Here is a 72089-nt window from a genome sequence, read left to right as displayed (position 1 = left end):
TTGTAAAGAAGCCTCGAATACCGTTGAATTATACCTAGGTAGCACATATAATTAATTCCTCATTAAAAACCTCGCCGAAAAAACCCATTTGGGACAAAAACTGATCTAAGGAAAAAAGAGTGCAACGCGTGCTTTAAAACCTGAAGTCTTTGTGTTGAAGAATTTTCCGTTGTCTTCGATTGAACACCTGTAATAAGTTAGTATAAAATATAAATGAAAAAGGGAGATGTCATACCTTAGCAATAGTATCATTTAAGGAGTGATATGTTCCAATTATTTGGCAGTTGTTCACCATTCATCGTGCCAGGCCTGTAAGATCCCTTTCCGACAACACCGAGGACCTGATATGGTCCTTCCCAATTGGGCTGAGTTTCCCTTTGTTTGGATCTCGAGTGTTGAGGGTGGCTTTTCTCAGAACTATGTCCCCTATTTTGAAGTGTCGAAAATTGGCTCTTCGATTATAGTATCTTTCGATTCGTTGTTTCTGGGCGGCCAATCGAACGAGGGAGGCTTCCCATTTTTTGTCTAACAATTCGAGGCTTGTGATCATATCCTCGTGATTTAATTCTTCCGTTGTGTATCGAAACCTGATGCTTGGTTCCTTGACTTCGACCGGTATCAGAGCTTCAGCGCCGTACACCAAGAAGAACTATGTTGGCCCCACACTAGATTTTGTCGTTGTCCGATATGCCCAAATCACTTCAGGCAAAGTTTCTCTCCATTTCCCCTTAGCGTAGTTCAACCTCCTCTTTATGTTTTGAATGATGGTTTTGTTTGTTGATTCGGCATGTCTGTTCCCACTAGGATGATACGGTGTTGATAATATCTTTTTTATTTTTTGCGCTTCGAGGAACTTCGTTATTTTGCTGCCGATAAATTATTTCCCATTGTCGTACACTATCTCGGCGGGTATCCCGAATCGGCATAATATGTGATCCCAGATGAAGTCTATAACTTCTTTCTCTCTGAATTTTTCGAAAGCCTGTGCTTCAACCTATTTAGAGAAATAGTCAGTCATAAATAAAATGAACTTAGCTTTACCTGGGGCTAATGGCAGAGGACAAACGATGTCTAACCCTCATTTCATGAATGGCCACGGGGATAGGACTAATTGAAGTTGCTCTCCGGGTTGGTGGATCATCGGCTCTTGCCTTTGGTATTTGTTACATTTTCGAACAAACTCCTTAGTATCTTTTTCCATATTGTCCCAATAATATCCTGCTCTGATGACTTTGTGAACCAGTGATTCGGCACCAGAATGGTTCCCGCAAGTGCTTTCGTGAATTTCTCGTAGGACGTAGTCGGTGTCCCCCAGACCCAAACATATTTCCAACGGCCCATCGAACATCCTTCTGTACAATGTTCCATCTTCGGCCAATGTAAATCGTGGAGCTTTCGTTCGCAAAGTCCTCGATTCCTTAGAGTTCGATAGAAGTTTACCATTCTTTAGATAATCAATATATTTGTTCCTCCAATCCCAAGTTAGGCTTGTGGAGTTTATTTCGGTGTGGCCTTCTTCGACCACCGATTTTGAAAGTTGTACGACAGTCCCCGAGCTAATTTTATCATCTTCACCTGATTACCCTAAGTTTGCAAGGGTCGCCATTTTGTTCTCGAGGTACATGTTGTAGGATCCATTCTTTGAACCAGTGTAAGGTTACCTGTAATTTATCCAAGTACCTCTACATTCGATCTTCTCGGACCTCGAAGGTTTTGTTGACCTGGTTAACCACGAGCTGGGAATCACACTTGTCCTCGATGATCTCAGCTCCCAAATGTTTAGCCAGCTCGAGACCTACAATCATGGCCTCATACTCGGCCTCATTGTTAGTCAACTTAGGGATTTTGATAGATTGTCTAATCGTATTGCCTGTGAGTGGCTTCAAAATGATGCCTAGCCCGAACCCCTTCATATTCGAAGCACCGTTTGTGAAAAGGGTGCACACCCCCGAGGATGTACTCGGTTTTAGAAAGACCTCCTTTTCGACCTCGGGCACGAGGGTTGGTGTAAAGTCGGCCACGAAGTCTTCTAAGATTTGAGACTTGATGGCCGTTCAGGGTTGATACTCGATATCGTACCCACTGATTTCGACGGTCCATTTGGCCAGTCGGCCCGAGAGCTCGAGCTTATGCAAATTATTGCGAAGGGGATAAGTGGTTACGACACAAATTGGGTGACATTGAAAATATGATTTTAATTTCCTAGAGGCGCTTATTAGAGCAAGAGCTAATTTTTATAAGTGTGGATACCAGGTCTCTGCTTCACCTAAAGTTCGGCTAACATAGTAAACAGGAAATTGCGTACCTTTTTAAAAAATTGTATATAAAGTGTATCGTGTATAGTGTATTCCCAATGTATCATTAATGTATCCCGAGTCCTTTTGTGTATCTTAGTTGTATAAATTAATCTATGATGTATGTGTATATATATACACGATATATAAAAACTATATATACACTAATGTATAATATGTGTACTGCATATACAACATATACATCACCTTCTTCTTCTTCTTTTTATATCATGGATATTTTTACTTATGGAATATCCTATTTTCAGGTTCTCTGTAAAAGATAAAAAGGGAATTATATTGAAAGAAAGTAGTTGTACTGATTTGCCATATTATTTTGTCTGTTTAATTTATGATTGAAATAGATGGAAACATATAATCCTAATATTTTTGTAAAAGCATGATTATAGTATTAGACGAATAAAAGGAACATAGAACAAAGTTAGAAAGGACTACTTACCATATACAATAAGTGGTGTCAAGAGTTACACGATAAGAATTCAATATGGATGGTTCTTCGCCTCTTATCGTCCATGCACATAAATTGATAAACATGAAGTTAGGACAAAGTTTAATCATGGCGAAGTCATCTATTATTTAGGAGGATATATAATTTCAAATAAAAGGGAAAGCTATGAAACACGTTATCCTTGTAGCTTGGAACAAGAAATAAAAGAATAACTCAAATAAAAGATAAAACAAAAAGGATATAGTAGTACAATGATGTCACGATCCAAAATCCACTAAGAGTCGTGATGATGCCGAACACCGCTGTCAGGCAAGTCAACTATAAATACTTAATTAAATTCTCGTTTAAATAATTGTGAAAACTATGATTTTCCTTCAATTTGGCTAGTAAAAGATAATCTTTACAAAATAAATAAAAGAATATTTAGAAGTTAATACAGAATACCCCATAATCATCCCAGAACCGGTGTCACAAGTGCATAAGCATTATATAGGAAATAATGTAATACAACAACTGTCCGGAATACAAATTGGACAGAAAAGAAAATACAGTAAAATACTCTGAAGGAGACTTTGCTGGCTGCGGGTTGTCTCGAGAGGTGCAGCTCACCTAAGTCTCCGTATCAACTATGCCGCTGCGCCGAACTAGGCCACTAGACATACATGTGCCCGTGCAACAAAAATGCACAGTAAGTGTAGTATGAGTACAAAAACAACGTGTACCCAGTAAGTATCCCGTCTAACCTCGAAGAAGTAGAGACAAGAGGTCCACTTCTTCGACACTTACTAGTGGTCCAATAATAATATATTAATAATGTGAATAATCATGGATTTATTAAAAATGGCAGTAAATTTGAGTAAGTCAAGAAACAAGTAACATTCCTTTTTATATTTAGAAGTCTCCAAATTCATAATCCATTATTTATCAATTTATCTCAGACCAGGGAGGCAATATCAATTTGTAAATCTCAAGCAAGCATTAGAAGCATGCACAAATCATGCCGAGGTCGTACGGCCCGATCCAATAAATATTTAAACTGTGCACTGCCAGAGGGTCGAATGACGCGAACCATAGATGCATTTATTATCCCGCTCGCGAATCATACGTGCGACACAGGTACTCATAGATACACACATTCAAACAGTAAATGAAGAATTCATCAAGAAACATTTATCCAACGAAAAGTCAATTCTCTTTTAACGATTTAAGAAAATGAGGTTTAACTTTTTAGAAATTCTTGTACTAATTCGATATGATTTAGACAATTTTAGTTGTCAATAAGATTACAAATATTTCAGGTATAGCATGCTTTTAGGTCCTAGACTACCCGGACATAAACATAATAGTAGCTACGCACGGACTCTCGTCACCTCGTGCGTACGTAGCCCCCACAAATAGGAGCACATAACAATTATTTCACCTATGGGGACAATTCCCTCTTGTAAGGTTAGAAAGGAGACTTACCTCGCTCTGAAGTTCTATAACCGGCATTCCACGCCCTTCTGAAGACTCAAATTGATGCACAACGTTCCAAAACTAGCCAATAATTATGTAAACACATTAATACATATTCAATTACTCATAATAATCCAATTTATAGCAATCCCTAACCCTGATCGGAAAGGTAACAAAAATTCCCTCGGGCCCACGTGCCCCGATTTCGAAATTTTTCGAAGATAAAGTTTATCCACAACCTCACGAATTCAAATATATAATTGGCTCTCGATTTCATGTCCAAAATCATGGTCAAAATTCAAGAATACAGATTTTCTAGGTTTTCTTCAAAATCCCAAATATCTACTAATTTACATGATTTTCCATGTTAAAATAAGATATAATCCAAGTAATGAACTTGCAATAGGTGGGAATCACTTACCTTGACATGGATGATGAAAATGGAGCTCCAAAATCGCTCCTAGGTCGGCTCCCATTGAGGAAATGAGATAAAATGAGCCAAACCCATTTCTTCAAACTTATACACTGCCCAGACGACACTTCTTTGCGTTCGCGAGACTCCCATCGCGTTCGCGAAGAAGAAAATTTCCAAAAACCATTTTCCAAACTCTTCTCAAACAGCCTCGAGTATAATGGCTATAACTTTTAGTACAAAACTTTCAAATTATAAATGGTTAATGTTTTAAAAACTAGAAACCAAGATCTACAACTTCTATGTTTTGGTCATCTCCCAATTCCTTATAGATTTTGAGATATAAGCTGCCAAAGTCAGCCCTCTGCAATACAAATTTCTTCTTCATCTTCCCGGACATCCTGTAGTGTACCAGCCATAACATTTTGTAAATAAATTCAAATTCCAAATGGTTTACTTTCTGAAAACTAGACACAAAGGGCTACAACTTTTATTTTTGGATCATCTCCAAATTCCTTATAAATTGCGAGATATGAGCCTCTGAAATCAGACCTGTGCAACAGAGATTTCCTTCTTCGCGAATGCGAAGAACAGAGTCCCTGAAGCCAAATCCTTCTTCGCGAACGCGAGAGGATCCTCACGAACGCAAAGAACAATACTAGACACCAGCATCTGATATTGCAAAACAGCCCGAAATAATCTGAAACCACCCCGAAATACACCCGAGGCCCCTGGGGCCCCCTCCAATCACACAAACTAGTCCCATAACATAACACGGACCTGCTTGAGGCCTCAAATCACATCAAACAACATCGAAATCATGAATCACACCCCAATTCAAGCTTAATGAACTTTAGAACTTCAAACTTCTACATTCGATGTCGAAACCCATCAAATCACGTCCGATTGATCTGAAATTTTGCACACAAGTCACATTTGACATGACGGATCTACTTCAACTTCCGGAATTGGATTCCAACCCCGATATCAAAAAGTCCATTTCCGGTCAAACTCCTTAAAAACCTTCAAATTTCTATCTTTAGCCAAATGACTCCAAAATGACCCACGGACCTCCGAATTCACTTCTGATCATGCTCCCAACACCAGAATCACCATACGAAGCTATTCCAAGACTCAGAATCCCAAACGGACATTGATAACACTGAAATGCACTTCAACCCAAACTTATGAAATTCTTCCAAAAATGCTAACTTCCACAATAGGTGCCGAAACATTCCCGAGTCTTCTAAAACCCGATCCGAACATACTCCCAAGTCTAAAATCATCATACAAACCTACTAGAACCTTCGAATCCTGATTCCGAGGTCATTTACTCAAAAATCTAATCTTAGTCAATTCTTTCAACTTAAAGCTTCCAAAATGAGAATTCTCTTTCCAAATCAACTCCGAACTTCTCGAAATTCAATTTCGACCATGCGTACAAGTCATAATACTTGAAGTGAAGCTGCTCATGACCTCAAACTGCTGAACGACGTGATAGAGCTCAAAACGACTGGTCGGGTTGTTATATTCTCTCCCACTTAAACATACGTTCATCCTCAAACGTGCTAAGAACTGCATTGGAGTCGTCCGAAATCACTATTTAACAACTCGTACACCTACCCGTGCTACTACAACCCAGTGGAGCACATTAGCTCGATTAATTTTGTAGATATTCCCTTTTATTCAAGCAAATAAAATTAGAGCCCAATTCCAACATCCGGAATTCTCTACCAGGCCTGCTTTCAATATATGAACACCGTATCAATCACTATACGAGGTACTAGAACATGACTGCATGCCTTTGCTGAATTCTCACCATGCACCATATCATTCACAGGACCATTATAACATTCTGTCATCATAATAACTGCCATTCCCCAAATTTGATGCTCACAATGCACCTCATGATGTATATAAGTCTTGTTCCATCTCTCGCAATACTGCCACAACGGAAGAGATGTGTAGAAATTCATAACCAACTGCCGAGTCAACAAATCATTGAGTCTATACTTCTGACAAGATCTATTACCTCATTCTAAACCAAATAATGATCTTTGCTCTTTAATATACTTCATATAATCCGAATGCACTGATCCTAGATCCAATAATCTCGTCTCACCCAATATGAACTCCTCAGGCAATAAGCCACCCTGGTCATGATCAAAAGTCCCATATGATGCCACAACGTGCCAATAGGCCACAAGCTCGAATATGATACATGAGGAAAACGAACTCTGGAAAGGACTACTCAACTCACGCAACTAATATGAACTTTCCTCAGAAAAATGGAAACAAAACACACAAAAATAGATATAGGGAACTGTACTAAACATCATACTGTTGCAGCGTGCAACCCGATCCAAACAACATACCCGTAGCGGCATGCCACCCGATCAACACATAAAATTCACATAAGAAGATACACACCGAGTAAAATCACTCTTTACTACAAAATACTGAATATCGGCCACAAGCACGCTAAGTGCATAATACCATCCCTGGGGAGACAGATAGCGCCATAAGCTACAAAACTCAAGCTCAACTAAAGTGCGATATATGATCTGAATCTCAAGAGCCATCCTGCTCATATAACACCATCGCTACGCGGAACCTCAACACACAAGAAATTTATCAAGCCATTTTGCAACTCACACGATACAATATAGCATTACATAAATAGCTGACAACGAAATAAAATCCAACGTCCGAATACTCCTGCATAAGGAGCACCATGCTGAAATAAACACATACGTCCTGATATAGATCCCATATTCATTTTAAATCCATTCACAGACCTCAAACCGATTCTGATCGTACCTAACTAGGCCAATAATCTTTCCTGGGTCCATAATAACCCCTTTTTTCCTATAACACACAAGAACAACCGTCCAATCCGGAACAACCTTCCACATTCCACAACCAAATGAACCGAGCGCCCTTTAGACAAATTCTCAATTAGCAATAGTACCACAATCTCCATACTTGGTTTAAATCCTCAATCAATTAAGTGACTACATGTCATACTTATACAATCTTTCCGTGGGATATGCTCTCATGGCCTTCTGCACTAGGTAACAAGTCTTGACATCCATACCACCGGCCATACAAATGCTACAAAGTGAATCAAGGACCGCAAGTTAATACACAAAACCTCTAACTCATGACACTGATATCAGGTGACGCTGAAGATAATACCAGCTTACTCTAAACATCTAAATTTTTTTCCTACTCATCTGAGCCTGTGACCTCCTTGTCAACACCAAACTGCAACCTTGATTCTTAACTTCCAAATCCCACGCTACTCACGGCACTTAATCATGACAATGCGCAAGAGTACAAGAATTTTATTATAACTCTTGAACCACTAATAGGGTAAACACTTCATCATATAGAAGTCTTTTACTTAACTCATTTTAAGGGAACCATTACAACCCGTGACTAAATTCTCATAACCGCAGAAAATACTAACCTCAAGTAGTGGTCGAACCCACCATAACTCTTCCGGGATCCATCTGCACATAATAGGCCATAATACTTGAAAGCTTCCAAATAAAATCAATTACGGCGATCGTCAAACCTCGCACGCATTACTGTAATCATGTGTATAACTTAACACGTTGAAGGAATGAATCGTTTCCACCATTATACCAATTCAACCATTGCTGGCAAATTTTACTTCTTCCAATTTACTCTGGGCTTGACTTAGAAATAATAGTTGCCCATTCAAAACATCACGAACCCAAATCCGCACTCATCCTGAGTGACCTTATTCACGAGACTACGTTGTCTCAATTCCCACAAACCATCTCATACCCTCCTTATGCGCATATTCACATCCTCAACTGGTACACCCATTCTGATAAATCCTCTATGAATCCGAAGTCATTTTCTCTCATTCCTATCAATTTATACCATAGACCGAAGATAACACAGAACACTCCAAGATCCTTATCATAATGTGCTGCAAAAGCTCGATACTCAACCATACTATGGACTCGAAACCCTTAGGCACCACACCTTAACCTTTGAACCCAGTAGGACCATTATTGAGAGTCACCCACTCTGACTTGGTCCCGAATATAATTGACTGTAAGGCTCTGCTAGCACATGACCACCCTCTCAAGGAAGCACCTGGCCGAATCATCATCCTTGCAACTCACTTCTACGCGAAACATAATTCCTGAGTCTTCCCAAAGCCTGAACATGAATCGATGATGCCAATTATAGAACACATTCTTCAATTCCTTTGCTTAAATTACCACTGATGTTCTTTTTCCTTAGTCGCAGTAACCCATCAATATGTTGATAACTAGAAATCTCACAAATAGGCGACCAGGCAATCCAACCGTAGGCGGTGGGACTCTCCCGCTTAGTTTGAAGCCACTATTATACAACTTTGGAACCCACCAAGAATCTTTATCGCTTATTGACATGACCTTGCGCAATTAAACTGCCAGATTCCTCGAAATCCTTCCGTTAGCATTTCATGAACACTCTGAATCTCTAGCAACATTCACATATTAGACCTCTTACTGGATAGCTAGTAAAATACTTCGCAGGAGCTTCACCAACCACGTGACCACTGACCTGCTCATAGGAGATAACCCACCTGAGCTCGTGCTCATTCACCGGCTGCACAAGTCTATTCACTCCTCGTGGACATCAACTAAATGTGCGAAAATTTCTTCCAATTCAAAGTTATGTTGTATCCTTCTTCATATCAAGTAGCTCTTTTCCGTCATATCAAATCTCCTGCTGTTATGCTAGCCAATATTTCAAATTAAGCTCGTAGACCTAGTCACTGTCCATCATGAATCCCAAATCACTCTAAACTTTTCTCAAGGAGTGTAGTCATCCTACCACAGAACCCATATGCTACTCTGCCCCAAAGGCAAATTGAAGAAAACCATAACACCAGTGAACTTAACGTACTCAACAAGGACAATGACACCACATCACAAATGAAAATTCCACCACGCTCGAAAATACCAAGTCTTGTTACTCCATCAAACCAAACTTGAACATTCATAGCCCGATTGCATCTCCTCCGCCGGAAATAAAATTCTGAATCTCTGAATCTTGCATTGAGTAAACATCCTTCCAAGTCATTCACTGCTTCAACTCATAGACAAACATCCTACCATTACACCAATACTGTGCGATAGCAATGTACGAATCATCATAACAATTAATGCCAAATCTTAAAACCTTAGGTAATAATGATACTGACCAGAAACGACAGAACGGCCTTCCGCAAGGCGACGACAATAGCTCAATCAAATACGCAGGGAGGAACATCCCGGACCATATTTGTAGTACCATTACAATTTCTCAATTCTCGATCGATATATCAAGCGCTTCATGTCGCATAAGATTGAGTGGGAAATAAACAAAGGCATAAGCCTCAAAGGAATCAAACCACACGATGAGGAATCAAGAAGGGAAGTGCTCCTAATAGCCTTGTAGCCTCTCGAAGATAAGTACAGACGTCTCCATATCGATCCACAAGACTCTACTAGACTTGCTCAGACTCGTGAGACCTAAGTGAACCTAGTGCACTAAGGGTCGTGATGGCGCTGGACACCGCTGTCAGGCAAGCCAACCATAAATACTTAATTAAATTCTCGTTTAAATAATTGTGAAAACTATGGTTTTCCTTCAATTTGGCTAGTAAAAGATAATCTTTACAAAATAAATAAAAGAATATTTAGAAGTTAATACAGAATACCCCATAATCATCCCAGAACCCGGTGTCACAAGTGCATGAGCAGTTTCTAGGAAATAATGTAATACAACAACTATCCAAAATACAAATTGGATAGAAAACAAAATACAGTACAATACTCTGAAGGAGACTCTGCTGGTTGCGGGTCGTCTCGAGAAGTGCAGCTCACATAAGTCTCCATATCAACCATGCTGTTGCGCCCAACTAAGCCACTAGACATACATGTGCCCGTGCAATAAAAATGCACAGCAAGTGTAGTATGAGTACAAAAACAACGTGTACCCAGTAAGTATCCCATCTAACCTCGAAAAAGTAGAAACGAGAGGTCCACTTCGACACTTACTAATGGTCCAATAATAATATATTAATAATGCGAATAATCATGGATTTATTAAAAATGGCAGTAAACTCAAGTAAGTCAAGAAACAAGTAACCATTCCTTTTTATATTAGAAGTCTCCTTCATAATCCATTATTTATCAATTTATCTCAGACCAGGGAGGCAATATCAATTTGTAAATCTCAAGCAAGCATTACAAGCATGCGCAAATCATGTCGACGTCGTACGGACCGATCCAACAAATATTTAAATTGTGCACTGCCAGAGGGTCGAATGGCGGGAACCATAGATGCATATATTACCCCGCTCGTGAATCATAAGTGTGACACGGTCAAATATAAATAATAGAGATACCCCGCTCGCGAATCATACGTGCGACGTAGGTACTCATAGATACACACATTCAAACAGTCAATTAAGAATTCATCAAGAAACATTTATCCAAGGAAAAGTCAATTCTCTTTTAACGATTTAAGAAAATGAGGTTTAACTTTTTAGAAATTCTTTTACTAATTCGATATGATTTAGGAAATTTCAGTTGTCAATAAGATTACAAATATTTCAGGTATAGCATGCTTGTGGGTCCTAGACTACCCGGACTTAAACATAATAATAGCTACGCACGGACTCTCGTCACCTCGTGCGTATATAGACCCCACAAATAGGAGCACATAACCAATTATTTCACCTATGGGGACAATTCCCTGTTACAAGGTTAGAAATGAGACTTACCTCGCTCCAAAGTTCCATAACCGGCATTCCACGCCCTTCCGAAGACTCAAATTGATGCACAACTTTCCAAAACTAGCCAATAATTATGTAAACACATTAATACATGTTCAATTACTCATAATAATCCAATTTATAGAAATCCTTAACCCCGATCGGAAAGGTGACAAAAATGCCCTCGGGCCCACGTGCCCCGATTTCGAAATTTTTCGAAGATAAAGTTTACCCAAAACCTCACGAATTAAAATATATAATTGGCTCTCAATTTCATGTCCAAAATCGTGGTAAAAATCCAAGAATAGAAATTTCCTAGGTTTTCTTCAAAATCCCAAACTTTCTACTAATTTACATGATTTTCCATGGTAAAATCTAGATATAATCCAAGCAATTAACTTGCATTAGGTGGGAATCACTTACCTTGACGTGGATGATGAAAATGGAGCTCCAAAATCGCTCCTAGGTTGGCTCCCATGGAGGAAATGAGATGAAATGAGCCAAACCCATTTCTTTACACTTATACACTGCCCAGACGACTCTTCTTCACATTTGCGAGACCCCCATCGCATTCGCGAAGAAGAAAATTTCCAAAAAACCATTTTCCAAACTCTTCTCAAACAGCCTCTAGTATAATAGCCATAACTTTTTGTACTAAACTCCAATTTATAAATGGTTAATGTTTTGAAAACTAGAAACAAAGATCTACAACTTTTATGTTTTGGTCATCTCCCAATTCCTTATAGATTTTGAGATATAAGCTGCCAAAGTCAGCCCTGTGCAATACAAATTTCTTCTTCATCTTCCCGGACAGCCTGTAGTGTACCAGCCATAACATTTCGTACATAAGTTCAAATACCAAATGGTTTACTTTTTTGAAAACTAGACACAAAGGTCTACAACTTTTTGTTTTGGATTATCTCCAAATTCCTTATAAATTGCGAGATATGAGCCTCTGAAATCAGACCTGTGCAACAGAGATTTCCTTCTTCGCGAACGCGAAGAACAGAGTCCATGAAGCCAAATCCTTATTCGCGAACGCGAGAGGATCCTTGCGAACGCAAAGAACAATACTAGACACCAGCATCAGCTATTGCAAAACAGCCCGAAATAATCTGAAACCACCCCAAAACACACCCGAGGCCCCCGAGGCTACGTCCAATCATACAAACCAGTCCCATAACATAACACGGACCTGCTCGAGGCCTCAAATCACATCAAACAACATCGAAATCATGAATCGCACACCAATTCAAGCTTAATGAACTTTAGAACTTCAAACTTCTACATTCGATGTCGAAACCTATCAAATCAGATCCGATTGATCTGAAATTTTGCACATAATTCACATACGACATTACAGACCTACTCCAACTTCTGGAATTAGATTCCGACCCCGATATCAAAAAGTCCACTTCCGGTCAAACTCCATAAAAACCTTCAAATTTCTATCTTTAGCCAAATGACTCCAAAATGACCGACGGGCCTCTGAATTCACTTCCGATCATGCTCCCAACACCAGAATCACCATACGGAGCTATTGCTAGACTCGGAATCCCAAACGGACATTGATAACACTGAAATGCACTTCAACCCAAACTTATGAAATTCTTCCAAAAATGCTAACTTCCACAATAGGTGTCGAAACATTCCCGAGTCTTCTAAAACCCGATCTGGACATACGCCCAAGTCCAAAATCATCATACGGACCTGTTGGAACCTTTGAATACCGATTCCGAGGTCGTTTACTCAAAAATCTAATCTTAGTCAATTCTTTCAACTTAAAGCTTCCAAAATGAGAATTCTCTTTCCAAATCAACTCCAAACTTCCCGAAATTCAATTTTGACCATGCGTACAAGTCATAATACCTGAAGTGAAGTTGCTCATAACCTCAAACTGTTGAACGACGTGCTAGAGCTCAAAATGACCGATCAGGTCGTTACATTCTCTCCCACTTAAACATACGTTCATCCTCGAACGTGCTGAGAACTGCACTAGAGTTGTCCGAAATCATTATTTAACACCTCGTGAACCTACCCGTGCTACTACAACCCAGTGGAGCACATTAGCTCGATTAATTCTGAAGATATTCCCTTTTATTCAAGCAAATAAGCTTAGAGCCCAATTCCAACATCCAGAATTCTCTACCAGGACTGCTTTCAATATATGAACACCATATCAATCATTATACGAGGTACTAGAACATGATTGCATGCCTTTTGCTAAATTCTCACCATGTACCACATCATTCACAGGACCATTATAACATTCTCTCATCATAATAACCGACATTCCCCAAATCTGATGCTCACAATGCACCTTATGATGTATATAAGTCTTGTTCCAACTCTCGCAATATTGCCACATTGGAAGAGATGTGTAGAAATTCATAACCAACTGCCGAGTCAACAAATCATTGAGTCTATACTTCTGATAAGAACCATTACCTCATTCCAAACCAAATAATGATCTTTGCTCTTTAATATACTTCATATAATCTGAATGCACTGATCCTAGATCCAATAATATCGTCTCACCCAATACGAACTACTCAGGCAATAAGCCACCCCGGTCATGATCAAAAGTCCCATATGATGCCACAACGTGCCAATAGGCCACAAGCTCGAATGTGATACATAAGGAAAACAAACTCTGGAAGGGACTAATCAACTCACGCAACTAATATGAACTTTCCTTAGAAAATGGGAAACAAAACACACAAAAATAAATATAGGGAACTGTACTTAACATCATACTATCGCGGCGTGCAACCCGATCCAAACAACATACCCGTGGCGGTGTGCCACCCGATCCACACATAAAATTCACATAAGAATACTCCTCCATAAGGAGCGCTATGTTGAAATAAACACATTTGGCCTGATATAGAGCCCATATTCATATTTAAATCCATTCACAGAACTCAAGTCGATTCTGATCGTGCCGAACTAGGCGAATAATCTTTCCTGGGTTCATAATAACCCCCTTTTTCCCATAACATACAAGAACAACCATCCAATCCGGAACAACCTTCCACATTCCACAACCAAATACCCCGAGTGCCCTTCAGACATAAATTCACAATAAGCAATTGTAACGACCCGACCGGTCATTTTGAGCTTTTTCACTTTGCTTGTCAGTTCTCGGGAATAACGAGCCCCGCATGATGTATTATGACTTATATAAATCGTTAGTTTTGGTTTTCAGGGTAATCAGAATGAATTTGGAAGAACAGTTCCCAATTTGAAACTTAAAATTTGAAAAGTTTGACCAAGATTTGACTTGTTGGTATATGATCTCAGATCGGAATTTTTATGATTTGGTTAGCTCCGTTAGGTGATTTGGGACTTAGGAGCATGATTGGAATGCATTTAGGAAGCCAGTGGAAGGTTTAGGCTTGAATTGGCGAAATTGAGATTTTGGCATTTTCCGGTTGATAGGTGAGATTTTGATATTGGGGTCGGATGGAATTCCGGAAGTTGCAGTAGATTCGTTGTGTCATTTGTGACATGTGTGCAAATTTCAAGTCATTCAGACGTGGTTTAGTTGGGTTTTTGATCAAAAGCGTAATTCGGAAGATTATTCGATACAAATTTGGTGTTTTAATGTTGTTTTGAGCGTTCCAAAAATTGGAACAAGTTTGAATGATGTTATGGGATATGTTGGCATTTTCGGTTGAGGTCCCGAGGCCTCGAGTGAGTTTCGGGAGGTCCATCGGGCCATTTCATATTTTGAAAAGTTGCAGAAATTGCTGATCAGTGTTGCATAGAAAATGGTCTTCGCGTTCGCGAAGGGTTAGCTGGTGAAGGCTGGAATTTTAGCCTTCGCGTTCGCGAGGCAGGATCCGCGTTTGCGAAGGGGCTGTGTTATTGGTCATCGCGTTCGCGTGAAGTGGACCGCGTTCGCGTAAGAGGAATTGGGCAGCTGAGCTTCAGGGTGTTTATTCATCATGTTCGCAATAGAGGTTATGCGATCGCGAAGTGTTAGTCTGTGAAAGCATCGTGTTCGCGAGTGGCAAGACGCGATCACGAAGAAGGATTTTTAGTCAAAGCTGTATTGTGCTTCGCGAACGCGAGGCTTTGACCACGTTTGCGAAGAAGGGTTTCGATGCCTGGGCAGAATATTTAAATAGCCATTGTCCGCGATTTTGGGGCTAACTTTCACCATTTTTTGGCGATTTTGGAGCTTTTTGAGAAGGATTTGAAGAAGAATTCAAGATATAACACCTGGAGGTAAGATTTTTGAACTCAATACTCGATTCTTGTGTGAATTCTATCTAATTAATCATGGAAATTAAGCCTACAATTGAGGAATTAGGGCTCGAATTTGGAGAGTGTAAATTGGGGATTTGAAGGGGCAATTGAGGTCCGATTTTGATGTTCTTGGTATGTATAGACTCGTGAGAGGATGAGGATTCTATTAATGTGACTTTTATAGGATTCTGAGATGTGGGCCGAGGGACGGGTTTGAGCAATTTCTGGATTTTTTATATAAATTGGATATTTTCGAGTGGACTTTGTTCCTTTAGCATATTTTAATAGTTATGTAATGATTATGGCTAGATTTGGAGCATTTGGAGGTCGATTCGTGGGGGCAAAAGCATCGCAGGCTAGAGTTTGGATCGGATCGAGGTAAGTAATGATTGTAAATGCTGTCCTGAGGGTTTGAAACCCCGGATTTCACATCATTGTGCTATTTTTAGGTGACACACACACTAGATGACGAGCGTGGAGTCTTGCACCATTGGGGATTGTGACTTGGTCCTTCCCGTATAACTGTTAAGTCGCGTATTTGCTTTGAAATCTTATGATATTCCATATTTTAGAGATTGATATTACATCTTGGGTTGTATGCCATGTTTGGGGCCTTGTGCTGACCTAGTGAGACCCTTAGAGGCATTTTCACTATTTTTCCTTACTCTATTTCTTTTGAAAGCATATCCTCAGTCATGTTTTACCTGTTATTGTTTAAATCTGGTTTTATCACTTTACTTCTTGAAATGTGAAAACTGTTTGGGCTGAGTTCCCTGTTTTACTGATGGTCCGAGTGATTGTGAGGTTGATGACTGAGATAGACCGAGGGTCTGATTGTGAGGTTAATGACTGAGATAGACTGACGGTCAGATAGTGAGGTTAATGACTGAGAAAGGTCGAGGGCCTGGTTGTGAGGATTATATATTTATGGATCAGGCTGCACGCCGCAACAATATATATATATATATATATATATATATATATATATATATATATGTGTGTGTGTGTGTGTGTGTGTGTGTGTGTGTGTGTGTGTGTTTGTGTGTTTGTGTATGTGTGTGTCTGTATGTATGTATCTATATGGATCGGGCTGCACGTAGCAGCGATATGTTGGATTGGGATGCATGCCGCATCGATATAGCGCTTGGGTTGTAGGAGCCCCTCCGGAGTTTGCACACCCCCAGTGAGCGCAGTCGACTATATATATGGATCGGGCTGCACGCCGGAGCGATATACGGATCGGGCTGCACGCCACAGTGGTTACTATATGGTACTTATTGAGTGTGAGTGCTGAGTGTGAGCGTGGACTGATGGGAGTTGAGTCTCGAGTGACTGAAAGGCTTGCCCGAGGGGCTGTATACATATATGAGTGATGTTTTGCCCGAGGGGCTTGTTTTGATGTAATTGTTGTTTTCACTCCTCTTTATACTCAGCCTCTATTGAAAATGTTGAACAAATATTTTTTAAAAACTTTCATTTAAGCCGGAGTTTTATGAGATATTCGGTATTTAATCACTGAGTTGGCTTTGTTATTTCCACTAAGATTTTTATGTTATGAGTTGTTTATGATTCATGTTTTGCCCGAGGGGCTATTTACGAACTATGTTTTGCCCGAGGGGCCGATTATGGTTTTCATCTTTTTTATTATAAATGGTATTGAACCCCTACTGAAACTGTTGGAAAGCATTTAAATGATTTTTACTAAAGGCTGAATTTTAAATGAGACGATTGACTCGTATTCTGATTTGAAAGCCTGTTGTGCTTATTGAGTTTATCAAAAATGTGGATTCATCATTTTCTACTGCTCAGTCTTTAGTTACTCTTATTACTTACTGGGTTTGAGTACTCACATTACTCCCTACACCTCGTGTACAGATTCAGGTATTTCGGAACCCGGTAGCGGGTGTTGATTGCCCAAACGCGGAGTCATCAGAGTTAGCATGGTGGTTGCACGATGTTCGCAACATTGCTTCCTTCCTTTTATTTTCATTACTGTACTTAGTACATTTTTTACTGTTTTGTTGTATTCAGACCTTAGTAGATGCTCATGACTAGTGACACCTCGATGTCGGGCTTGTGTAATTATTTTGCACTTTTCTTTTAAATTTTCATTATGAGATTATTGTTTATAAATGGTATAAAAATAACTTTTATTGGAAAATGGTTGATTCGAGAGTTGTGTCGGCTGGCCTAGTTTCACGATAGGCGCCATCACGACCGGGTTGGTTTTGGGTCGTGACAAGTTGGTATCAGAGCCTAGTTTACATAGGTCTCACGAGTCATGAGCAGGTTTAGTAGAGTCTCGCGAATCGGTACAGAGACATCTATATTTATCCTCGGGAGGCTGCAGAACCTTTAGGAAAAACTTCACAGTCTTGAATTCTTATCGTGCGTCCTTGATTCAACTTGAAAAGTAACTCTTTGAATTCTTTCCACGTTCGTATGCGCATGAGCGCTCGGTATCAGATGTGCTTCAATGGCTTGTGATTCCCCGATCAAGGGGCGAGATGTGATCTCTGTGTGTTGATGTTGGGCTAGTCTGGAAGAATTGAGGTCGGATTTTTGCCTATAGCTCGAGTCCTGAGCCGTTGATTTCATGAGCTCATGCTTTTGAATCTATATGTTCTATTATGTCCCATTAAGGGGAGTAATGACTATATAGCTACGTGATGAGTATGTTATGACTGCGAGGTGTATTCATATAATTTAGAAACGACGAGAAGGGTCTGCTGGAGGATAGAAGAACTATTAGGTACTTGATTTTCATCTCGATTAGAGGTATAGCCCTGAGTTATGGGTGTGTGAAAAATCTTTTCATGTGTTCTAGTTGGGAGTGAAGTGAATTTCATGTACGGTATGAGTTTAGACTCAGGAAAATTAAGTGACTGCGTATTATTTATGATGGTGGAAGGTATACCGAAATGTTAGTTTGAGGCAAAGCAAGTGGGGTTATCTCCCGCGGAGTGTTCTAAAGTTGTGTGATCCTTATGTTGTCTGTTAGAAGATCTTACTTATAAGTAAATTATATGTGTTGGAATTTAAATTTGAGTCGCTTAAGAGAGTGGGGTTCAACTGTTATGAGAGTGAATGCGAAATTTGCATAAAATTTAAGGTCCCAAGTGGTTTGTGTTTCATGAGTGTATGAAGGGTTGAATTTAAATCTTACTCTGGTATTACGGTAGTAATAGAGTATATGTGTTACGAGTTGTTGTGTGTGTTTTGGTCTCTGGCTTCGAACCAAGCGGGGGAGTCTGCTATTGATTAGTTGATTGTGCGATTATGTGCTATGTTGGTTCCAGTTTGAGGCGTATTGGTGAATCACTTATGTCCTACGGAGATTGAGACCGAGGATGGCTCGAGTAAAGGAAAATTTTGACAAAGGTTGTAGTATGCTTCATAGGTTTGTGAGAATCACGAAATGTCTTGAGTTGTTGTTGGTTAAGGATGCTCGGTACATAGAGTAGGAAGTTTTTTGGTTGTATCGGGATGAAGTTTCATTCTGCAGTGTTTGAAGTGCTAATGAGGCACAGTTTGTTCGATTTTTTTGATCGGGCTAATTGCGGTTTGAGTAGAGTAGATGACTTTCGAGAATGGTTCTAATGTGTTCCAGATTTTCATGGAACAATTGGGTATTTTCAAGTTGTATATGTGGCTAGAAACTGAGTTTTCATTGGAAGATGTCAAGACCTGTGGTATTTTCTATATTAATTATGGGATTCTATGTATCAGCATTAAGAAGGTAAAGGTAACGAATTTAGATTCGCAGGAAGTCTCTTCAGAGTAAAGTATTTTGAATGTGGTGCTTTTGGGAATATTTAAGAGAGTATTCAGCGGCTTATGAGTCTTAGACGGTGTGGTTTTGTGCTTGGGTCTCGTGTGGTGAGTCTAGGTTGCGGAATTGTGGTGTTGTAGCAAGAAGAAATGTCAAGCTAACGGTAGATCGGAAGGAAACTCGGATACATGGGATAGCTTGGTAGTAGGCCGAGTCTGTATGGTAAGGATATGATTAGTTCTTGGATGCTTACGAGGTAATGAGTTTCTACAGGTGTTTTGCGGCAATTCTTTTGGGTTCTAGTGACCTGCGTAACTCAGTTGAGTTAGAATGATTCAGTCCTGACGGTTTAGTGTTGTGAAAATGGAACTCGGAGAGTTCTAAATGGTTTCCACCACAGTTAGAGAGGTATATTTTTTCTTTTGGAATGAGGAGGTTGGGATGTATAATGATCTTCTCCTAGATGGGATCGAATACAAAAGTTCTTGGTTGGTTGAGTAAGTAGTTTCTTGCAGCTCGGAGTGGATTGCGAAGTTCTCATAATCTTCATTTAGGCGGTATAGTATATGTGGTATATTGTGTGGGGTTGAGGCTCGCATGTGTAAGGTCACGGTTCATTTTTGAAAGAAAGGTCATAAATTCTTAGATAGCATGGGCAGCTTTAGGTACTAGATGAATGAGATCACCGATTGGTGTGGCTTGATGAGGGTATACATTTCAGATAGGGCAATGTGTTTGAGTTATGGATGCTTTATTGGTATTGTGGAACTATCTTGTCCGATCATCTGATAATATTCGAGTCTGCTTGGTGGCACAGAAGAATTATAGGTGTACCTCTCATGAAATGATTGAGTACTAGAGGTGTGTTATATATGCGAGCGGCGGAATTGGGATCAGATATGGTAATTCGTATGCTTTATGGACTTGGAGACTAGAAGTTCTTATATACAGGTTAGCTCATTGTTGTGGACGTCAAAGATGTGGGTAAGTTAGTTAGATGATAGTGTGTGCTATGATTCAGTCATTGTGAACCTTCGGAGGATTATTTATCTGTTGTGTGTGACTAGAGTTGATGTGTGGTTCATTGATAGACCTATATGGATATGTGTTTTGCATCGAGACGGCTTTGTTGACTTCGAGTTACCATTGGTGAGGGATGTGTTGATTCGGTTGTTATCGAGCTATTAGTAATCAGGGAGATCTATGAGTTACCTTTCTGTGTTGCGAGCCGTTAGGATTTGTTGATTATAGGCACATGTGGCGCGGTGGTATTAGGGCCTCTCAGCAGAATTCGAGCAGGAAGAGCACTGGGTATTGCTCGGTGGATGGCGTATCGATTATGTCCTCTTGAGTTGTGTGGTGTTATGTAATTGCCACGCGGTGGTTATGATGATTTCTTTGGTTTTAGACATCATATTGCACACGGTTGTCGATTTTAAGCATAGTAACTTAAGGTGTCTCATGTGGACCAGTGTTTGGATGAGGTCGCGCATTGGAGGAAGTTATATGGAGGTATGACCTTACGGATTAGATTTGTGTGTTCTATTTCTATGATGTGTGACGGGTTCTCAACCTTGTGTTGTGGTGATACTAGTGAGCTTGCGGTACAGCTCTTTTATTTGAGTCATTTTCATGAATTGAGTAAGTTCGGATTGTGGCTTATTGGTGCACGGATTGCACAGGTCGTGGCTTTAGTTTGTATTGATGTGTTAATGTCACCAGAGTAGTTGTGTTGGATTAGATGAGATCGTCGGGATCTTTAATGACTGCAAATGCACTTGACTTCAGCATGTTGGAAGGATAATATCGAGGTTTAGCTCAGAAATTTGCTATGGTCTTTACCAAAGAAGAAGTGGCTTCATGAATGGTTGATCTGAGAAAACGGTTATGGCTTACTGCATGTTTCATTTATCATTGGCAGTATATGGAAGTGTTGGAATGAGACTCTAGTTGATAAGAGGTTTCTTATCGATATTCGGTTGTTGTGTGCAACTGTTGTGATTAGAAGTTGTCGCTGCAAGCGTTTGAGCTATGTGGTATATCACGTAATTGCACCGAGGTTGCGGGTATGGGTTATTACAGCTTGTTCTGGCTTAGTCAGAGTATAGATGTGAGATTTTGATATTGTGGCTGATTTCAAAAGTGGAAATGTGGTTCTAAGGTTCATGGACTAGGTTGGACTGTGAAATTTCAGTTACATTGTGTTATCGAACCTATACGAGATAGGGTGACGTGGGATCACCCCCGGGCATGTGCATGATAAGGTTATTCAGCGATTGGTTGGCTTTTGGAACAACTCTGGGCACGTTCGAGGACGAATGTATGTTTAAGTAGGGGAGGATGTAACGACCTGACCGGCCATTTTGAGCTTTTTCACTTTGCTCGCCAGTTCTCGGGCATGACAAGCCTTGCGTGATGTATTATGACTTATGTAAATCGTTGGTTTTGGTTTTTAGGGTAATCGGAATGAATTTGGAAGAATAGTTCCCAATTTGAAACATAAAATTTGAAAAGTTTGACCAAAATTTGACTTGTTGGTATATGATCTCGGAATGGAATTTTATGATTTTGTTAGCTCTGTTAGGTGATTTGGGACTTAGGAGCATGATCAGAATGCATTTTGGAAGTCCGTGGAAGGTTTAGGCTTGAATTGGCGAAATTGAGATTTTGGCATTTTCCGGTTGATAGGTGAGAATTTGATATTGGAGACGGAATGGAATTCTGTAAGTAAAAGTAGCTTCGTTGTGTCATTTGTGACATGTGTGCAAAATTTCAGGTCATTCGGACGTGGTTTGGTTGGGTTTTTTATCAAAAGCGTAATTCGGAAGATTTTGGAATTCTTAGGCTTGAATTCGATGCAAATTTGGTGTTTTAATGTTGTTTTGAGCGTTTCGAAGATTGAAACAAGTTTGAATAATGTTATGGGATATATTGGTATGTTTTGTTGAGGTCCCGAGGGCCTCGGGTGAGTTTCGGGTAGTCCATCGGGCCATTTTATATTTTGAAAAGTTGCAGAAATTGCTGATCAGTGTTGTAGATAAAATGGTCTTCGCGTTCGCGAGTAGGCCCTCGCGTTCCGAAGGGTTAGCTGGTAAAGGCTGGAATTTTAGCCTTCGCGTTCGCAAGGCAGGATCTGCGTTCGCGAAGAGGTTGTATGATTGGTCATCGCGTTCGCGTGAAGTGGACCGTGTTCGCGTAAAAGGAATTGGGCAGCTGAGCTTCAGGGTGTTTACTCATCGCGTTCGCGATAGAGGTTACGTGATCGCGAAGGGTTAGTCTGTGGAAGCATCGCGTTCGTTAGTGGTAAGACGCGATCGCGAAGAAGGATTTTTGGTCAAAGCTGGATTGTGTTTCGCGAACGCGAGGCTTTGACCGCGTTCGCGAAGAAGGGTTTTGATGCCTGGACAAAATGTTTAAATAGCCATTGTCCACGATTTTGGGCTGACTGTCACCATTTTTGGGCATTTTGGAGCTTTTTGAGAAGGATTTGAAGAGGGATTCAAGATATAACACCTGGAGGTAAGATTTTTGAACGTAATACTTGATTCTTGTGTGAATTCTACCTAATTAATCATGGAAATTAAGCCTATAATTGAGGAATTAAGGCTCGAATTTGGAGAGTGTAAATTGGGGATTTGAAGGGGCAATTGAGGTCCGATTTTGATGTTCTTGGTATGTATAGACTCGTGAGAGGATGAGGATTCTATTTATGTGACTTTTATCGGATTCCGAGACATGGTCCCGGCGGCCGGGTTTGAGTAATTTCGGGATTTTTGATGTAAATTGAATATTTTCGAGTGGGCTTTATTCTATTAGCATATTTTAATAATTATGTACTGATTGTGGCTAGATTTGGAGCATCTGGAGGTCGATTCGTGGGGGCAAAGGCATCGTGGGCTAGAGTTTGGACCGGATCGAGGTAAGTAATGATTGTAAATGCTGTCCTGAGGGTTTGAAACCCTGGATTTCACATCGTTGTGCTATTTTGAGGTGTCACACACACTAGATGACGAGCGTAGAGTCGTGCACCGTTGGGGGTTGTGACTTGGTCCGTCCTGTACGACTGTTAAGTTGCGTATTTGATTTTAAATCTTATGATATTCCATATTTTAGAGATTGATATTACATCTCTGGTTGTATGCCATGTTTGGGGCCTTGTGCCGACCTGTTGAGACCCTTAGAGACATTTCACTATTTTTCCTCACTCTATTTGCTTTGAAAGCATATCCTCAGTCATGTTTTACCTGTTATTGTTTAAATCTGGTTTTATCACTTTACTTCTTAAAATGTGAAAACTGTTTTGGCTGAGTTCCCTGTTTTACCGATGGTCCGAGTGATTGTGAGGTTGATAACTTAGATAGACCGAGGGTCCGATTGTGAGGTTGATGACTGAGATAGAGCGAGGGTCTGATTGTGAGGGTATTAACTGAGATAGACCGAGGGTCTGATTATGAGGTTAATGACTGAGATAGACCGAGGGTCTAATAGTGAGGTTAATGATTGAGAGAGGCTGAGGTCCTGGTTGTGAGGATTATATATTTATGGATCGGGCTGCACGCCGCAACAATATAATATTTATATATATATAGCGCTTGGGTTGTAGGAGCCCCTCCGGAGTCTGCACACTCCCAGTGAGCGCAGTCGACTATATATATGGAACGGGTTGCACGCCGCAGCGGTTACTATATGGTACTTATTGAGTGTAAGTGCTGAGTGTGAGCGTGGACTGATGAGATGTTACACCTTGTGTATTCGGCGTTATCATGCTGTAAATGGGCTAATTCGATAGGAAGATAATTTCTATGAAATATTTAAATGATGTGATAGTTATACATTAAGATTGGAAGTCATTTGAGTTGTGATTAAAAATTCGACAAAGATCGCGCGCAAGTTACGGGTTTAAATTTTACTGGAATTTGGATAAAATGTTGATGAGCGTTTCTCTCAATATACTGGGAGTTATGGTGTGTTCTACCTACCTAATCGAAGGTCTATGAGTCTAGTTTCCAACGCAACAAACCGTTCATTAATACGACTTCGGAGTAGAGAGATATTAACATTTTCGTACAGGGGTGCACACTGTTACGGGAACAGTGTGCCTAGTCGGGTTTAGTCAAAATTTCCTTATTTAAGTCAATTTTTAAAACAGAACCCCTGCGTTTTATCCTCTCCAAAACAGAACCAAAAACCTAGGGATTTTCTCTCAAACTTCTCCCATCCATCTAGCCAAGCATAACAACAATTTAGTCATCCTCAAGATGGAGAACACCATGGTAGCTTCGGAATCGTGAATTCTTCGGTGTTTCACTTTTCATAGCAAGACTCCGCCTTGAAGTAATTTCGAATTTTGAGTAATTCTGGTCACGTAAGGTATGATTTAACTTCTCTTTGATCTTTGTAAACTTCTACCATAAGAATTCTTAAGAAATAGTTGAAACCTCTATAGAAATATTCTTGATTTTTCTTAAGAAACCTCTATTAATATGGCTTGATTGTTGGGGCTGTTCTATATGGTTTTATTGTGTTGTTTTGATCTGTGAAGACATGGATGGAATTCTGTTGATGAGGAGATGTAGTAAAGAAAAATTTGGTGGTGTGTTGGGGGGAAATTAATCTACAAAAGAGTCTACAAATTCATGGCCACAAGTTGTTCGCGTAAATGTCTAAATGAAGAATTATTTAAGCTATGAGCTTGAATTTGATTTTGAATGGTTTGTATTATGTAGGAAATCATTCCTAAGGCTTTTGAGGTCTTGGAAACAGTATATAACCCCATCGACAAGGTATGTGGGGCTTTCGCTATACTTTTCGGCATGACTAGAATTCGAATAAACGTTTATCGAATTGTCTCGTCGGATTCGAGTTATTTCACCTTCAGCTTATAAAGATGCTTAGACCTGATCTTTTCTCATAGATTGCTTACTCTAGAGGATATCTATGAATTCTCGGATTTCCTTGTTCCTTGCTTAAAAAGAACTAGAGCCTTTTTACTCGTTCTCATTTCGACATTCATATAAATCATGAATAAGGAACACTTACTTCAAAGGTATTCATAATACATAACTCTCATGTTCTTAGTACTTGTTGGCTCGTAGTTGAAAAATTATATATTTTAGCAACAACCATGATAGTTGAGGAATAATGATGATAGGCCACTTCGACTCTTCTTAGAATACGTCTTTTAAGGTTGGTTTCGCATTGCACCTATATAATTCATGATTTAGTACATGTATGTATTTACTTTCATTACCGAGCCGCACTATAGACGGCCGGGTATGACACATATTGTGTAACCACTGATCAGTTGGGATTACCGAGCTCCACGTGGCCGGGTACGATTCTACCGAGCCTTTATTATGGCCGGGTATGTTATGGATATTATAGCCCCACAGAGGGATTTATTATTATATAATGTGATATATTATAAGTAGCGATAGTGAACGACGGTGTCACGAGCATACATTTATATCCATGTTGAATTTTAGTTTCCTACCGAGGCTAGTTTCAGAATTCAAATTATCTCTATGTCTCTTCTATTGTTAATTACATTTTTCATGTTACACTTGTCGCCCTACATATTCAGTACATATTTCGTACTGACGCATTTTTATGCGCTGTGTTCATGCCCACAGGTTCGAATAGACAGAGTGGCGTGCCTCCTCAGTAGGACCCCCAGGATCAGCGTTGGGTTTCGCACTCCACTTCTTCGGAGTTGCTGACTTTGAGTCCATAGGTACTATTACAGATGTATATGTGTGGTTTTGGGCATGTCGGGGGCTTTGTCCCGCCCTGTTGAGATTGTCTTACACTCTTAGAGGCTTGCAGACTAGCGGTCATTGTATATATATATTTTTCGTATCGCCCTATCGACCTTCTGGATAGCTGTTATACTGTTGTTACAGCCTTGTTGGCCTAGTTTTTATATATATATATGTCGTGTTGGGCTCTTCTGCCTGCAGGTTATTATATTTTAGATCATATCTCATGGTTGGTTCGCTCGGGCCTTCGGGCATCGGGTGCCAGCCACACCTCCCAAGGTTGGGGTGTGACAAACTTGGTATCAGAGCAGGTCAGTCCTAGGGAGTCTACAAGCCGTGTCTAGTAGAGTCTTGTTTATGGTGTGTTGTGCACCACACTTATAAACATGAGGCTATTGGGCATTTAGGATTATTACTTTCTTCTTGATCTAGATCGTGCAATAGAGCCTAATCATAAGTGTTCATTCCTAATTCTCTTTTTGTTTACCTTCTCAGTGATGCCTAACACTAGGAGACGACAAGTGGCTATGAAATTTATTCAGAGGTTGGATGAGGAGGCGGGAGAGGGCACAAGTCAGGTGCCACCTGCTAATGTAGATCAACATGAGCCACAGAATGAGGTTGATTCTCAAGCTTTCGGGGCTGTACCCCCACCACCCCCGGAAGAGCGTAGAGGAGCTAACATACCTCCAGGCCCTCTCCCAGTTGTTCCTGATCAGGACCTAGACATGCGGAGTGTTGTACAATTGCTGACTCGAATAGTGGCCTCCCAGGCCCAACACCAGACCTTCGATATTGCTGATAGGTCCGTGAGTGCGAGAGTTCGAGACTTTATCAACTTGGATCCTCCAGTATTTACAGGGGTTGATCATAATGCTGACCCACAGGATTTTCTGGATCTTATGCAACGGACCTTACAAATTATACATGCCACGGATGTTGAGTCGGTGGAGTTTACTTCTTATAGACTACGTGATGTTGCTGTGACATGGTATGAGACTTGGAAGCAAACTCGGGGGCCTAATGTGCCACCAGTGACATGGAAGGAGTTCTCTGAGGCATTATTACAGCAATATTTGCCAATCGAGCTTCGAAGAGCCCGACGAGATAGGTTCTTACACTTAGAACAGGGTAATATGAGCGTTCGGGAATATAGCATGCAGTTCAACTCTTTGGCTAGGTATGCTCCTACGATTGTTGCTGATATGAGTGATCGGGTACACCAGTTTGTTAGTGGTTTGGGGGCACACTTGATAAATGAGTGCACTACAGCTTCTCTAAATCAAGGAATGGATATTGCCCGTATTCAAGCATATGCACAGGGTCTAGAGGATCGCAAGAGGCAACAACGAGCCAATCGAGAGCATGATAGAGGGCAACAGAAGAGGGCGCGGTTCGCAGGTAACATAGGAGAGTTTCGAGGTGGATTTAGGCCACAGTTTCCCCGGCGCCAGTCTTATCCGGCAGCCAGTGCACCGCCACAGTTTCAGGGACAGCGCCAGGATCGGACCACTTATTCTGGTCCAGGTCAGAGTTCACGGACCCCAGGTCCACAGTTTAGAGGCGAGTTCAGTCAGATGAGGCCTCAGTTTCTTAGATGTGATCGATGTGGCCGAAATCATTTTGGACCATGTCGCCAGGGTTCTGATGCATGTTATACATGTGGACAGCCAGGTCATATTATGAGACATTGTCCGATGACAGGTGGAGGGGGTATGGCTCAGCCAACGGCATCTGCAGGGGCTTCTTCTTCCTCGGTACGTCCTCCTAGACAGAGTATGCAGACATCAGCTGGCAGGGGTAGGGGAAGATTTGGAGCTTCTGGTTCAGGAGGTCAGCAGAATCGCATATATGCTTTATCGAGTCGTCAGGATTTAGAGTCATCTCCGGACGTGGTTACAGGTATACTATCCGTCTTTTCTATCGATATGTATGCCTTGATAGATCCTGGTTCTACATTGTCGTATATCTCCCCCTTAGTTGCTAGTAAATGGGATAGAGAGCCTGAATTGTTGCAAAAGTCCTTTGAGGTATCTACGCCAATGGGTGAGTCTGTTGTAGTTAGACGGGTATATCGAAGTTGTGACGTGAAGATTCATGACCGCCATACGTTAGCTGATTTGCATGAGCTCGAAATGGTTGATTTTAATATCATTATGGGTATGGATTGGTTGGCTTCTTGTTATGCCAATGTAGATTGCTCGACAAAGATTGTTCGTTTTAATTTTCCAAGTGAGCCTATTATTGAATGGAAAGGTGATGCTGCAGCGCCTAAGGGAAAGTTTATTTCTTACCTTAAAGCTCGAAGGATGATTTTGAAAGGGTACATCTATCATTTGGTACGAGTGCATGATATGGAGGTGAAATCTCCAACCCTTCAATCCGGTTCCCGTCGTGAATGAATTTCCTGATGTATTTCCTGATGAACTTCCTGGTCTTCCTCCAGAAAGAGAAATCGACTTTGCTATTGATATGCTTCCAGATACTCAACCAATATCTATTCCTCCATACAGAATGGCTCCTGCTGAGTTAAAAGAATTGAAAGCCCAGTTGAAGGATCTTCTAAATAAGGGCTTTATCAGGCCCAGCACATCTCCTTGGGGTGCACCAGTATTGTTTGTTCGTAAGAAGGATGGTTCGTTAAGAATGTGTATTGACTATCGCCAGCTCAACAAAGTGACTATCAAAAACAAGTACCCTTTACCCAGAATTGATGATTTGTTTGATCAGTTGCAAGGTGCCAAATATTTCTCAAAGATTGACCTTCGATCCGGCTATCACCAATTGCGAGTTAAGGAGAGAGATATTCCGAAAACGGCTTTCCGGACTAGATATGGCCATTATGAATTTCTTGTGATGTCTTTCGGTCTTACTAATGCGCCAGCAGCTTTTATGGATTTAATGAATCGGGTTTTCAAGCCATTTCTAGATATATTTGTAATTGTTTTCATTGATGATATTCTGGTATATTCTCAATCAGAAGCAGAACATGAGGATCATTTGCGTGTGGTGTTGCAGACTTTGAAAAATCAGAAATTATATGCTAAATTCTCCAAATGTGAATTTTGGTTGAATTCAGTGGTTTTCCTTGGGCATATCGTTTCCGATAAAGGTATTAAGGTAGATGGTCAGAAAATTGAAGCAGTACAAAACTGGCCTAGACCCACAACTCCTACGGAAGTTCGTAGTTTCTTGGGCTTAGCTGGTTATTATCGGAGATTTGTTGAGAACTTCTCTTCTATTGCTGCTCCCATGACAAAATTGACACACAAAGCCGTTAAGTTCCAATGGTCTGATGCATGTGAAAGGAGCTTTTATGAGTTGAAGAAACGCTTAACATCAGCACCTGTTCTAGCACTTCCTGAAGGATCTGAAGGTTATGTGGTATATTGTGATGCATCCAGGGTTGGATTGGGATGTGTTCTAATGCAGCATGGAAAAGTTATTGCATATGCTTCAAGGCAGTTGCGGAAGCACGAATACAATTATCCGACTCACGATATTGAGTTAGCAGCCGTTATATTTGCCTTGAAAATATGGCGTCATTATCTTTATGGTGTTCATGTGGATATCTATACAGATCACAAAAGTTTACAATATATATTTAAGCAGAAAGACTTGAACTTGAGACAAAGAAGATGGCTTGAATTGCTGAAGGACTATGATGTGGATATTTTGTACCATCCGGGCAAAGCGAATGTGGTAGCTGATGCATTGAGTCGCAAATCCATGGGCAGCTTGAAGCATGTAAAAGCTGGGAAATTAGAAATGACTAAAGAGATATATCAATTGGCTAACCTGAGTGTACGGCTACATGATACAGGTGACCAGGGTGTAGTAGTCCAAAATATTGCGGGGTCATCACTGGTAGCTGAGGTAGAAATGCGTCAATTTGAGGATCCGGAGTTACTCAAAATTAAAGAGAGTATCCCTTTTCAGAAGAAGCAGTTGTTCGACCAATCTGATAATGGAATTCTAAAATATAAAGGTCGATGGTGTGTACCTAATGTTGGGGAGCTTCGTAAGCAAATTATGACAGAGATGCACCAGTCTCGGTACTCAGTTCATCCTGGTTCAACCAAAATGTATCACGATCTTCGTCAGCTATACTGGTGGAACGGCATGAAGAAAGATATAGCCACATTTGTGGCTCAGTGTCCTAACTGCCAGCAGGTTAAAGCTGAACACCAGAAACCTGGAGGGCTACTTCAAAATATTGAGATTCCAGCTTGGAAATGGGAATCGATTAATATGGATTTCATTACAGGATTGCCCAATTCTCGCCGTAAGTTCAATTCTATTTGGGTCATTGTGGATAGGCTGACGAAATCAGCTCACTTTCTCCCAGTTAGGACCACCTATTCAGCTGAAGACTATGCGAGCCTGTATATCAAGGAAATAGTTCGGCTACATGGAGTTCCGTTTTCTATTATATCTGACAGAGGTGCCCAATTTACAGCTAATTTCTGGAGGTCTTTTCAAGAAGGTTTGGGTACTCTTGTTAACCTTAGTACAGCATTTCATCCGCAGACCGACGGACAAGCCGAACGCACTATTCAGACACTCGAAGATATGTTGCGAGCTTGTGTCTTAGACTTCAAGGGAAGTTGGGAAGATCATTTACCGCTTATTGAGTTTGCCTACAATAACAGTTATCATGCAGGTATTCAGATGGCACCTTATGAGGCACTATATGGGAGGAAATGCAGATCTCCTATTGGCTGGTTTGATGTTGGCGAGACAAAGTTGCTAGGACCTGAATTGGTACAGCAAGCTGTAGAAAAGGTAAAGTTGATCCAGGAAAGGTTGCGTACAGCTCAAAGTCGACAGAAATCATATTCAGATAACCGACGTCGAGACTTGGAATTTGCTGTGGGAGACTGGGTATTCTTGAAAGTGTCGCCTATGAAGGGTGTAATGAGATTTGGTAAGAAAGGAAAACTCAGCCCTAGATATGTTGGGCCATATCAGATTGTTCAGAGAATTGGGCGAGTAGCCTACAAACTTGACCTGCCACCAGAATTAGAAGCAATCCATCCGGTATTTCACATTTCCATGCTTCGGAAATTCTTAGGTGATCCTTCTTGCATCAGCCCTATCGAGGATATTGAAGTTTCTGAGAACTTGTCATATGAAGAAATACCTGTTGCCATTCTTGACCGTCAAATCCGTAAGCTACGGACTAAAGAGGTAGCCTCAGTAAAAGTACTTTGGAGGAGCAATAATGTAGAGGAAATGACATGGGAGGCCAAGGAGGACATGAAGTCCAGATACCCCCATTTATTTGAGTCTTCAGGCGATATGCTTGAGACAAATATGGCAGGTGTTGCACATATATCAACCAGTGACAGTTGAGGTAATTAAGTTATGGCTAACCTTCTTATTATCATTATTGTATAAGTAAATGGTCGTGTGAGGCCAAGTTGATGTTATTATTATGATGTGTAGCCCTGTGTGGCCTTAGATATGTATGTTTGGGCTGATGACAGGTTTTGGATATTTCTATTTATAGGGGAAACTCTGGCGAAATTTTTTTTAAAAAAAAATTCAGAAGTTAGGTTAACCGTTAACATTCGAGGACGAATGTTCTTAAGGAGGGGAGAATGTTACACCTTGTGTATTCGGTGTTATCATGCTGTAAATGGGCTAATTCGATAGGAAGATAATTTCTATGAAATATTTAAATGATGTGATAGTTATACATTAAGATTGGAAGTCATTTGAGTTGTGATTAAAAATTCGACAAAGATCGCGCGCAAGTTACGGGTTTAAATTTTACTGGAATTTGGATAAAATGTTGATGAGCGTTTCTCTCAATATACTGGGAGTTATGGTGTGTTCTACCTACCGAATCGAAAGTCTATAAGTCTAGTTTCCAACGCAACAAACCGTTCATTAATACGACTTCGGAGTAGAGAGATATTAACATTTTCGTACAGGGGTGCACACTGTTACGGGAACAGTGTGCCTAGTCGGGTTTAGTCAAAATTTCCTTATTTAAGTCAATTTTTAAAACAGAACCCCTGCGTTTTATCCTCTCCAAAACAGAACCAAAAACCTAGGGATTTTCTCTCAAACTTCTCCCATCCATCTAGCCAAGCATAACAACAATTTAGTCATCCTCAAGATGGAGAACACCATGGTAGCTTCGGAATCGTGAATTCTTCGGTGTTTCACTTTTCATAGCAAGACTCCGCCTTGAAGTAATTTCGAATTTTGAGTAATTCTGGTCACGTAAGGTATGATTTAACTTCTCTTTGATCTTTGTAAACTTCTACCATAAGAATTCTTAAGAAATAGTTGAAACCTCTATAGAAATATTCTTGATTTTTCTTAAGAAACCTCTATTAATATGGCTTGATTGTTGGGGCTGTTCTATATGGTTTTATTGTGTTGTTTTGATCTGTGAAGACATGGATGGAATTCTGTTGATGAGGAGATGTAGTAAAGAAAAATTTGGTGGTGTGTTGGGGGGAAATTAATCTACAAAAGAGTCTACAAATTCATGGCCACAAGTTGTTCGCGTAAATGTCTAAATGAAGAATTATTTAAGCTATGAGCTTGAATTTGATTTTGAATGGTTTGTATTATGTAGGAAATCATTCCTAAGGCTTTTGAGGTCTTGGAAACAGTATATAACCCCATCGACAAGGTATGTGGGGCTTTCGCTATACTTTTCGGCATGACTAGAATTCGAATAAACGTTTATCGAATTGTCTCGTCGGATTCGAGTTATTTCACCTTCAGCTTATAAAGATGCTTAGACCTGATCTTTTCTCATAGATTGCTTACTCTAGAGGATATCTATGAATTCTTGGATTTCCTTGTTCCTTGCTTAAAAAGAACTAGAGCCTTTTTACTCGTTCTCATTTCGACATTCATATAAATCATGAATAAGGAACACTTACTTCAAAGGTATTCATAATACATAACTCTCATGTTCTTAGTACTTGTTGGCTCGTAGTTGAAAAATTATATATTTTAGCAACAACCATGATAGTTGAGGAATAATGATGATAGGCCACTTCGACTCTTCTTAGAATACGTCTTTTAAGGTTGGTTTCGCATTGCACCTATATAATTCATGATTTAGTACATGTATGTATTTACTTTCATTACCGAGCCGCACTATAGACGGCCGGGTATGACACATATTGTGTAACCACTGATCAGTTGGGATTACCGAGCTCCACGTGGCCGGGTACGATTCTACCGAGCCTTTATTATGGCCGGGTATGTTATGGATATTATAGCCCCACAGAGGGATTTATTATTATATAATGTGATATATTATAAGTAGCGATAGTGAACGACGGTGTCACGAGCATACATTTATATCCATGTTGAATTTTAGTTTCCTACCGAGGCTAGTTTCAGAATTCAAATTATCTCTATGTCTCTTCTATTGTTAATTACATTTTTCATGTTACACTTGTCGCCCTACATATTCAGTACATATTTCGTACTGACGCATTTTTATGCGCTGTGTTCATGCCCACAGGTTCGAATAGACAGAGTGGCGTGCCTCCTCAGTAGGACCCCCAGGATCAGCGTTGGGTTTCGCACTCCACTTCTTCGGAGTTGCTGACTTTGAGTCCATAGGTACTATTACAGATGTATATGTGTGGTTTTGGGCATGTCGGGGGCTTTGTCCCGCCCTGTTGAGATTGTCTTACACTCTTAGAGGCTTGCAGACTAGCGGTCATTGTATATATATATTTTTCGTATCGCCCTATCGACCTTCTGGATAGCTGTTATACTATTGTTACAGCCTTGTTGGCCTAGTTTTTATATATATATATGTCGTGTTGGGCTCTTCTGCCTGCAGGTTATTATATTTTAGATCATATCTCATGGTTGGTTCGCTCGGGCCTTCGGGCATCGGGTGCCAGCCACACCTCCCAAGGTTGGGGTGTGACATGAGAGTTGAGTCTCGAGTGACTGAGAGGCTTGCGTGACGGGCTGTATACATATATGAGTAATGTTTTTCCCGAGGGCTTGTTTTGATGTAATTGTTGTTTTCACTCCTCTTTATATTGAGCCTCTGTTGAAAATGTTGAACAAATGTATTTAAACAACTTTCATTTAAGCTAGAGTTTTTATGAGATATTCGGTATTTAATCACTGAGTTGGCTTTGTTATTTCCACTAAGATTTTTATGTTATGAGATGTTTATGATTCTTGTTTTGCCCGAGGGGCTGTTTACGAACTATGTTTTGCCCGAGGGGCCGATTATGGTTTTCATCTCTTTTATTATAAATGGTATTGAACCCCTACTGAGTTGTGTTTGGACATGAACATAATTTTGGGTTGTTTTTGGAGTTTTGTGAGTAATTTTAGTGAAAATTTTGAAAAATAGATTTTTGGAGTTTTTCAAATTTTCGAAAATATCCAAATATATCTTCACGTGAAAATTAAAAAATTTATGAACAAACGCTTTTTTCAGAAAAAAGTAAAAAAAATTGATAAAAAGGAAAAAATTTCTTATGTCCAAACTGGCTCTAAGATCCTTCTCTTTTTGTCCTTTCATGACAAGGAGGCTGATCATTATTCACGAAGATGAATTGAGTCTAACATTTATTGTGTGATAGTCAAGATGTCATAATTTTTTTTCCCGCAATATCGTGAGTTCAGATATCCGTAACTTCTTTGTTTAACTTGATATCTTTTACTCTTTTGGTTACTTTAACTGATTATGACAAGTTAGTTACTTAAAGGGTCATTTGGTTACTGGAATAAGAGTTTATTATTCCGGAATAAATTGTGCAACGATTATATCTCATGTTTGGTATAATTTTAATTTCCGCCATTGTTTATACAATTGTGATATTTTTAAACCACATTTTATGTGGGATAAAAATTCCCAAATCACTAGTTCCCGAATAAAAATAATAAAATAGCAAATTTACCTTCTAGATAACTTTTCTTTCAAAGTTATCTAAGAAAGACAAGGTTAAAATTAAAAATAAAAATTATCTCAATTTATCTAGTTTAAATCAAATATATGTTTTACATTTTACCTTGTATATTCTATTTTAATCAATGAACCAAATATTTGCCAATAAAAATATATCATCTATGTAACATGTAATTATTGTTGGGATATATACTATTAACCATGAGTTTAGTTTAGATATAGTATTTATTATGGAATAATTGTTTATTCAATTTTAATAAAGTTTAAAATAGATCATATATTAGTATGTGTCCTTTGCTTATATAGTAAATGATTTAGTGTATAGAGTTTAGCTTATACACGGAAGATTAAATCATCGGTTAGTATAAGTATAAAGTTTGAGTTCGCAATCTAATAATGGAATTAGACAAACCATCATGGATGATTGTAGCACAAGATTAAATATAATTTATCTTGATTATGAGAATGGTTTAATTCCAACTTCTTGTGCTATTACATTTTGTATGTATTGAACGGACCAATTAGAGATAAGTATTTTATACTGACTTAATAAAATAAACTCTCTAGCCATGAAATGTACTTATACTCTTAATCTTGATATAATTATTATTAGTTGTGTACATTATTATTGTTTTGATTTATTAAAAGGCGATATTCTTTCGTGGGTCAATATGCCTAGTAAATTGGATAATAATAATGTACACTGGCGAAGTAATAGTTAGTTGATGGAATCCATGTCTCGGTTTAGAGATTGATGATATACCTTTATGAAAGCTTATAAGTTTTCATGTGTAAACCCGGCCGGTGAATTTTGTATCCGACGCATGAAATAAGTTAAGCGAAAGTCTAAAGGAAATAACCAATAAATTAAATCATCAGTAATTTAATCTAGTTGATTAGTATCTGAATCTTAACATGGGGAGATAAATAAGATTTAATGGATGAATTTCAAAATTGAATAAGGAGTGCAATTATGGATTTTAGTGGAATAATTCGTAATTAATTATGGTGAATATTAATTTGGAAAATTATAAATTAATTCCATAATTAGAAGCCTTGTTAATTAAATTATGTGGTCCCCACTGTGCTAAAACAATAGAAAATAAAGAAATTCTTTTTCTGGTGGAAAAGAAAACCTAACAGGTTTTGGAAAAGGGTTTTAACCCTTAAAACTTGTGCTATAAATACATAAGGTTTTTCACCTAGATGAGTAGAAAAAAAAGGGCCGAAATTTTCAGCCTTTTTCCTAGAAAAATTTTGCCATACGAAATTACTATTTCCGGATATTATTTGGGTAACATCATGGAACGTTTGAAAATCATGATCATGCTGATGATGGAGATTTCATTGAGTTGTTGTGGAATTGGAGGCTCACGTGATAGAGGAGCTTTGTTCACACTTCAAGAAGTAACCCGTGAAATCCCGTTTATGCTAGTTGTCTAGATTACATGTGATTTTGATACTGGGATTGCTTCCGCTGCTTATTATAATCCATCAATTGGTATCAGAGTCCATTCATATCTAATTATATAACTATGTTTTTCATAAAACAAGAATATCGTGTTTATGTATATTTTTGAATTACATGTATATGTGGTTTTCTGAAAAACTGCACTGGTGTTTTGTGAATTAAATGTGTAAAAAATTTGAATTATTCTTGTAATCATGAGAAATTAATTTTTTATTGATATTTGATTGGGATGATCTGCCACGACCCCGGTTCGCCCTCCGTGAACCATCATAACAGCACCAAGTCTCTACGACTAGGTAAGCGTAAATTGCGAAAAGTAAACGACTTAAGACAGAATTAGAGTAATAAAATAGTGTTTAAAAGTGCTGCTCGGCATACACAATATTTAACTCTCAAACCAATACATACTTTCAGGACCCGGAAACCCATGAATCACAAGCTAAGGATATTATAGTCTAAAACAAGTAAATACAGAAGGACTATAACTACAAGAGAGAATAGAGAGAGACTCCTCGGTCTGCGGACGCGGCAGATATACCTCGAAGTCTCCGAAAGGTCGTATCGCCTCAAGGATGGTAAGTCTAAGTCAAGTTACCTGGATCTGCACATGAAAAACATGCGCAGAAAGGGCATGAGTACACCACGGCGGTACTCAGTAAGTGCCAAGTCTAACCTCAATCGGGTAGTGACGAGGAAGGTCAGAGCCCTACTGAGGTTAAATAAAATATAAAGTTCAATAGTGTAGAACAGAACAGTATAAATAAGTACCGCAATAAAAGTAACACAAGATAGAAAGGGCAACAACATCTACTACAGAGATAAGGTAAACATAGAAAGAAGTACGGTTCAATACCAAAATAACATTCGGGTATCTCCCAGGATACCGTCCTGTAGTCCAACTCATAGTGCGCGGGGATCTACCGGAATTCCGTTCCGTAGTCCCAAATGTAAATACCCAGTATTGGGGGAATCTACCGGGTGCGTTCCCGTAGTTCCATATAACTGTACAGGGAGATCTATCGAAATCCCACATCCGTAGTCCCAAAATAAGCAGACAAGGGGGAGCTACCGGAATCCCACATCCGTAGTCCCAATGTAAATACACAACAGCAACAGAAAAATATACAGAAATGGAAAATTTCATATTAAGGCAAACAAGTGATTCTAGCCTAGCATGTTGCACAGAATTTAGGTAAGGCAGTTTGAGCAAATAAAGCAATTAAGTCACTTAGACATACTTTCCTAAGCTAATAACAGGCTTAATAGTGCAAGTAATAAAAACAGGAAAGGAAACATACTAGTAATTACTTAATGAAAACAGGATTTTCAACAATTAGCATAAGTACGCGCTCGTCACTTCACGTACAAGGCATTTCAATTAATAGTACTACCAAATCCTAAGGGGAAGGTCCCCCACACAAGGTTAGACAAGACACTTACCTCGAATCGGCTCAATAATCAATCCCAAACCACTCCCTTGCCATGAGTACTCGACTCCAAATGGCCCAAATCTATTCAATTCAATTGCATAACATAAATGACACTTCGAGTAACTAATTCTACAAAGAAATTCTAAGCTAATACGCGAAATTAGGTAAAATGACCAAAATGCCCCTTGGTCCACGTCTCAGAATCAGGTAAAATTTATATTTTCAAAATCATCACACTCTCACGAGTTCATACATACCAAAATTATCCAAATCTAAGGTCAAATTCTCAATTAAAAGTCTACTTCTAGGTCTAAGAACTTTCTTCCAACTTTTCCCCAATTTTCATCTCCAATCCGAAATTAAATGATGAATTCATGTTTATATTAATGGGTTACAAGCAAAAAGGAGTAAGGAGTCGCTACCCAATTTATATCTCTGAAAATCCCTCAAAATCTCGCTCAAATCCGAGCTCCCAAAATCGAGTTTTGATAAAAATGGCTAAACCATCAACTTTGAAATTTTATAATCTGTCGAGGTAAATCCTTCTTCGCGAACGTGGAAGTACCCTCGCGTTTGCGCAGCACAACTTCTCTTGGCCCAGATTTCCTTCATCGCGAACGTGATGCCCCTGTCGCGAACGAGGTAGCAGCCTTCTCCCTCATACGCGAACGTGGGACCCTCTTCGCGAACGCATAGGCATATGATCTCACAGCATCGCGCATCATCGCGAACGCAAAGCTTTAAGCTTCCACCAGCCCCAGCTCCTCTTCGTGAACGCGAGACCCCACTCACGAATACGAAGAAGGAAACCAGAACTGGAGACCTGCTGCATTTTCTGCAATTCTCTAAGTCCAAAAATGACCCATTGAGCATCCGAAACACACTCGAGGCCCCCGGGACCTCAACCAGACATTCCAACTAATTCAAAAACATCATTCAAACTTGTTCCAACCTTCGGAACGCTCAAAACAACATTAAAACACCTATTTTTCATCAGATTCAAGCCTAAGAATTCCAAAAACTCTAAAAATATGCTTTCGATCAAAAAGTCTATCAAACCTTGTCCAAATGACCTAAGCTTTTGCACACACGTCACATTCAACACTACGGAGCTACTCCAACTTTCGGAATTCCATTCCGACCCTCGGATCAAAATCTCACTATCGAACCGGAAACTTCAAAATTCGACCTTTCGGTATTTCAAGCCTAAATTAGCTATGGACCTCAAAACACAAATCTGAACATGCTCCTAAGCCCGAAATCACCCAACGGAGCTAACGGAACCATTGAATTTCCATTCTGAGGCCCTCTTCACATTGTTCCGACTGCGGTCAACTTTCCAACATGTAAGCTCTCATTTAGGGACTAAGTGTTCCAAAACTCTCCGAAACTCAAAACCGAACATCCCGGCAAATCAAAATAGCAGAAATAAACTCGGGGAAAGCAGTTAATAGGCGATCGAGGCATAAACTCTTAAGACGACCGGCCAGGCCATCACATCCTTCTACACTTAAACATTCGTTCGTCCTCGAACGAGCATAGAGACATACCTGAAGTAGGAAAAAGATGAGGGTAACGGCTACACATATCCTGCTTGGTCTCCTAGGTCGCCTCCTCAACCGGCTGACCCCGCCACTGAACCTTCACGGATGCAATGTTCTTTGACCTCAACTTTCTAACATGCCTGTCCAATATTGCCACTAGCTCCTCAACATAAGATAGATCCTTATCCAGCTGGACTGAACTGAAATCCAACACGTGCGATAGATCACTGTGATACCTCCGGAGCATCAAAACATGATATACCGGATGAAATCCTGCCGAGCTGGGAGGAAAGGCAAGCTCATAAGCAACCTCCCAACCACGCCTCAATATCTTAAACGGCCCAATAAACCTCCGACTCAACCTTCCCTTCTTCCCAAATCTCATAATGCCCTTCATAGGTGAAACCCAAAGCAGAACCCGCTCTCCAACCATATAGGAAATACCACGAAACTTTCGATCCGCGTAACTCTTCTATCTGGACTAGGCTATACGGAGTCTATCTTGAATCACCTTAACCTTCTCCAAAGCATCCTGAACTAAGTTTGTGCCCAATAATCTGGCCCCACCCGGCTCAAACCAACCCACTAGGGATCTACACCGTCTACCATATAAAGCCTCATACAGGGCCATCTAAATGCTGGACTGATAGTTGTTGTTGTAAGCAAACTCTGCCAATGGCAAGAACCGATCTCAAGACCTCCAAACTCAATCACACATGTACAGAGCATATCCTCAAAAATCTAAATAATGTGCTCGAACTATCCATCCGTCTGCGGGTGAAATGTTGTACTCAACTCCACCCGAGTACCCAACTCATGTTGAACGGCTCTCCAGAACCGTGATGTGAACTGAGTACCTCTATCTGAAATGATAGAAACTAGAATACCATGCAGACGAACAATCTCCCAGATATAGATCTCTGGCAAACGCTCCGAGGAATAAGTAGTACACACAGGAATAAAGTGAGCGGACTTGGTCAGCCGATCCACAATCACCCAAATAGCATCGAACTTTCTCAAAGTCTGTGGGAGCCCAACTACAAAGTACATGGTGATACAAAATAGTGATATCATAATCCTTCAGCAACTCTAACCATCTCCTCTGCCACAAATTTAGATCCTTTTGCTTGAACAGGTGCTTCAAGCTCCGATGGTCAGTATAAATCTCACAGGGAACCCCGTATAAATTATGGCGCCAGATCATCAGAGCGTGAACAATGGAAACTAACTCAAGGTCGTGGACAGGGTAATTCTTCTCATATATCTTCAATTGTCTAGACGCATAGGCAATCACCCTACCGTCCTGCATCAACACCTCTCCAGGGCCAATCCTCGGGGCATCACAATAGACCATATAAGACCCCGAACCTATAGGCAGTATCAAAATTTGGGTTGTGGTCAAATCTGTCTTGAGCTTATGAAAGATCGCCTCACACTCCTCCGTCCACTGGAACGGAGCACCCTTCTAGGTCAACCTGGTCGTGGGGGCTGCAATTGATGAAAACCCCTCCACAAAACGACGGTAGTAACCCGCCAAGCCAAGGAAATTGCGGATCTCCGTAGCTGAGGATGGTCTGAGCCAACTCTACACGGCCTCTATTTTCTTTGGATCCACCTAAATGCCCTCACTCGATACCACGTGGCCTAGGAATGCCACTGAATCCAACCAAAACTCACATTTCGAGAACTTAGCATATAACTTCTTCTCTCTCAGAGTTTGAAGCACAATCCTCAAGTGCTGCTCATGATCTTCCCGACTCTGGGAATACACCAGAATATCATCAATAAAGACAATGACGAATGAGTTAAGATACGACCGGAACACACTGTGCATCAAATGCATAAAGGTTGTTGGGGCATTGGTCAGCCCAAATGACATAACAAGGAACTCATAATAACCATACCGAGTCCTAAAGTAGTCTTCGGGATATCTGGCTCCCGAATCATCAACTGATGGTAACTTGAGCACAAGTCAATCTTAGAAAACACTCGTGCGCCCTAAAGCTGGTCAAACAAATCATCAATACGGGGCAAAGGATAACGGTTTTTCACTGTAACCTTGTTCATCTGGCGATAATCAATACACATACGAATAGAACCATCCTTTTTCTTCACAAACAAGACAGGATCACCCCAAGGCGATACACTAGGCCGAATAATACCCTTATCAAGCAATTCCTGTAACTGATCCTTCAACTCAGAAGGAGTCATACGATATGGAGGAATAGAAATGGGCTGAGTGCCCGGCAACAGATCAATGCCAAAATCAATATCTTTATCAGGTGGCATACCTGGAAGGTCAGCTGGAAACACATCGAGGAAATTCCGTACTATTGGGACTGAATCAACTGAAGAGGTATCAATACTGACATCTCTCACATAAGCTAAATACGCGTCACACCCCTTCTTAACCATACACTGAGCTTTAAGAAAAGAAATAACTCTACTGGGAGTGTGATCTAAAGTACACCTCCACTCAACACATGGCATACCTGGCATAGCCAGCGTCACAGTTTTGGCGTGACAATCAAGAATAGCATGATGGGGCGACAACCAGTCCATGCCCAATATAATGTCAAAATCTACCATGCTGAGCAACAATAAATCGGTTCTGGTCTCAAAACCACTAAGAGCAACCAAACATAACCGATAAATGCGATCCACAACAAGAGAATCTCCCAGAGGAATAGAAACTTAAACAAAGGAACTCAAAGAATCCCGAGGTACACCCAAATACGGAGAAAAATAAGAAGACACATAAGAGTAAGTGGAGCCTGGATCAAATAGAACCAATGCATCTTTGTGACAAACCAGTATAATACCTGTGATGACAGAATCGGAGGCAACAGCCTCGGTACAGGTAGGAAGGGCATAATATCTGGTCTGGCTTCCCCCTCTAGTTGGCTGAGCAGGTAGGGTAGCAACCGGTGTTGTGATCATAGCCTGAGAACTCTGCGAAGCGCGCTGTGGCTGAGAAGTCTGTGGAGGTGCACTCCTCCCAAGTCTAGGGAAATCCCTCACCATATGGCGTGTATCACCACACTCAAAAAACAAGCTCTAGGAGGACGTAGCAGTGGGAACTGTGCGGTAGGGGTACTCCAAGACCCCTGAACACCTAAAATACTATGTGAAATCTAAGATGCAAATTAAGCTGGCTGACTCACAAAACCTCTACCATGCCATACTCTTCCTCCAAAATAAGGACCACTGGGTCTCTCCAGTCTATGAGGTCTCCTTACTTCCCTATACCCTCTCTCCTGACCTCGTCTGTCCTCTCTCTCCTGGACCCATGTGTCCTCTACTCGGCGAGAGGTCCTCACCACCCGCTGAACTGGGACCACAGGCTGTGTCGCCATAATACCTGGAACCTGAACAATGAGAACTCGCTACTCTGGAGTGGGGTTGGTGGAAGTCTAGGTCCATTCCCCGATCTGTGAAATAGTTGGTACAACCTAAATCAACCTTACCTGAACTAATATACCAAACATGCTCAGGAACCGTGCTAACATCTCCTGAAGTACTGGAGTAGTAGTAGTAGTAGGCGTATCCGGTGCCTGGACTCCGTCTGGAACTGCTGGTGGCACTCCAGTGGCAGCTCGCGCGGGTGCTCTGGCTGCACCACGTGCGCATCCTTGGCCTCTACCCCGGCCCTGACCTCTAAGGGCTCTCGCGGGGGGCGTGGGTGCCTGATCATCTCTGGTAGTGTGTTTCCTCGCCATCGGTGAGAGAATAGAAGATAGAAGTATAGAATTGTGATATCAAAAATCTCACACGACAAGGAATTCAAATGAAGTGGAATTTTCCTAATGGTTATATAGCCTCCTGTAGGTAAGTACAGACGTCTTCGTGCTGATCCGCGAGACTCTAATAAACCGGCTTGTGATTCATGACTCCTATGAACCTAGAGCTATGATACCAACTTGTCACGATCCCAGTTCGCCCTCTGTGAACCATCATAACGGCACCAAGTCTCAACGACTAGGTAAGTCTAAATTGCGGAAGATAAACCAAATTGCTGAAATTAAATGACTTAAGACAGAATTAGAGTAATAAAACAGTGTTTAAAAGTGCTGCTCGACATACACAATATTTAACTCTCAAACCAATACATATTTCCAAGATCTGGAAACCCATGAATCACAAGCTAAGGATATTACATAGTGATCTAACTCCAAAATAGTCTAAAATAAGTAAATACAGAAGGACTATAACTACAAGAGAGAATAGAGAGAGACTCCTCAGTCTGCGGACGCGGCAGATATACCTCGATGTCTCCGAAGGGTCGCCTCGCCTCAAGGATGGTAAGTCTGAGTCAAGGTAACTAGATCTGCACATGAAAAACATGCGCAGAAAGGGCATGAGTACACCACGGTGGTACTCAGTAAGTGTCAAGTCTAACCTCGGTCGGGTAGTGACGGGGAAGGTCAGGGCCCTACTGAGGTTAAATAAAATATAAAGTTCAACAGTGTAGAACAGAACAGTTTAAATAAGTACCGCAATAAAAGTAACACAAGATATAAAGGGCAACAACAACTATTACACAAACAAGGTAAACACAGAAAGAAGTACGGTTCAGCACCAAAATAAAAATCGGGGATCTCCCAGAATACCGTCCTGTAGTCCAACTCATAGTGCATAGGGATCTACCGGAATCCCGTTCCGTAGTCCCAAATATAAATACCCAGTACTGGGGGAATCTACCGGGTGCATTCCCGTAGTTCCATATAACTGTGTAGGGGGATCTACTGGAATCCCACATCCGTAGTCCCAAAATAAACAGACAAGGAGGAGCTACCGGAATCCCACATCCGTAGTCCCAATGTAAATACACAGCAGCAACAGGAAAATATATAGAAATAGCAAATTTCATATTAAGGACAACAAGTGGTTCTAGCCAAGCATGTTGCACAGAATTCAGGTAAGGTAGTTTGACCAAATAAAGCAATTAAGTCACTTAGACATGCTTTACTAAGCTAACAACAGGCTTAATAGTGCAAGTAATAAAAACAGGAAAGGAAACATACTAGTAATTACTTAATGAAAATCGGATTTTCAACAATTAGCACAAGTAAGCGCTCGTCACCTCACGTACCAGGCATTTTAATTAACAGTAATACCAAATCCTAAGGGGAAGGTCACCCACACAAGGTTAGACAAGTCACTTACCTCGAATCAGCTCAATTATCAATCCGAAACCACGCTCTTGCCATGAGTACTCAACTCCAAATGGCCCAACTTTATTCAATTCAATTGCATAACGTAAATAACACTTCAAGTATCTGATTCTACAAAGAAATTCTAAGCTAATACGCAAAATTAGGTAAAATGACCAAAACGCTCATCGGGCCCACGTCTCGGAATCAAATAAAATTTATATTTTCAGAATCCTCACACTCTCACGAGTTCATGCATACCAAAATTATCCAAATCTAAGGTCAAATTCCCAATCAAAAGTCGAATTCTAAATCTAAGAACTTTCTTCCAACTTTTCCCCAATTTTCATCACCAATCCGAAATTAAATGATGAATTCATGTTTAGATTAATGGGTTACAAGCAAAAAAGAGTAAGGAATCGTTACCCAATTGATATCTCTGAATATTCCTCAAAATCTCGCTCAAATCTGAGCTCTCAAGCTCTAGTTTTGATAAAAATGGTTAAACCCTCAACTTTGAAATTCTATAATCTGCCCAGGTAAATCCTTCTTCGCGAACGCGGAAGGACCCTCGCATTCGCAAAGCACAACTTTGCTTGGCCCAGATTTCCTTCATCGTGAACGCGATGCCCCTGTCGCAAACGCGGTAGCAGCCTTCTCCCTCCTACGCGAACGCGGGACCCTCTTTGCAAACGAGTAGGCATACGACCCCACAGCTTCGCGAACGCGAAGCATTAAGCTTCCACAAGCCCCAGCTCCTCTTCGCGAACGCGAGAACCCACTCGTGAACACGAAGAAGGAAACTGGAACTGGAGACATGCTGCATTTTCTGTAATTCTCTAAGTCCAAAAATGACCCGTTGAGCATCCAAAACACACCCGAGGCCCCCGGGACCTCAACCAAACATGCCAACCAATCCTAAAACATCATTCAAACTTGTTCCAACCTTCGGAACGCTCAAAACAACATCAAAACACCTATTTTTCATCGGATTCAAGCCTAAGAATTTCAAAAACTATAAAAATACGCTTTCGATCAAAAGGTCTATCAAACCTCGTCCGAATGACCTGAAATTTTGCACACACGTCACATTCAACAATACGGATCTATTATAACTTCCGGAATTCCATTCCGACCCTCAGATCAAAATCTCACTATCGAACCGGAAACTTCAAAATTCGACCTATCGGTATTTCAAGCCTAAATTAGCTATGGACCTCCAAAACACAATTCGAACACGCCCCTAAGCCCGAAATCACCCAACGGAGCTAACGGAACCATCGGATTTCCATTCCAAGACCGTCTTCACATTGTTCCGACTAAGGTTAACTTTCTGACACTTAAGCTCTCATTTAGGGACTAAGTGTCCCAAAACTCTCCGAAATTCAAAACCGATCATCCCGGAAAATCAAAATAGTAGAATAAACTTAGAGAAAGCAGTTAATAGGGGATCAGGGCATAAATTCTTAAGACGACCGGTTGGGTTGTCACATGATCTGGATATTATTTTGGTAAATCCTAGAAAAACGCAAAACCTGATTTTGATAGAATTGTTGGTATTTTCGGAGGTCAACGAACTTGATGGACTCTGATGAGCTGGAATTTGGTGGGTCCATTGGAAACGAAGTTGTGAGAAAAACCCACTGCTTTAGCAGTGAATCATGGTGTTTTGGCGTTTTGAGTCCGCTTGAACTGTGTTTTGGACGTTTTTCTATTTTCTGGAAATTATTTTTTAATAATTTTAATTTATTTTTAATTCAATGGTGGTGGGGGTGACTCCCCATGATTAAATACTGATGATATAATAGGCTTACACATTGGCTATTAGTAAATAGACGTGTTATTGTATTAAATTCAATAATAGAGGTGTGGGATTTTATTGACTAGGTCTAACAAAGTATAATTGATATTGTGTAATGATATAATTATTTTGTAAGAAAGTGAAATCCTCTGTTTGATATCCTGGATGGCTAACGATTGGATTGTTTGTCATATTTGTGCATAAAAAATTTCTCAAATTTTAGTTTATGTTTTCATGCCCTACGTGATTACTAGTCTTGGATTTTCGATGAAACTCTGGTTGGAGGTTGTAACTAAGTGAAATATGAAGGTATTTTGTATGAGTTTTATATTATTGGCATGGCTTTTAAGTTGTGATCCATAATCTGCCATAAAATAATTTTATGAGCTACATGTATCTTCACTCGTAAATTGAGAATTTTGTGAGTAATAAATAGTTACCATTAAAGTGGTTTGTTTATTTGAATTCATGAAAAATTCTTAATAAATTTGTACATGTGAAATTATGTCTATTCATGGATTGAGCATTATGATTAATAAGTAGGATCCACAAAATAGTCTATTTATTTAAGTCATTGAAATCAGCTTAATGTACCATGAGAAAATTATCCTTGATAAATCTACATTAGTGGTGGAGGTTAACTAGAAAAAGAGTTTTATCTTTGGGTACTAGTGAAACCAACTCCACCCATGAGAAGAGATATTGGGGTTTTCGCCGAATGAGAGAAAATATAATATCTTAGGTTCTTGTGTATTTAATAAAAGGTAATTTATTGCAAAAGGAGATATATATTATGTATCCTAAAAATAGGAAAAACATAATATATGCCTTGAGATCATAGTATAATTATAAGGAGAATGGAAATCAATATCATATTTATTTTAATTCATGAAACTGCTTAAAACGGTTATTCTCCGAGTTTGGTTACACGCTGGTGGTCATGAATTTGACGAACTCCGATTGACCTGAAATTTGGTAGGTTCATTGAAAACGATCTAATGAGAAAACCTCACTGCTATGCAGTGAATCATATTGGTTTTCGGCATTTTCAGGTCATTTCGATGGCTTTTCAAGCAGTTTATTAAATTGAATTTGTTATAAATATGAAAAATTATTCTTTATATATCGGCTATATTTTTGTTAAATCTGAAACATCATGATTTAACTTGATATGATATATAGCAAGAATGAAAATCACATGGATTTAATCCTAAATACACCAAAAATAATTTATTCGAATTTGGTCAAGTTTTTGGCGATCGTGAATTTCACTATCTCTGAATGACCTGAAATTCGGTAGGATCATCGGAAACGATCAGTTAAGAAAACCTCACTGCGATGCAGTGAATCACATCGTATTTTGACGATTCGGGATCGTTTAGATGAGTTTTTTTGGAGGTTTGGCGGATTAAAAATGTGATTTACATACGATAAGTCATTCTTTCTATCATTTTATTTATGTCTAATCTGGAACATGATACACATGTTGATTTGACATGAATTGGTATATGATAAGAATGTAGGTCATATTTTAAATTCTTAAAAAAATTCTTAAAATAGTAATTTTCCAAATTTGGTCGCAATTTTTGGAGATTGTTTTTTTAACGATCTCCGATTGATCTGTAATTTGTAGGTTTATCAAAAATAGCCCAGTGAACAATACTCACTACTATGTAGTAAAAAACGTTAATTTTAGCATTTTAAGACTATTTAAATGGGGTATTGAGCATTTTTTTTAATTATAGAACTTAATCCTCAGAGAAAAGTTTGTGGTTGTGATAAAGTGATGATAGGAATTAACCCCTATGGTCTCGATTTTTATTTATAGTGAGATAATAAATTTACGTGTAGACATTAGGTCTTCCTCCATATCGGATAAATTTATTATGAATTCACTGGATATAGTTACTAGTTATTGATAACCTGTATTAACTCTCTATCTGAGTTTAAAGGGTTGAATCAATTTTATAACTAAAATACAATCATGATTAAGTGGTGATAGAAATATATTTCTATGATCTTCCATTATTAATTTCAAGTGATCAACAAAATTTACGCGTTGACTTTAGGTCTTCCTCCATATCAGATAAATTTGTTGTAAGCTCACTAGGTGAAATACTTGTAATTGATATCGTGTACTTACTCTCCATCTGAGTATACATGTTGGATTAATGGAACTAGAGTTATTAATTATGATGTTCACTTGACTTAAATTAACAGTATACTCTCCATCTGAGTTAGGTCTGTTTTAATTATTGGAGTGAATAATCTGGCATTACATATGTATGCTGGATGAGTAGTTCTTTTCCCATCAAAATTGCTATTCAAGATGCATGACATATATGTGTAGTGTGTTTAAAATTTTCGTATTAAAAGGTTATATAAAATTGACTGAAAATAATTGTATTGTCACGACCCAAAGTCCACTAAGGGTGATGATGGCGCCGGACACTACTGTCAGGGAAGCCAACTACAATTTACTAGCAATTTCTCATTTTAATTATTTTGAAATCATTTTCTTTAAACAAATAATAAACTCCGCTGGATAAACGAGGATGTCTTTACAAAATTTAACTACTGAAAAATCCCGTGATCATCCCAGAATTCGGTGTCACAAGTACATGAGCAATTTCTAGGAAATAATGTAATACAACAACCGTCCGAAATACAATATTGGATAGAAAGTAAATACATTAATTTGAAAGAGACTCTGCTGGCTGCGGGTCGTCTCGAGAAGTGCAGCTCACCTAAGTCTTCATAACAACCATGCTACTATGCCCACTAGACCATTATAGATGCATGTGCCTGTGCAATAAAAATGCACAGCAAGTGTAGTATGAGTAAGAAAACAACGTGTACCCAATGAGTATCTCGTCTAATCTCGAAGAAGTAGAGATGAGAGGTCGACTTCGACACTTACTAGTGGTCCAATAATAATATAGTAAAAATGGAGATCAGGGAATTTAATAAAACAACAATTATAATTCATAAAGCCAGATAGCAGGTAAACAACTTCCCAATAATTATGGATTTCCAAAGATTTACTTTTCATTATCTTTATCAATTTCTCCAGCCAGGAAAGGCAAATGTCAACATTTATAAATCTCAAGCAACAATACAAGCATGCGCATATCATGCCGACGTCGTACGGCCCGATCCAACATAACTGTAAAATGTGCATTGTCGAGGGTCGAACGGCACAAACCATAGATGCATCTATTACCCCACTCGCGAATCATACATGCAACGCGGTCAAATTTAAATAAACAATCACCCTGCTCGCAAATCATACATGCGACGCAGGTTCACATAGAAATACATGCTCAAACAGCCAATTAAGAATTTATCAGGGAACATTTATCCAAATAAAAGTCAATTCTTTTTTAACGATTTAAGAAAATGAAGGTTAATCCTTTTAGAAATTCATTTACCAATTCGATAGGATTTAAGCAATTCAACTGTCAATTAGATTATAGATATTCCAAGTATAGCATGCTTTTGGGTCCTAGGCTACCCGGACTTATGCATATTAGCAGCTACGCATGGACTCTCGTTACCTCATGCATACGTAGCCCCCACAAATAGGAGCACATAACCAATTATTTCACCTATGGGGACAATTCCCTCTTACAAGGTTAGAAAAGAGACTCACCTCACTCCGAAGCCTATATTCTGATTCAAGAACGCACTCAACCTCCAATTCGGAGCCGAACGATCCAAAACTATTCAAATAGGGTAAGAACTAGTAAATGCATGCTCAAAAATTCATATTCTAATTATTAAACCAATTTTCCAACCCTAAATGCAAGGTTCCTAAAATTCATCCTCGGGCCCACGTGCCCAGATTCTGAAAATTTTTGAAGAAAATTATTACCCATAACCTAAGGATCAAGAATATATGATTTTTACTCCATTCCCTAACAAATTTCGTGGTTAAATCTTGTTTTTACCAAATTCAAGATTTTTCATCTAAAACCCTTGATTTTCCCTAATTTTCACATGTTAATCTACCCAAAATCTGTGTATTTAACTTATGATGTGTAGAAATTACTTATCTCTTTGATGATGATGGAATCCCTCCTCAAATGTTCTCAAAAATCGCCTAAGGCCAAGTGGAAAATGAAGGAAATGGGTTAAGTCTCAGGATAAAAAGCTCTGAGTTCCAAACGCAGATGTCGCATTTGCGACAATTGCATCGCAAATGCGAAGCCTAGCCCACCCTGCACTGGTCGCATTTGCGACAAGTTTCTTTGCAAATGTGAAGGTAACAGCCTCGCAAAATCGATCCTTCATTCGCAAATGCGAACTTTCCCCTAGAAGCCCAGGCTCGCAAATGCGAACAGAAACTCACAAATGCGAGGTCGCATTTGCGACCAATGCGTCGCAATTGCGATCATACCAGTATAGCAAATCACTTCGAACTATCCCGGATCACACCTGAGCCCCCGGAGCTCCAAACTAAATACCCACACAAGTCTAAAAACATAACACGGACTTACTCGAAGCCTCAAATCACATCAAACAACGCTAAAACCATGAATCGCACTCCAACTCAAGCTTAATGAACTTTAAGATTTCAACTTCTACTTTCGATATTTAAACTCGTTAAATCACGTACGATTGACCTCAAATTTTGCGCACAAGTCATATTTGACATTACTTACCTACTCCAGCTTCCGGAATCAGATTCCGACCCCAATATCAAAAAGTCCACTTCCGGTCAAACTTCTCAAAAACCTTCAAATTTCTATCTTTAGCCAAATGACTCCAAAATGACCTACGGACCTCCGAATTCACTTCCGATCATGATCTCAATACTAGAATCACCATACAGAGCTATTCCCAGACTCGGAATCTCAAACGGACATTGATAACCCTGAAATGCACTTCAATCCAAACTTATGAGATTCTTCCAAAAATGCTAACTTCCACAATAGGCGTCGAAACATTTCCGAGTCTTCCAAAACCCAGTCCGTACATATGCCCAAGTCCGAAATGATCATACGAACCTGCTGGAACCTTAGAATCCCGATTTCGAGGTCGTTTACTCAAAAATCTAACCTTAGTCAATTCTTTCAACTTAAAGCTTCCAAAATGAGAATTCTCTTTCCAAATCAACTCCGAACTTCCCGGAATTCAATTACGACCGTGCGCACAAGTCATAATACCCGAAGTGAAGCTGCTCATGGCCTCAAACTGCTGAACGATACACTAGAGCTCAAAACCACCGGTCGGTTCGTTACAAGTATACTCTCCATCTGAGTTGGTTCTATTTATTTTTGAATTGTATAATTCTTGCATTATATAATATATTTTGCATGAATGATTATTTTCCCATCAAAATTTATTATTTGAGATACATGTATGTATATAAATATTGAATACAGTCTGAATTTTACTATTCAGTGTTTTGACTTATTATGATCTATTTAATATTTTTATCTTAACTCCATAATGACTTTATGCAATTTGTCGTATTACTTGTTAAAATTTTCTTTTAGTGATAAGACATTAATTTAAAGGATCCAATATATGTACCTTTCATTAAAAGGAATTTAATTCCGGTTTCTGGGCAAAATAAGAGATGGATACTTGTTTTATTTCTCGAATAACTCTTGAGTTATTGAGCTTGATAAACATTTTATCTCTTGTGGTACATGAATGCATGACCTTGTTATAATATATTAATGTCTCTCCTGAACAGAACAATATTAGTCTACCTCATAAGAGAATATGTTATTCAAATTTGAGTAAAACTTATCTGTGCACTTTTGTCTAAGTCATATTTATCCGGATAGGATTTCAAGTTGGTCAAGGATGGACCTTAAGGTTCATTGAAAGTAGAGGCACTACCAACTTGTAGATCCTGTTTGGAAGGAAATTTGGCTAAAGGTTGTTTCCCTTCAAAAGGAAATAAAGCTAGTGATAAGCTAGAATGAATCCATTCTGATTTGTATGGTTAAATGAACATACTCGTAAGAGATAGTTTTGAGTATTTTGTGATGTTCATAAATGATTGCTCAAAATATTAATATATTTATTTGAAGCACCGTAAGTCTTAATAATTTAAGCAATTCAAGGTTTTTAAGACTTGAAACGGATAAGCGCCAAGAAAATATATTAAGTTACTGCAATTTGATTGTAGTGGAGAGCACCTCTCTAAAGAGTTCTTTTGTTACTTATCAGAATAAGAGATTACATCTCAAATGACTAAACTGTAAACTCCATAATAGAGTGTTATAGTAGAAAGAAGAAATAAGTCTCTTTTGGACATGGATAGATTAATGACGTGTTATTCAGATTTGCCTTATTTATTTTTGGAATATTTCCTGGAAACCGCAAATTACATTCTGAATTTAGTTCCTTCTAAGTTAGTACCTGGGACATCTATAGAACACTGGACTGTATGTAAGCTCAGACTGTGGCATGTTCAGATATAGGATTGTCCTGCATATATGCTGAAAGGAAAAACGGATATGTAAGTTGGAACTAAGAATGGATAGGTGCATGTTTATTGAATATCCAAGAAAACGAATGGAGTTTTATTTTATTGTCCTAAAGAAAATAAGGCAATTGTTAAAAGAAATGCATTTTTCTAGATAAGGATTTTTTAATAAATCATGTTCCTAGAAGTAAACTATTTTTACAGGAACTGAGCAAAAAAATAACTAGATGTTCAAGAACATCAAAACCCATACGTCGGAATTGACGTTCCATTGCATTTAAAGTAGTGGGAGAATGTTAATAGACATTATATGCCTTTATCAAGTGGGAGTGATGTTTGTATAGTGAACACTATAGTAAGAAGTCACTAATATTTTAATACCGTAAGGTAATGAAGGTAATATTAGTAGTACTTCGCTGTAGTGGGAGAATGCTAAAGAAAATCATAGTTCGGTGTACACTCTTGGGATAGTTTCAGTAATAAGATCCCTGAATAGTTTAATATCAAACTAGATGATTACGACAAAGCACTACTGGACAAATATTGCATCAGAAATAACCTTTAATGGTCATGTAAAAGAATGCTTGAGAAAGTTGTAGATGCATGGTTATGAGTCTAAATGGGAGATTGTTGGGGCATATACTATTAATCATGCATTTGGATATAGTATATTCTAATAATTGTCATGGTTAAAAGTCTAAGTGAGAGATTGTTGGGATATATACTATTAACCATGGGTTTGGTTTAGATATAGTATTTATTATGGAATAATTGTTTATTCAATTTTAATAAAGTTTTAAATAGATCATATATTAGCATGTGTCTTTTGCTTATATAGTAGATGATTTAGTGTATAGAGTTTAGCTTATACACGGAAGATTAAATCATCGGTTTTTATAAGTATAAAGTTACAATCTAATAATGGAATTGGACAAACCATCATGGATGATTGTAGCACAAGATTAAATATGATTTATCTTGATTATGGGAATGATTTAATTTCAACTTCTTGTGCTAGTACATTTTGTATGTATTGAACGGATCAAGTAGAGATAAGTATTTTATACTAACTTAATAAAATAAACTCTCTAGCCATTAAATGTACTTATACTCTTAATCTTGATATAATTATTATTAGCTGTGTACATTATTATTGTTTTGATTTATTAAAAGGAGAGATTCTTTCGTGGGCCAATATGCCTAGTAAATTGGATAATAATAATGTACATTGGCGAAGTAATAGTTGAAGGAATCCATGTCTCGGTTTAGAGATTGATGATATGCCTTTATGGAAGCTTATAAGTTTTCATGTGTAAACCCGGCCGGTGGATTTTGTATCTGACACATGAAATAAGTTAAGCGAAAGTCTAAAGGAAATAATCTATAAATTAAATCGTCAGTAATTTATAGCCTGTTTGGCCAAGCTTCTTTTTGGCCAAAAGTGCTTTTTTGGGGGCCAAAAGCACTTTTGGCCAAAAATTGAGGTGTTTGGCCAAGCTTTTGGAAGGAAAAAAAGTGCTTTTGAGGAGAAGCAGAAGCAGTTTTGGAGAAGCAGAAAAAAGTAGCTTCTATTCAAAAGCACTTTTGAGAAAAATACACTTAGAAGCCGTTTTTAAAGCTTGGTCAAACACTAATTGCTGCTCAGAAGTGTTTTTCAAACTAATTAGCCAAACACAAACTGCTTCTCACCAAAAGTACTTTTGAGAAAAAAACTTTTGAAAAAAAGCACTTTTCAAAATAAGTTGATTTTTGCAGCTTGGCCAAACGGTCTATTAATTTAGTTGATTAGTTTCTGAATCTTAACACAGGGAGTTAAATAAGATTTAATGGATGAATTTCGAAATTGAATAAGGACTGCAATTACAGATTTTTAGTGGAATAATTCGTAATTAATTATGGTGGATATTAATTTCAAAAATTATAAATTAATTCCATAATTGAAAGCCTTGTTGTGATCCCTGTTGTGCCTAAATAATAGGAAATAAAGGAATCCCTTTTCTAGTGAAAAAGAAAACCTAATAGGTTTTAGAAAAGGGTATTAACCCTTAAAACTTGTGCTATAAATACATAAGGTTTTCCACCTAGATGAGGAGAAAAAAAGGTGGCCGAATTTTCAGCCTTTTTCCTAGAAAAATTTTACCCATATGAAATTACTATTTCCGGATATTATTTGGGTAACACAATAGAAGATCATGGAACGTTCGAAAATCGTGATCGTGGTGATGCTGGAGATTTCATTGAGTTGTTGTGGAATTGGATGCTCACATGATAGAGGAGCTTTGTTCACGCTTCAAGAGGTAACCCGTCCATTTATGCTAGTTGTCTAGATTACATGTGATTTTGATACTGGGATTGCTTCCGCTGCTTATTATAATCCTTCAATTATTTCATCTCTATATTATAACCTCATCAATATAATCCCGAGATAACTTGTTCCGGATCAAATGACCCCTAATGTTTTTTAAGTTACCATAGTGAACTAAACATGTAATTCATGTAGTCCATTTAGACCTGATTAGATGTCAATACATATAAGTCAATCTAAGTTAAAAAGGTAAAACAGTGAACTGATAAGAGATTCATTTAAAGCAAGATTGTCCGAATGAACTAGTACTTGAGTCGTCCTCAAACCTTTAACTACGACATTGATATCCAACTCCTAGTGGTCCTTCCTTTGTACAAAACATTCCCATAGCTAGGCCTACAATTTTATTAATGCTACCTCTACGACTAAAGTAATTTCCACACTCAACTTCACTGCTAGATATAGTCGACACAATTTTACAGTCACAGGTATAGTACTCTTTGCCAGATTTTCAATGCTCTACACTAATTGACACTTAGAGCAAATTCCACCTACATCCAGTTGTTGCACAACAAAAATCCACGGAAATTAAATATTTAGTTTCATGTCTTCTTCCTGCAATTAAGGCCAAGCATTTTCACTATCTTCTTTATAACTTTGTTGACAATAACCGCATGGCTCCGACTGCTATTTATTTGACCTGTAGTTTCTTTTTTTAGCATAATTCATATTGGAAACTGAGAACATCCAAACCTCCAGATTAGGTAAGTATTTATAGATTATGTTACGAGGAAAGCACAAGTTGTTAGAGTAAGTCACCCAGAAACCACCATAACATTTACATGATATAGGCCGTTTTGAGCCAAATTAAATTTCGGACAATTTTCCTTATCTTTACACTTTATATGTAGTTTATTTACCTTATTAACTTCGAGTTGTGATACATTCTTCATGACCAAAAAATCTCCATCTCAAAATTACGTATTATATTGTCCCTCATCAAGATTTATGGGCTTATCAGAAAATTCACCATGTGTTACCATTATCATATGAGTATTTATGGCCTACAACCGGCCATAGGCTTCTTACGTGTACGTTTCCAAACTACAGGCAAAGACCGTAACATAAAGAGTTATTTTTCATCATCTCGATACTTGTTCAATCGAATCATTGGCTTTAATACCAGGTTATTGGATTATTTAAGTCAGGCCAAAGACACTCTCAACATTGTCCAATACTATCTTTTTTTTCAAGTTCTTTCAAAAGGTTTCGTATCATTAAAAGTATCTATCATGTCACATGTAACTTCTTTTTTCTTATTTACTTTTTGTTTGCACACTAAACACAAGGATCTCTTAGAGTTATTGCAAGCAGAATTTCAGCCTAGACGACTGTTTGGTGAAAACGAGAGAAGAGGACTTAAATAGACAACCCCATCTTAGTTGTTGGATGGCTACAAAATTAAATGTTGGTATCCAACACATTTAGGCCGCATGACAGTCATGTGGTTTTGTCATTCGGATTGACATTACTTTTTCATCTTCCAATTATTTATAAAACCCATTCTATAATTACGATGTGTATATAAGATCAATTTTTTATATATTAGATATTGAATTCTCTTGTTTTCTCTAGCGTTTATATTTGTTTATTTTTTGAATCTCATAGTGAAAATCCTGGCTCCACCTCTACTTTACACCCCTTACATCAAATCTCATTTGCTTCTACATTTTTGGATTCGTTAACAGATTGAACACATGCTAACTTTATTCTTTACAAACCCTGTCGAGAACCTATGGAATTTCCTATGGGGTGCATTCAAATAGGACAATTGAAACTCTAAACTATTAGTTTAATGTCTCAAGATGCTTTGTCAACTCTTATCTTATTCTATTTGTTTTGTCTAATATGTTGGTTGACTCAATCTTCTTTATTAAATCCAGTATCCAAATGGTAGAACCATTGTTAGCTGAGAGTAAAATGCGAGGTGCCGCATTTTTTTTATAGCGTTACTGTCCGATCCAACCGCTCGCTCGATTATTCTACTGTGTATATCTACTACCTCTCACCTGCTACATATTCTACGTAGACACTATGGAATTCTTCAAGTTGCATGACTGCACGTACCCAACCAACTTTGTCAGTTATTTGACATTGTTCATTGAGACAAAGTACAGAATTGCAAAGTCTCAAACCTAAAAGTTGGTTATGGAAAAAAGAGAAAGCATCATCAGTTAAAAGTCCAGAGGTGTATCTCATTTTGAAGCAAGATTCTGTTTAGGTAGGGCCTATGGGTGCATGCCAACTAAAGGCTTTGGAATTACTGACTCTTAAACAAGGCAAACCTGTCTGGAAAAAAAGTAGCTTTATTTCTATTTGATGGTCAAATGGGATGAACACCAACTACATTATCAGGTGACACAAAGGAAAGAAAAACATAAAACAACCAAAATACCTTTTTCCTTTAGACAAGGGTGGCCTCAGGTCACAGCTTTTAAAATTTCTATAATCTAAACTGGGGCTTTATTGCCTCTTATTTTACAAACTTATTTGCTTTCATGTATTGTGGCTGCTGTGTCTTTTCTTGGCAAAAGAGATACTTATATAAAGTACATAACAAGATAAGTAGGAGCTGAGTAGCAGTTAAAGTGGAAGACAAATTAGCTAAAATAATCAAAATAATTCCCCCACTAGAGAGACAAGAAAATAGCAATTCATTACTAAGATATTACATAGTACAAACTTGTAAAGTTTACCATTTTATTCAATTCTCTTATTCAACATGAAAGTACTACACTGGCAAGTGAAACCACTATACTAATTAGGGTGGAATCATCGCACGGTTAACCATTAACCGCGCTGGTGATGCTTAGCCTTCTCACCAGTTTTGTATACAGTTTCAACCACACTAACTGCTTTGTTGCTCTTGCAACCTAAAAGCCCACCTGGATGGGTTTTCTGACCTTCTTTGCCAACTGTATACTTGGTATTGCTGTTTTTATTGGCTGCATTAATCCTTGAAGTAGTATTACCAGCAATGCTAATCCTCTTCTCATCATAATCAGAGATAACTGATGAGTAATCTGCAGCACTTGCTGTGATAACACTCCACTCAATACTGGCCTCACTTGGTGCATGCTGAGTTGTAATTGTTGACATGCAGCCAGCCGGCACATAATTATCACCAGTAGTTTGTGAATTCATGTGTCCATATCCACTGCTGGATATATTCTCAATCTCGAATAGATCAGAACTAGCATCGCTAGCCATGTCATCGCCAACTGTACTGCTTCCAATGGTTGTAGTAGGGAGGTCTTCAACTTTAGGAATGGCATCCCAAGTTAACATGGAGAGCTTCCTCTCTAAATTCACTGATATGTCTCCTTTTCTCATTTTATCAGAGCCAAACACTTCAAGTGATTTTCTTTGCTCTTCGATGCTTGGATCTTGATCATCGACGTGTTTTTTGACTACGCTCAACTTCTCTCTCATGGAAGGGACAGAAGTTAATGCCAACTTACTTACTTTTCCATGTCCTATGGTTTCATCCACATAGACTGCTTTTTTGTCCAAACAAGGTCCTTGGCAACCGAAGCTAGCAAAAAATCTCCTTCCTGTCATCTTTTTCTGCTTTGTTTGAGATCTACTTCTCTGAAGATTTTGTAACAGTGCACTTTGGCTATTAAAACTACTTGCTTTAGAACAAATACTTGGAGTTCCTGTCTGGAAACTGGGTTTCAGGTGGGGCAGATCAACCATCCCTTTGTTCATCTGCCCCCCATACTTCACCCCAGTTGTAGGGACAGCTCCATAATCCAGTTTCATGCTGAAGTACTTATCAGCTCCGAATATGTTAAGTTCCCCATCTTTGGACTTGGTTCTTTCTTGGTGTTTTGGAGTACCCAGAGAAGCCTGTTGAGGAAAAACAAATGCAATAGTAGAATCTTGTACAGGGGGACCTGTGGTCTTAAACGCAAAGTTATTTTCTTCTTCAGCTTTGAGATAAGAAGAAAAAGAATCAACGCGAAGATTGGCAAGGTTATCTCGAGTGTTATCTGAGGATGGTTTAATAGTAGCTCTTACTGAACTCACAGAAAAGGCGGTCTCAGGTGGTGAAAAAACAGCAGGATAAGGATATTCATAAGCGCCCCCTAGTTTGTGTATAAAGCTCTGATCTTCTGGGTTGCTGAGGTAACAAGAAAATGATTCTACGCGAAGGCTGGTTGAATTATCATCGGTTTCCATGGAGACAAAATGCTTCAGGTTTCTTTTTGTCTGATGAAAAATTTAAAGAGAGTTTGAGGCAGAAGCAACAATTGCTCTTATAAGTGTGGAAAGAGTTTTATGACAAGCTTTGAGACAGGAAGCAACAGAACAAATTTGACTCACAAAAAAAGCAGCTTACCGACAAACAAACTATGAAAGACGTACAGCAAAGATTGGAAAGATCATAAGCTAATGTAAAATCGAAAGGAGATCATAGACTTGCATCAAGTAGCAAAAGGAAAAAGGTTGTGAAAGCTATAGATCAAAATCCTGATTCAGTGATTTGAGAGAAGCTATTGTTTTTCACTTGGTTTCTTTACAAGCAGCCCTATATAACATGGCTCTTTCTTGGAGCCTATGGGTTTGTATAGCTTTAAGATGGTGGATCCTACATGTTTGGAGAAGCATAATATTTGACAGTCTTGTCACTTCATTCGAAACTCTCACACGACATATAATATCTGATTTTACAGTACCTCTGATGTTTTTGACTAATGATAAGATCTTCCATCTTTTGACATTAACAAATTGCAGTTTAAATGGTCAGTATATCAATAAGAAAGTATGGATATGGATCCATGTAAAATATGTAATAAATGTTAATGGGGTCTAGAAATTGGCTGCAGATTAAGAAGTGGCTCGAAAGAAAACTCAGAAAAACAAAAATAAAATTCCACCACTCATTCAAGTGAGCCCTAAAGTAGGACACCAGCATTAGCGTCATAATAAATGCTGATAACTTGAAATTCTATTTCCTAATACTATATCTACTACCTTCATGATTTATGTAGTTCAATCATTTGGTTGCTCTTTGGCTGTATCAAGATTACAGGTTGATTGTACATTAATGTTTTCTTTTGTCTCTACTGTTAGATATATGCCAAGGTGGCTAAGAAAGTACAGCAACAAACAATGGAAGAAAATATTGGAGCAGGTGCTTGCATCTGTATTCCTTTACTGAGTTGAATTGAATTTGAACACTCAATCGGCTACATCTGAAAGAGATTGTTTTAACGGCTTGATCCCGCGACTTACTGGTGATATGGTAGTAAATTTTGCCGTTGCGTCAAGGCTCTTCCTCTAGGAAGCCACAGTAAGGATTTGATTGACTAATCATGTGCTTTTATATTTTGTTATCCCAAAGCGCGTCTTGGCATCATAGTATCCGATAAAGAAAAGATTACTTTGAGAATATCTAAAATATTCATAACATCAAAAGAGAGAACTTGATCTTTTACCATAAAAGTTCAATTTACTTGGCTGGAATCACAGCAAAATTGCTGAAAAGATATGATACAACCCATGAATGAACTAAAGAAATAAAAGCAATAATGCTAATGATAATAAGCAACAATAAAAAGGAAGCCTAGTAAGAAAATAAACTAGCCATGAGTAACCTACTCATTTTCTGTTCTGCAACTGTCAAAATGGAAAATGAGAAATGGTTACCATGACAATTATCAGACTTCTGTGCTTCATTCATCAATCTGAACTCCAGTGGTAAAAGAATAATATTAACTCTGGCAATGAACCAAATACTGCAGCATCAGCTGCTCTGCTATTATCTGCCAAAAATGCTGCTAAGCCAATGCTATTCACTCTGAGACAGTTGACTTGTTATCCCCTACAACCCAATATTTTTTAACAGCAAATAGCACCTTTTCAGGGATCAGAGGACCATCCTCATGATCCACCATTTTTATGTTCCACCTCATACCAGACGCAATTCTTTTCACTTGAGTGAGGACATCTACATGGTCTCGCAATATGACTGCACCTTCTGGTCTAAGAATCCTATCCATCTCTAGTAAAATGTCTTCAGCATTACATCTGCATTCACATATGGCATAATTAGAAAGTTTAACAAGATCTAACTTGAAGCACGTATTGGTTGAGTGTTCTTTATTGAATTATCATCGCTGAAACTATTATGACAGGTATGGATGGACATTGACTAATTATTTTCCCCCTTGTGTTCAAATTTTCGGATGAAACATAAAAATATGGCAAACATCTCCTTTCTATGTGGATGTTCCTCCTCACCCTATTATCACAGGAAGTTGGCTCCCATGAAGACTAATTTCTCCACAAATTAAATTAAAAAGATCTAGCTTCACGTTACGTTACACTAAGGTGATCTGCACAAATAGAATCATTTTGCACCACTTTTAAAATTTATTCCCAGTTAAGAAATTTAAGAACAAATAGCTTTCGGGGTATAATGTTGATATACTAGTCTTGCCGGATTGGCAAAATTGACATAATCATAAATTTTACCTTGTTCATACATGAATTAGTGTAAAGAATTATACCTTATTCATATATGAATTAGTGTAAAGAACTTACTTGTCTTTGTATAAGCTGAAAACTCCATTTCCATGAATAAGGTCATATGTCCGAGGATATGTAGAGAAGGCTTCACACCTGAATCCAAGGTCGGAAAGAAGGTTAACTAAGATATATAAAAGATACTTCTAGGGGAAGGCAATGTCAGAAAAGAGAAAGAACGTAAATCGGATACTAGAAGGAGGGAGAGAAGGTTTAGTTTATCAATTTGTAATTTCAGCAATCACACACTCAAGATGCGATGCAAAATCTCCATATATTAGAAGTCAAAACTTAAGCTACCATATAGAGTTCAAGTACGAGGTGGGAGTACTCTAGTCAAGAGAAGATGTAGGCCAGTCATGTTCTAAAAGACAAAAGAGAATGCTGAAACATGCAAGCTGGTGACTGGGAATACTATCTTTGATGTTTATATGAAAGGGCATTACAATTTTAGCCAGAAGCACTAAAGGTCAAAAGCACACTAAAGGACCTAGATATTGCCAGAGTCCTAAAAGCTAACTCCACAAGTTGATGAAAAAATGGTTGGTGCAAGTCTTCCCTTCGCAGGGAAATCTATATTCCTCTTCTGTATGAAGGTATATACAGAATGCTGTTATCAGTAACAGGTTCAACCTTATGCTGGCTGAGGACTTTCAATACTCATTGTAGGGAAGCATTAACTACTCAGTGGTAAAATAGTGGAAACTTGATGGCATGACAATTAACTGGTGGGAAAGAATGTAATGAGAAAGATCCAAAGGCAATTTATTTATCAGTATCGGAGTGAAAGATTCGAAGAGAGGAATGGAATAGAGGATTCGTACAGCCGACCAAACTAGTTTGGTAGTGAGGAATTCCTTGACTGACTGAATTAAGAACTTTAACCTTGGGATAATCACAGATAGATGATGATGTGGTAGCTGCTTAATTGGACAATAATTTCTAAAAGTTCCATGCCGAGTGTTCTAATGCAATCCCAGCAAAATTAAGAAGGAAACAATCTTTCGTATGAAATATTGCTAACAGCCAAAATGAATTATCAAACTTTTCACATGTTCGCTTTCCACAATCCACCATCAAAAAGACAACTAACAAATAGATGGCAATGATGCTAGAGTGCAATGAGAAAAAAAAAAAAAAAAAAAAAAGAGAGCTTCAGAAAGTTTACCAATCATGATATATTCCAATCAAGCCTCGTTCATATATAACTCCAAGAGTGTCTTGTTCAGCTATATTTGGAACAACATTCATGACCCATAACTTGGGTGATTCAAGTGCTGCAGCAAAACTTCCTAGGCCAGCATTCATATCCAGTATATTTCGATACCTCCCACTGTCGACGATTTTATTAACTCTCTTATAAGAATTCACATGCTTTTTCCATAACTTGTTGTCCTCCTGGAATGACTCAACAGATAATCCAGGGACAAATCCACTTGCTATTCTCGGAGGAACAGTATTAAGTCTCTGTGGGAACGGCTTAAGTTCCCCACCAGCAACTTCGTCTGAATTAGTTGTCTGAGGATAAGGAGTTACACATGCCTCCATCTTCTTATACCTAAAACCCTCGAATATTGGTTTAATATTGAGTACTTAGAAGGGCAATCAACAATCAAAAGATCAAATGTATCACCAAATCAACTTATTCAAACATAAACCTCAGATTGTTGGTGGATATTCAAAATGTTATGCACTTCAATGTTATAAAAAGTTTCTGTTTTCCATAGAACAATCATTCACCAGATATCTTTGTGGTTTCAACATCCTTCATTTACTCCACAATTACTGAAGCAGGAACATAAAACTATTTTTTGGCATGGAAAATTCAGACCAAAATTAGCAAGTCCTTGCAGGCATGGACATAACGACTACAAGACATAGAACATGGCAACAAGAAGCAACATTCACATACATATATTACTGAAAACTAAATCTACCACAATATAATCACATTGCTTTACAACTCAAAGTCAATTGTGACGCAAAGAAAGTGACTAGAATCTTAAAGCAAGTACTTGAGACTTTATCTAATATGCCTCAACAGAACAAGGAGGAAGAAAGAAGACAATCTCCATCACTTTGGTTATTTAAAATATTTATAGAATAATATATTGTAAGGTGCAAGAATTTACCAGACATTTTCTGCATTCGAGGATTCACATAGAGTTACACGAGAATCACGTTCCCTGCAGTACTCATTGTTTACTCTTTTTCTCCATATGGCAATCTCACCTTTCTCATGCTTCTTTTCCCAGCAGAGAAGTTCAGCTATTTCTTCAATCTTTCTCTGTTCCTCCTCCAACTCCTCTTTGGGACGCTGCCACGCTTGATAATTATTCCGCCAGTTAATTGGAGGACCTGAAAGTACCCAGTAGCCCCCTGGTCTGAGCACTCGGTCGACTTCCATCATGTACTGTCCATCTGCAAAAATGTAGAATTTTGTTAGGAAACAAAGAAACAAACTGAAGCGAAAAATTAATCACTATAAGAAATCCCCAAAATACAAGCACCCAGTCATATATCCTTGACTCTTTCCTGAGAAGATAGCTGCCCCAAGATTCCTTGCATATGTCAATTGTCCAGTTTTTTACCCATATTTTCAAAGAACTTAAAACCTTTAACCTTTTAAATTAAATCCTGGATCATAGCTTGTGTACTAACTCTTTCTTATTAATGAAATCCTTTCTCCACCCAAAAAAATCCCAAACAAAACATCACATCGATACGAATACTGGTACAGATACTCCGCGTTCAATTTGCTTGTTAGAGTTACCATTAACCAAATGAGAATTAAATATTGATTAAAAGGAAGAATATAAAAGACACAAGGTAACTTTGGTTTTTCAAGATTAGCGAAACTTTTGAAAAAGATGATATTCAATACAGGATGTAATGAACAGTGAGCCGGTGATGTTATCCTGCATTTTGGTGACTAGTGCAAGAGAAGGAGCCATACATTAATACAAGCAGTACAAGGCACAATAAGGAAAGTCTGCAAAGGTACTGATCCTTACCATTTGCACCCCACGGAATCAAACAACGTGAACAATGAGCCATATCAAAAGCTCTAGATGGATATGGTAATTTTATGGTTCCAAGCACACCAATAACTGCGGGAACACCTCTTTCCAAAGCAAATTGAACTTGAGATTCATGCGAGTCCCTTGGTGCGAACGACATGGTTAGAACATTCTTCTTGAAAAGGTATGCACCCCAACTTGCAACCTAGGATGCCGCATGACATTACAAATTTCAAACTGGTACACAATCAAACACCAGCTTGATGGAAAACAGCAACAACATTAAAAATAACAGAAAAACAAAGAAACTAAACTATACAAAGTACCACTTGTAGTCATGATCTTTAACTTGTATAAAAAATTAAGGAATTCATGGAACGAAACTACTAGATAGATAAAGCAATGGAATATCTGAAGCAACGTATTATCCGTAATGAGTGATATCTGGAACTTCAAAGCATTAAAGCCTAGTAAAAATTAATGCAGAATATTGTGGAAAGATTTGACTCACCCCACATCCGGTGTCCAATGCAGTTCGCACTGTACCATTGTCTATTGGGATCACAGAAGCAAGTTGATCAATATATGCATCTGCTCCATTAGGGAACTGTGTACCACCCCCTGGAAATCTAAATACATTGCCTTCATATTGGACCCAATTTTGCACTGCTTTCTCAATTGTTAAGCTTTTGTATGGTGCATTTGCAAAAGGTACATAGTCACGACTCTTTGGCCACGGAAAAGGAGTCACATATCCTTTTGGGGCTGGAATGAGACAATGCAGTTTCTCTTCCTCCGGAGGACAGTGTCTCTCCCTATAGTTCATATTTTCTCGAGGAAATGTCATTGCTCGCATTTGATCGTGACATGGTGTGTAATCAACATATTGCTCAGCACATGGCTCAATCTCCTTGATTTCTTGGTTAGGATCATCGAATGAGCTACTTTGATTCCCATGGTGTGTTTCATACTCCAAATTAGGGAGGATGCCACAGTCCTCTGCCTTCTTTGTTATCTCAAGAGCTATGCTATCTCCCTTTCCGAAACCGCTTTTTTGCCACACTCCTAGAAGATAGAAAAAACAACAAAGTCCAGCTACAATAAATAATGATGATAAAGGGCTTCTACTTCTGTTATCCCCTGGATTTCCTTTTGTTGCCATGGTCCACCTGGGATTGATATTTCAGATTTCAGACTAATTTGGAAGCAACACTGAAGCATATAAAATGATGCTCAATGAATTATACTCGAACGAAAAAAAAAATCAATAATGATATAGAAGAAGCAAGAGGCATGAAGTTGACTATTCCCTACTATTAGTGAAAATATCTTTCCATGAAAAATATGATTAGGCAATTAAAAGTTTCCGGCTCACACTTTTACATTAGCATGTCCACCACCACCTGCAGGTTTCCTATTTCTTTTCTCTTTTTTTTTTTTTGGGTGAATTTTTGTCAGCCCTCTCCCATTTTGTGCTTCTTTCTTTTCTGATAGAAGTACTTATTGTGTACAGCGAAGCTTGCGTATACCCATCTCTATGACGATAGGACATAATACATACTCCTCTATTTCAACTTAGATGATACATTTTTCTTAAACTCCGTGCCGAGTCAAACTAACTCATCTAAATTGAAACATGGAGTAATTAAAACTCTCATCTACCCCAATAATTTTTGTAGGTCATCCTAAATGGGGATATAATGCCAAAATGTAGATGCTATGTTGTGTCGAAACAGAAAATTATCCAAGTAACTGCATTTAAAAGTGACTTTCCTATGGATAAAAGGAGAAAAGGCACATGCTTTCCATCCCCAGTAGTATATTAATTGCTACCACGCGTTCTTCTTCGGGCTATTTTCCTTTTATCCTGGACATGCAATGCAACGATGGAGCAACATAGTAGATGAATCCAGACAAAATTGGAATTGTTGTTTTGACTTCTCAACTTGAAGATCTCAACAAGAAAAAGAAATTGAATCACATCAAACAAAGGCATAAAATCCGAGGTTAATTGAATTAATAATACACGAATCTGAATACAGGAACCAACAAATATTCACTCAGTACATACCCATCAAACTTCACAAATAAGCACTATATCTCCTATTGTCACCAATAGATATAACACACACACAAAAAGTAATCCAAGGAGAAGAAAATTAGTAGGAAGCACCAATCATTATAATGTTGCACCTCTTAATATACTTTTAGAAAAGAAAAAAAATCTTTAAATTTCCTATGCAAATACGTAGGTGCACGTAATCCCATATAAATGCATTTGCATTACAAAAATATCTTACGAATCTCCAAAAACAGCAATATTGCAGTTCCAATTTGATTAAATCATTGTGTCAACGAATATAAACACCAAGCTCTTTGTCAAAAAATAAATAACAAAAAAATGCTGTTCTTTGTTTTGAATTTGGTTAATGGCAGAGAGGGGTAGGAACGGGAAAGATAACACTTACGTCGGATTCTAAGAAGTCACCAATTGGACAAAACCAAATCCGATGTTTGCAATGATGGGGAGTGATTTTTGTCGTCCATAAACTAATTGTCGTGTCGATTATTAAAGAAGGAAAAAAAAACCAAATTTCCCGCGAACCAGGGAATTCATGTTTCCATCTCAACCAATTATATCTTTCACTTATTTTTTTCTTAATTAAATCTAGGTAATTTATAACCCTTGGTAATAATATAATTTCTTCGTGTCCCCCAAATGAGAAGGTGAATGTTAAATAATCTAATTTTCGTTGGGAATTCAAATTCTTGAAATAACATTTAATATAGTTAGAAACTGCATTAAAATAATCTAGATCATAATATCTTATAATAAAACTTTTTGAAATTGCGACAGAAAAAATTATTTGACTTCTCAAGTAGCATCAGGTGGGGTACAAATTAGTTATACCTCCTTTATAGTGAAAATTTTATGTTAACTTCTATTACTATTATTATTATAAAAGTCAAGTCCCTTTCTTCTCATTTCTTCTACCTCGTGGCACTCCCACCTCCCCAAAGTTTATTTTTAGAAACACAGTACTCCCTCAGTTTCAATTTATGTGAACATGTTTCACTGGGCACGCAGATTAAGAAAAAATGAATACTTTTGGAATTTGTGGTCCTAAACAAGTCAAACGGGGACCCAGAATATTTGTGTGGTTATAAAAGTTTCTCATTATGGGCAGAATTGTAAGTTTAAGCTAAATCGTTACCAAATTTAGAAAGGGGTCATTCTTTTTGGAATGGACCAAAAAGGAAATAGGTTCACTTAAAATGGAACAGAGGGAATATTTCATTTTATTAGTTACACACAAGACTAGAGGTGGCAAAATGGTTAAAAGAAAACAGTTATTCACCCATATTATCCATCGAAAAATGGGTTGGATAATGAACCATCTAAAAACCGATCGAATATGGATAAAGAACCATATTATCCACTTAGAAAATAATTAACCAAATAGATAACCAATGGATAACTAATATGTTTAACTTTGACATTTGTAAAGCCTCAAATTGGGGTTCCTCATGTTTGGAACACTAGGAATTCTCTCATAAGTGAACATATTTAAGAAGCCATGGATAATATGGATATCCATATTATCCGCCGGATAAACTCGTTTTTATCCATCTCAAATATGGGTCGGGTCGGATAATTTATCCGATATTTAAATTACCCATTTTAACCCGCTCTATCCTATCCGACCCGCCCGTTTACCACCCTACACAGGACTAACAACATGGCGGTGTAATAGCTAGTACAACCTGCTTAAGGTGTCGCCTCTCATTGCACAGTTGATATCATGTGTTTGTAGTGATAAATTAAGTATGGATAAGAAAAACTCTCAGATTGAAATTAAACTACAAAATTTGACGAGCGCAAAACACACGCTTAAATTGTGCTCGCTAGTCAAAGATAGTATAGTATAATATCGTATCCACATGGATTGGATTTAAACAGTATTCTCGCAGTTTCTAACTTGATTGCTATCCAGGTGGATCAACAATTGAGATTTATATGATTAATAATTAAAATTAACTAAGAATCTAAAGCTATTGACTATCGAGACAAGGAATAAGCAAATAAGTTTATCAGTGGGAGAAGGTAGGGCTTTGATAGGATAGGTGCAAGATAATTGTTCGAGATCTAACGCTAGATAATTAACTTTTAATGTTCAAGTGAGTCTCTCGAGTTCACTCAATTATTGGTTCAAACGTTCAGTAGAAACTACTCTCTCGATTAAGCTTTAACCTCACGAGCCGAACCAAATTAAGCACTGTGAAGATATGCAAGAATGCGTGATGGATTGGCCTTTAGGAAAACCTCTTTCGATTATTCTCCTAACTAGGTTTAATCAATTATTCAACTAGCCTCTTTCGATTACTTAGAAGAATCTATGAACTCAACCAACAATATAATGCAAAGATATCACAAGTTATGCCTCTCTCTTGATTACATGAACTAGTCTGATGGGTTTTCAATGTCTTTGCCTTATATTTTGATGATTTAACAAACTTATTGTCAAGAACCAGATAAGGAACCTGACACACTTGGTACACATTACAAATGAACGGATTCCAGCCTGGACTCCAGCAAATGTGAACTACTGCAAGTGTAGAAAATGAAGAAACAAGTCAAGGACCTAATCCCTTGTGTTTCCCTGACAGCAGTATGAAAGTCAACTGTGCACAGCTGGAAAGTGACTGCCACAGAAATAGTGCACACAGTGCAGCAGTTTTGCAGTCACTTACCTTTGACCTACTAAGTGCTTACATTATTCAAGTGATGTCATCAAGGGTGTATTAACAAGAGAATTATAACAAAAACATCACTTGAATACTTAAGAATTCACTTCAAACATTCAAGCCTTCTAAAGACAGTGAACTCAATTCTCAAGAGCTTGAAGAACAAAGTTAAACGCTACTACGGACCAGTTCCTAAATCTAGTATTTTGTTGTCCTTAGTTGAGTTGTAACTTTGTGATTGTTCTTATTGTAATTCCTAAATTGCTTAGCTAGAAGCGTTGCTTCGGAACCCCCGTGTAAAACCATAAACTTCTGAGTTTGTGTTGTGACTAGAGTTAGTCATAAGTTAAAGTCTTTGTAACTAGTGAGTGATAAAGTGGCTTGTGGTAAGAGTATCACAAATTAGTTGTGTTGAAGTCTTAGTAATAGAGTCATTACAAAGTGGCTTGTAATAGAGTATTTACGAGTTAGTGAGTGTAGGTCATGGTTTTTGTCCCCTTGTGTGGAATTTTTCCACGTAAAAATCCCGTGTCTCATTCACTTACTATTTTCATTAGTATTCTCAGTAAAAACTCATAGAGGACCAGGTACTCTATAGTTTGGTGGACTCATATAAACTAACAATTGGTATCAGAGCAAGTTTCTCCTATCAGGCTAACACCTAAGAAGGATCCATATGGCTGCTCCACCAAATTTTGAAGAAGGTCAATCTACATACAGACCATCCAGGTTCAATGGGTAATACTTTGGGTGGTGGAAGACAAGAATGCATGATTTTATCATGGCTGAGGATTCTGAGTTATGGATGTCATATGTGATGGTCCTTACATCCCAACAAAGGTACTTGAAGAACTTCCATCCTCAATGCCAAAAACCAGAAAAGAATACACCGACGCAGACAGGACCTGATGAATACAATAGAATTTCTGCTTGTGAAACTGCAAAGGAGATATGGGAAGCTCTACAAATAGCATATGAGGGAACTACTCAAGTAAAGCAATCTAAGATTGATATGCTCACTACCGAGTATGAACTCTTTAGGATGAAAGATGATGAATCTATTCAAGATATGCACACTAGCTTTACCTCCATCATAAATGAGTTACACTCACTTGGTGAATCCATTCCTAGGAACAAGCTAGTGAGGAAAATTCTCAGTATTCTACCCAGTTCTTGGGAAAGCAAGGTGAATGATGTTACTGAAGCAAAGGATCTGCAGGAGCTAACCATAGACAAGCTGGTTGAAAATCTAAAGACATACGAGATGATGAAGAAGATAGACAGTGAAAGAAGAGAACCAAAGAAAGAAAAGAACCCGGTACTCAAAGCTAATAGCAATGACTTAAGTGAGGAGGATAGTGGCATGGCTTACTTAACCAAAAGATTTCAGAAGATGGCCATAAGAAACGGAGGAATGCTGAAAAGGGGCAGCTCTAGCAAACCAAAGAACTATGATCTCTGACATAAGTGTGGAAAGCCTGGGCACTTCATCAAAGACTGTCCTTTCCTGAAGCAAGAGCTCTCCAAGTACAACTCTGAGAAAGCAGCTAAGAGGAACCTGGTTCCTAACAAGGATTTCAAAAGGAAGAGATTTGCTGACAATGTGGTGAAACAGGCTCTTGCAGCATGGGGAGACTCCTCTAGTGAGTCTGAATATGAAACTGATACTGGTGACAGCTCCATGATGGCAGTTGAAAGTGAGGAATGCTTTGATGGCCCAATCAGATGATGATGAAGACGATGACAACAGTGAGGTAAATTTCAGGGATGTTCAGAGAAATTTGAAATCTTACTCTCCTAAGAAACTCATGTCTATAGCTAGTGTATTGATTGATGCCTATCATAGTCTTGTGGAGGATAAGGATGCCTTGACCTTAGAGCTAGGAGAAGCTAAACAAACCAGAGATGATCTGGTAGTATGTGTTGTTGATCTGAAGGAAATCATTTGTGAGCTGGAAAAGGAAAAATCTATTTTAATCAAAAAAAAATTGCTAACATAGAACATGAAAGAGATGATTTAGTGGTTGTAGTTGTTGAACATAAGGAAACTATTGAAAACTTTAGAAAAGAAAGAGAAGCCTTGATGAAAAGAGTGACTGAGATTGAGGAAGAAATAGATGATCTCTTGGTAGTGATTGCAGACCTAAGGGAAACAATAGAGGGACTAGGGATTGAGTCAAAACCTGGAAATTTTGGAAAAAGAAAGGAGATAGCAAGTGAGGAACATATTAGGCTTGAAAACGAGCTGAAGGCTGTGAGAACTAGTCTATGCGTTGAATATGAGAAAAACAAACATCTCCAGACTGAACTGGAAAGAATAAAAAATGATCTTGAAAAATCCCTAAAGTGGACCTGGCCCTCAGAAGCTATCACTGCCATGTACGCTAATAATGGTGGAAACCAGGCAGGGAATAGGGTTCCAGAGGGAAAAGCTCCATACAACCTCCATAGCAAGTATGTTA

At 38.6% G+C, this 72089-nt stretch overlaps 3 protein-coding genes and 2 long non-coding RNA genes across 6 annotated transcripts in view; 3 read left to right on the top strand and 2 right to left on the bottom strand.

Moving 5' to 3' along the window:
- Positions 1–24461: 24461 nt before the first annotated feature.
- Positions 24462–26340, top strand: LOC138872068 (uncharacterized). Its single transcript, XR_011400485.1, has 3 exons — positions 24462–24813; positions 25170–25226; positions 26076–26340. It is a non-coding gene; the product is annotated as an uncharacterized lncRNA (long non-coding RNA).
- A 5748-nt stretch (positions 26341–32088) lies between these two features.
- Positions 32089–33949, top strand: LOC138872071 (uncharacterized). Its single transcript, XR_011400487.1, has 3 exons — positions 32089–32440; positions 32797–32853; positions 33703–33949. It is a non-coding gene; the product is annotated as an uncharacterized lncRNA (long non-coding RNA).
- Positions 33950–57964: 24015 nt separating this feature from the next.
- Positions 57965–60140, bottom strand: LOC104231471 (protein PHYTOCHROME KINASE SUBSTRATE 3-like). Its single transcript, XM_009784476.2, has one exon. It carries the CDS (start codon positions 59510–59512, stop codon positions 58118–58120), a length of 1395 nt encoding a protein of 464 aa, XP_009782778.1. The 5' UTR covers positions 59513–60140; the 3' UTR covers positions 57965–58117.
- A 610-nt stretch (positions 60141–60750) lies between these two features.
- Positions 60751–67434, bottom strand: LOC104231470 (probable methyltransferase PMT2). Of its 2 annotated transcripts, none has more exons than XM_009784473.2 (7): positions 67350–67434; positions 65393–66050; positions 64876–65086; positions 63994–64282; positions 63030–63419; positions 61880–61957; positions 60751–61363 (listed from the first exon to the last, which is right to left on the bottom strand). In XM_009784473.2, exons 2-7 carry the CDS (start codon positions 66041–66043, stop codon positions 61129–61131), a joined length of 1854 nt encoding a protein of 617 aa, XP_009782775.1. In that variant the 5' UTR covers positions 66044–66050; positions 67350–67434; the 3' UTR covers positions 60751–61128. The 2 variants fall into 2 exon arrangements, with proteins under 2 accessions (XP_009782775.1, XP_009782774.1); XM_009784472.2 differs by lacking the exon at positions 67350–67434 and adding an exon at positions 67182–67337.
- A 2974-nt stretch (positions 67435–70408) lies between these two features.
- The window catches only part of LOC138870981 (uncharacterized), a 2932-nt gene continuing 1251 nt past the window's right edge, over positions 70409–72089 (top strand). The window contains exons 1-5 of the mRNA XM_070148826.1: positions 70409–70653; positions 70759–70945; positions 71141–71297; positions 71353–71574; positions 71658–72089. The exon at positions 71658–72089 is cut by the window's right edge and continues 96 nt beyond it. Of these exons, the coding sequence (XP_070004927.1) occupies positions 70409–70653; positions 70759–70945; positions 71141–71297; positions 71353–71574; positions 71658–72089 (1243 nt within the window). The remainder of the gene's footprint in view (positions 70654–70758; positions 70946–71140; positions 71298–71352; positions 71575–71657) is intronic.

The sequence above is a fragment of the Nicotiana sylvestris genome, chromosome 6, assembly GCF_000393655.2.
Source record: "Nicotiana sylvestris chromosome 6, ASM39365v2, whole genome shotgun sequence".
In the NCBI taxonomy this organism is placed as follows: domain Eukaryota; kingdom Viridiplantae; phylum Streptophyta; class Magnoliopsida; order Solanales; family Solanaceae; genus Nicotiana; species Nicotiana sylvestris.
The sequence above is the reverse complement of the archived record's forward strand: the minus strand, read 5'-3'. Positions and strand labels throughout refer to the sequence as shown.

Excerpts from the sequence above, each read along its gene's own strand:
- LOC104231471 (XM_009784476.2), bottom strand. The coding sequence starts at position 59,512 with ATGGAAACCGATGATAATTCAACCAGCCTTCGCGTAGAATCATTTTCT.
- LOC104231470 (XM_009784473.2), bottom strand. The coding sequence starts at position 66,043 with ATGGCAACAAAAGGAAATCCAGGGGATAACAGAAGTAGAAGCCCTTTA. Across the intron at positions 61,958-63,029 it reads ATTGGAATATATCATGATTG|GTGTGAAGCCTTCTCTACAT; the intron begins GTAAACTTTCTG and ends CCTTGGATTCAG. Across the intron at positions 61,364-61,879 it reads TTCAGCTTATACAAAGACAA|ATGTAATGCTGAAGACATTT; the intron begins GTAAGTTCTTTA and ends ATGTGAATGCAG.